The 72,089-nt window shown below is 42.1% G+C and overlaps 1 protein-coding gene and 1 long non-coding RNA gene across 3 annotated transcripts in view; one reads left to right on the top strand and one right to left on the bottom strand.

Annotated features, from left to right (window-relative positions):
• The window catches only part of ITGA8 (integrin subunit alpha 8), a 175,697-nt gene extending 158,698 nt beyond the window's left edge, over positions 1 to 16,999 (top strand). The window contains 3 exon segments of the mRNA XM_084781250.1: positions 5,861 to 5,962; positions 14,479 to 14,601; positions 16,546 to 16,999. Of these exon segments, the coding sequence (XP_084637376.1) occupies positions 5,861 to 5,962; positions 14,479 to 14,601; positions 16,546 to 16,632 (312 nt within the window). The 3' untranslated portion in view covers positions 16,633 to 16,999.
• Positions 17,000 to 22,970: 5,971 nt separating this feature from the next.
• On the bottom strand, positions 22,971 to 54,770 carry LOC311597132. 2 transcript variants are annotated; one of them, XR_014779106.1, is made up of 3 exons: positions 54,590 to 54,770; positions 53,562 to 53,794; positions 22,971 to 25,780 (listed from the first exon to the last, which is right to left on the bottom strand). It is a non-coding gene; the product is annotated as an uncharacterized lncRNA (long non-coding RNA). The 2 variants fall into 2 exon arrangements; XR_014779107.1 differs by having other exon boundaries at positions 53,562 to 53,676.
• Positions 54,771 to 72,089: the final 17,319 nt, after the last annotated feature.

Here is a 72,089-nt window from a genome sequence, read left to right as displayed (position 1 = left end):
ACTAGAACCTACACCAGCACTCTGAATTCCTCAGAAAGAGGGGGTCCCTGTGGGGTGATAGAGTAGTACAAGTCACTGCATGAGCACCTGCATGTGCACCCATACTTGTAGCCAGTGTCCACATTTCCGACCGTCTCTGCTTATTACCCACTTGGAAGCCTGATGCCAAAGAGGAGTGAAGCTCCAGAAACGCCTGTGCCCCATACAAACATGTAGCTAGAAATATACATGTAGATAGTTATAATCTATTTAAATATATGCATGTGCCTTTGTATGTTATATATATGTGTGCGCGCGCGTGTGTGTGTGTGTTGTTTTAAAAGTAGTTTCCTGAAACAATGCACAAAGAACCAATACTTTCTGCTTCCTTTCTCCAGGCTGGAAAGTAGAGGAGCAGGCAGATCTTACAGTTATGCTCTTCTCTCCCTGTGGTGGACATAAAAACTAGTCAGAAAAAGATTCCATTTAGCCTAGTACTAAATGACACCTTATTCCATGACTGTTGCTTAATAGTGAAAGCTTTGCTATTAAAACCTTCACCAAGGGCTGCTCAGAAACCTCGGGAGCTTGGATTCTGGCGACTAGTGAGTATTTGAATAGTAAATGAGTGCATGCTTAAAAATACTTATTGAAGGGCTGGAGAGATGGCTCAGTGGTTAAGAGCACTGGCTGCTCATCCAAAGGCCCTGAGTTCAATTCCCAGCAACCACGAGGTGGCTCACAACCACTCTGACGGAATCTGATGCCCGCTTCGGTCTGGTGCTCTCTTCTGTCACCTGAGCATGCATGCAATAGAGTGCTTATATACATAAATAAATAAATCTTTTTAAAAAATACTCGTTGAGCTGAACATGGAGGTATACATCAAGAATTCCAACACTCAGGCGATAGAGGCAGAGAGATGGCAAGTTCAATACCAGCTTGAGTTACACAGTGAGTTCAAGGCCAGATTGAGCTACATTGAGAGTCCTTTCTCTAATAAAACCACCACCACCACCATCATAATCATCATCATCATCATCATCATCATCATCTTGAGAATGAATTAAGCAGCTCAAAGATGGGAGAAAGCTCCTGACATTGGCAAATGCACTTGGGTGTTTGTGAAACTCAAGCCTTCTCTCCCCATGTATTGCCAACCCTGCAATTTATTAGTGCCATAAGAAAACCATAGTGAGAAAGTCTCTACTAGCTGGCGGGGAAGACAGCTTAGCCAGTAAAGTGTCTGATGCACTAGAACAAGGAGCTAATTTTGTTTACCCCATGACCCAAGTAAAAAGCAGGTGGTGTGCTCAGATAATTCCACCACTGGGATTCAAGTGTCTCCCTGAGGCACACTGGTCAGCCATCCTATCCTCACTGATGAGCCTCAAGTCCCAGGAGACCCTGCCTCAAAAGACAAGGTAGACAGAGCCTGAGAGAAAACAACCAAGGTGGACCTCTGTCTTACACACATGCATGCGCACATGGATGCACACACACACACACACACAGACACACACTACACATTCGAGACAGCCAGTGAATGGCAAACCACAGGTTAATGACATGGCTACAATAGAGGAGCAGTGCATTTCTGAGGACTAATAGCAATCTGGGACAAGATGAAGTTTTTCAGTCCTCAACTGCTATAGTGTGGCAATGTGTTCAGAAGCTTGCTGTGGTTTCCGTTTGCTTCCTTGCTTTGAGACAGTTCCCCCAGTAGTAAGGCAGAGCTCAAATTCCCTGTATAGCAGAGAGAGAGTAACATTATACCTCTGTCTGCACACCTCTGACTCCCAAGTGCTAGGACTACAGTCATGCAATTATAACCCCTCTTTGAGTTCCTGATCTGACTCCCTTCAGTGAGAGACTGTGCCCTAGAAGTGTAAGTTAACTTAACCCTTTCCTCCTTGAGGTCTCTGCCAGCTGTTGTTTTACCACAGCAACAGAGAGAGAGAGAGAGTACTAGCACAGTGCCCAGTGTAACCACTGGACAACCTCACTCTTTTGTTGTAAGAGGCCAGCAAATCAGTCACGTGAAGACCCGAAAGGCCATCACATAACTTGTGCTATCATTTCATGCAGTGGGTTGAAAGAAACTGGTTAGTTTGTGGGTCATTATATTTCTGCGTGGTAGGCCTTCCATTTTGTATAAAAAAGCTGGAGAATCAAGACCAGTCATGCACCACTGAACATCAGTTTATGGCTGATGCCTAGAAGAGACAGGTTTCCAAGAGGCAGACTGTGTCTCACTCAGAACAAGGCAGCATGGTGCCCTTAGGCAATAGAACCTGGAGAGCTGCTGTGGTGTATGTCATGTGTTGTTGTCCAGACATCATTTGTGGACCATGGCTGTAAAATAGGAAAACAACCAAAAAAAAAACCACAACAAAAAACTTTAAAAACTAAATTAAATATAAGGGCTGGAGAGATGGCTCAGAGGTTAAGAGCACTGGCTACTCTTCCAAAGGTCCTGAGTTCAATTCCCAGCAACCACATGGTGGCTCACAACCATCTATAATGTGATCTGATGCCCTCTTCTGTCATGCAGGTATACATGCAGGCAGAGTACTGTATACATAATAATAAATCTTTTTTTAAAAACTTTTTAAAAAATCTTTTTTAAAACTTTTTAAAAAATCTTTTAAAAACTAAATATAAATGCTATGAAATAATATAATACTGCATTTCAAATACAGTTTCATTGCAGACAGATTCAGAATGTTTGACATGGATCCTCAGGAACCCTCAGAGACCCAGAAGATCCCAGTGGTTTGTCATTTAGTGGAAACAACAGTAAAGATTGGAAATAGATGAAAATTCCTGGGGCGGGGTATCTAACTATGGGGAACAGTGGGGAGGGGGGGACAAAAGGAGAAGTGTGGTTGATATCCCCAGCCAGACTCCATGGGAGAAAAGGGATTTCCCACTTGCCGTCCAGTATGAACAGCAGACAGCTTCTTGGTTAGGGCTGGGACTCTGTGTCCACTTGTCCCCCTCAGTGCTGGGATCCTATGTAGCTTATACCTGAGCAAGTCTTGTGCCCTCGTCTCTGTGCGTTCATACATGCATAAGTCCCATTGTGTCTAGAAGACACTGTCAAACCCTGCCTCAAATGCATTGAGAACCCCCTGTTCCTGAATGCAGAAGCAGCAAGGAAAGAGCTTCCAGCTAGAATCAGTGCAGAGATGCAAGTCTTGCTAAATTTGTTTGCTGAAGGATACGGCTTCCAGCACAGAAATTCAATTTTCTACCATTTTTAATTGAACTTGGAGATTACTGAAATCATTTTGAGGTTTTTTTTTTTTTGACACTTTCTTTTCTTTTTTTATCCACACTCATTATATAGCCTGGAATGATTTCTAATCTTCAGCAACCTTCTGTCTCATTTTCTCATCTGTTGAGATTATAGGTATGAGCCAACATAGCCAGCTAGAACTATTGCCTGTGGGTTTCTTCTTCTTCTTCTTCTTCTTCTTCTTCTTCTTCTTCTTCTTCTTCTTCTTCTTCTTCTTCTTCTTCTTCTTTTTCTTCTTGTTTTGGTTTTGGTTTTCCAGTGGCAAGGATTGAACCCAGAGCTTTATGCATGTGAGGCAAGTGTCCCACCACAGAACTTAGCCCCAAAAGCTCTTTGAATATGCCTTCCAAATTCTGTTCTGTTTTGTTCTGAGAAAACAGCCTAGGTTGGTACCCTAGCCTCAAACTCTTAAGTAGCCCAAGCTGGTCTTGAATTCCTAACCCTCCTGCTTCCCAGAGCTGGGATCACAGGCATGTGCCACCGCCCCACCGCCCCAGCTCTGAAAGCTTTTTCACTGAAGGTCGTCCTGGTTGGATGTTTGCCAACCTCAAAACTGCTAGAATTATCTAGGAAAAGGAATCTCAATTGAGAAAGTGCTTCCATCAGCTTGCCTATAGGTAAGCCTGTGGAGGCCTTTTCTTAAGTAATAATTACTGTGTGTGGGCACAGATTACTGTGCATGGGTGCTTCTCTGACCAAGTAGTCCCTAAGAAAGTAAGCTGAGCAAGGCGAGGCTGGTAAGCAGTGCTCCTCTATAGCTTTTGCTTCGGTTCCTGCTTCCGGGGTCCTGCCTTGAGTTCCTGTCCTGACTTCACTCCATCATGGAGTGTGACCTTTGAGTTACAAGATGAAATGAGCCCTTTCCTTCCTGGATTGTTTTGGCATATGGTATGTTATTGTGGCAATAGCAACCCAAATTGAAACAAAGGTTTAGGGGCACAGCACCACTGAGTATGGGGTTACAATTCTTACCCATAGGATCTTATTACCAGCCTCTCTGTGTGTGGCTCATGCCAATGGCTGAATTAATAGGATTGGTACCAGTTTGGGGCTAGCCTAGGCTACAGCGAGAGTTCCAGGTGAGCTCTAGCTGTAGACTGAAATTTGGTCTCAAACCAAACCAAAATCATAGAATTTCATTGCTAGAGTGCTGTTTCTGTGAGTAGACTTAATTGAAATCATCAAATACTAGCAAATATTTCCATATTTTATAAACAGTTCAACACATAAATAGAAATCCAACTTTTAGTTAAAATAGAAATGGCAGCTGAATAGGTCATTAAACAATGACACCCTGAACATACCTTTTTTTTTTTTTTTTTAATGAAGAGTTGTTTATCCCTGGACAACTAAAAAGAAAAGGCAAAGACAGAATTACTTTAGATATTTAAAAGTTACATTTCATGGCCTGTGCTTATCATATACAAAAAAGCAGGGTTTCCTAGGGTCAGAAAAATCAGTCGTATGAAAAACCGTAAAAAGATCTGAACAAAATATTTACAATCCAAATTGTTGGATTGGTTCCAAAAGGCCCAACACTTGTAGGAATATGCTGCTAACTATTGGATGCCCTGAAGCACTGATATCTGGGAGGAGTCAAAGGCCTGTGTGATAGAGCATCTGCCATTTTCCACAGCATGAATGTTCCTACCATGGTGAGTTTTAGTGTGCCTGTACTACGTTAGGAAATACAGACTCTGGGAAGAGATGCCCAACTGCACATCTTTGCATGTTGTTTTCCTTTATAGAGAACATAGGCATAAGCAATATTAGAGAAAATTGTTAATAATAAAACATAACTAAGCAGAATTGAGTGTTGACTCAATTGAGTTTATAAGCATAAATTAATATATAATTTAATTTTAATAACATTTTATTTACTTTGATTTTTTGCACATGTATACAATTTACCATGATCATATCTACCCCCCACTCTCCCTCCAACTCCCCGGAAATTTTCCCAACATAGCCCCTCCCACCTCATGTCTTATTTACTTGTTTATTATGCTGTGATTTAACAAGTGACATCAAGGTTTCTAAAATATTGACCACTAGCTCTCGGGAACATCCCAGTCCCCACAACTGGAACATCTAGCAAGGAGAAGGTAGAGACTGTGCTAAACACCTTCCAGTACACAGGACGGACTCCAGGTCCCAACAGCTACAGTGGCCCAGGCTGAGGCTCTGCTCTGGGTCTTCCTTTGAAAGTTGTCACCAGGGTCTCCTCTAAAACACTTTTCTCTTTCAAATATCCTTTCTCTCTCTCTCTCTCTCTCTCTCTCTCTCTCTCTCTCTCTCTCTCTGTGTGTGTGTGTGTGTGTGTGTGTATAAAATAAAGTATAGGATGGATATTGGAGGAAAGATAAATGTAGAGAGAGATGTTTGAAAGAAATGGATAAACGATAGTTGGACGGTTGCCAGAATGGGCAGATGATGGATGGATGGATGGATGGATGGATGGATGGATGGATGGATGGATAACATAAGCTGCAGTGGACATAGAAAATAACTGAGTGTATAGCCATAGAACATTTCAGAGTTTTCAAGGACATACATTTAAGTAAACATTTTTACTTTCAGAGAAAGAATGACCCTTATGCTCTTGCATCCCTGGTGTCCTTTGAAGTGAAAAGGATGCCTTATAAAGACCAGCCAGCAAAGCTTCCAGCCGGCAGCACAGTGGTGAGTATCTCTTTAAGAATCACAGCTACAAATAATATAATTAAAGTTATTTCTAAAGCACTGTCCTGCTTGGGTTCAGTTTAACATTTACATGGATTAGAGAATATTGCTCTTCTTTATCCCACTATTCCCCCCTTTCTTTCTAGAAATTTCCCAGTGCCTTTTCATCCAGTTAGGAAATTGTCATATAAATTTCTACATCAAAAACCTGCTGTGGTGGTGTATGCCTTTAATCCCAGCACTTGGGAGGTAGAGGCAGGTGGATCGCTGTGAGTTCTAGGCCAACCTGGTCTACAAAGTGAGTCCAAGACAGCTAAGACTACACAGAGAAACCCTGTCTCAAAAACAAAAACAAAACAAAAATTACGGGTGCCGGACTCACACTATGCAGCACTTTTTTAAGTCAGTTGTTCTGTTTTAGAGAAACACATTGCAATAGAAATGGTGATCATCCTGGATGTGATGGTGCAAGCCTGTAATCTCAGTGCTCTGGGAAGCAGGTCTCTGTGAGTTCAAGGCCAACCTGCTCAACATAGTGAGCTCCAGGTCAGCAGGAGATACATAGTGTGACCCTGTCTTTGGGGGGGGGGGCAGAGTAGTAAAGTTTCAAGCCTCATCATTTAGTTATCAGTGGATATTTGCAACCCCAACTTGAACTCTGGGTCCCTAGACCTTTGTTGTTGAACATGTGCCTTGTGAGCCAGGATCCTGGGCATCTCCTGGGAGCTGATTAGAAATACAGAGACAAGCTTCCTCCAAAGTTATCAAACTATCGGGACATCCACAGTCAGGGGTGTAACGTGCTCTTTAGAATATATGTAATGATGCCTTTGTTTTCCATTTCACTGTAATGATTTATCTCCGTAGCCTTTGACCTTTAGCAATTGAAATTAGGGGTTGAGGAAATAATTCAGTCAGTAAATTGCTTGCCTTGCAAGCATGAGTCCAGTATCTGAAACTTGTGGGGTTTTTTGTTTTGTTTTGTTTTGTTAAAGAAGAAGGGGATTAGAGAGATGGCTCAGTGTTTAAGAGCACTGGCTGCTTTTCCAGAGGACCCGAGTTTGATTCTCTGTACCCACACGCTTACAGATACACATCTAACTGTAAGTCCCTTTCCAAGGAGTCTGATGCCCTCTTCTGGTATCTGTGGGCACTAGGCATGCATGCAGTGCACAGCCACACATGCAGACAAAACGCTCACACACATGTAGTACAAAGTAATAAAATAAAATAAAGAGCAGGGCTTGATGATTCACACCTGCACTCCCAGCGCTGAGGAGGTAGAGACAGGCTCACAAGGCCTCAGGTTCTCTAGCCAGCTGCCTTGCCTATGGTACCCCCTCTAGGCTAGTGAGGAACCCTCATCTCAAAACAAAAATCAAAACAAAGGCGGACTGCGCCCAAGGAAGAACGCCTGAAGTTGCTCTTTGTCTTCACATACCTGCCCAGGCATATGCACACAAACAGGCAGGTAGACACATGCACATGTGCACATACAGACACACACCCAAAAAGAGTTTACTTAGTGATTATTCTTCCAGTATCAACTAGATGTATACAATTAGAATAATTATTCATGCAACTTTAAATAGATGTAAAAATATATACATCCTACGGCCTCTCTTTATGTGTCAGGACTAACTAGGTCTAGGGTGGGGCTCTGGGACGGAGCTCTAAAATCCTTATGAGAGGAGATCCCTCAGGGGAAGCCAAGGTTGAAGAATTTAACACCACAGACTACTTAGAAGAAAAACTAAGGCTTTCCGGCCCTTCTTCCAACCAAGTAGCAACTGTACGGGTATGGAACTGTTGAGGTAATTAATAAAATTACATAACAAATGTTTTAGTGGTACACCAGGGATAATTAAATTGTAGTTTAAATAAAAGTTAATAACCATCCCCAAATGCCTTATGTGCTCTGGCTAAGTCTAGCAAGCCCACACTGAAATGACAATAAAGATTTTAGCAATGCATTTTAAAACCAGCATGGCCAATTTTCCTCCATTTAGACTACCTCTCCTTCTCTCACAGTTGTCTGCTGTAGCCTGAGTTTACGTCCAACCCAGAAAACAGAGGCTTAGAATTTTAATATGGAATTTTCATCCAAAAAGGCTCAAAGACTTACAGCTCTTGGGGAGATAAATCCAGACCCCCCCCTTTGTTTTCTTGGAGCACATGTTTCATAACAGAAACATATGTTCCAGTTGATTCCATCAACGGGATTGCATCTTTCAGGGCAGGCTACAGGTGACAGTCTGCTGTTCTCAACTCATCTCAAAAGATCCATGAAATGATCAAATGCATGCTTCCTCCCAGGGCACCATCCGTTACCATATTAAAAATGAAAAAAAAAAAAAAAGGAGAGAGAGAGAGACCTGTTATCTGATGTTGGTGATTTACTGCATCATTTAGATAGAGGTTATTGGAAAAACATTTAGGGAGGTAAATGCTTTCAAGTCTCCTACTATCTGACTCATGGGAGAAGATCTTGCCAGTACAAAGTTAGCTGTTCAGTGTAGGGGACCAGTCTTTCCGTGGCTTGGCGAGAACACTGGCTGGAGGGGGCAGATATCTTATTGAGAACAATCTTTAAAATCTCACCATTCCTTCTCTCAAAAGGAGCCCTGCCAATGAGAATTGTGGTAAGGTGGTAGAGTCCCTCAAATGAGTCACTTGAGACACTGGGGAAGACTTTGTAGTGAGATTAGCTAAGATATGACTGTTTTCCTAGAGTCTTGGGTGGGATAATTGGTTTGTTTGCACTTCCTTCTCAACGTGGTCACAATTCAGCTACATCCTGAGGCATAAGTAAGCTTTGCTTATACAGGAAATAGTCCCCAGCTGCCAATCACATAGTGTTTGGGTGGTGACACATGCACTCTTCTCAGAGGTGAGGCAGGGCCGTAGGATTCAGAAGACATGCCCATGGATCTTAAGTCATTATGGCCCAGAAAAAAAAATATTCAATTACTTGAATGCTATTTTTTTTTTGGCTGCCCAGTGAGACCTAGCCATTTGCATGTCATTCAACAAACAAACAAGTCCACAATTTACCTCTAGGAGGATTGCCATCTACTAGAAATGAAAAGGCGATTATTGTTGTAAAATTTTCATGAAAATCCTTAGGCAAAACCTGTCCCGTCAATTGCAAATATATTTTGTTTTCCGAATTTTTTACAAAACTTTGACATTTCAAAAACAGAATCCTTGAATGAAACGGATTTTTGGAGCACAGACATCTGGTGAGGTCACAGGACACCCAGGGCTGCCTAGATGTGTGCTCAGCTCTCCCCTTTGTGTTTTTCTTTTGTTATAAATGGCATTGCAGGTAAAGCATCTTGGTACATTTATTAAAACATTTGCCTGGCCCCATTGCAGTATGCTTACATAAGACTGTGATGTGTAAACACACATGTCAATGTTAATTACACTTGCAAACACAAGGGAGCTCTTTCCTCCTACATTGGTGGTTTTTTTAAATCAAAATACTCAAAAATATATCATAAATGCCAGCAATAGAATGTAGACATATTGAAGTTTATTTATAGTCTTTCACCCGTAATAAAAAACAGCAAGATTTATGAGATAATGAAGGTAAGATTAAATGTTCCCAACTTAGGATCACTTTGAGAAAATCCAACTGCTTACAATTTATAGAGTCCACTTCCTAAAGCCACAGATAATGATAATAAGTGAGCTGCTAAGTTTTTATACTATTTCTTTAAATAGCTTCAAGTTCCTGATAAGCAAAAAAATGCACGAAAGCAGATTGCTGAGTATTTGTTGGCCTGCAATCGGAGTCCCCACTGCAGTTTACCTCCTCCAGTTACTCACTATCAGCCTTTGTTAGGAAGTAGGAGTACCCAATCACAAGTCTGCCTTCTGCAAATAAATCTTTAAAGTGTGTGTGTGTGTGTGTGTGTGTGTGTGTGTGTGTGTGTGTTTGCACATATGCACCTAGTGGAGGTCGAGGACAACTCAGGAGTTGGTTCTGTCCGGCTCCCCTGTGGAATCCAGGGACTGCACTCAGATCATCCAGCCTGGGCACAAGGGTTTCTCTCCACTATGGGCCCTAAAGTAAACACAGCAGCAATGTAGACTCTGCTAAGAGGCAGACAAATCTCACAATGAGGAGTTGGATGCGTTAGCTGGTCTCTCCATTGTGTCCAAGGCATGGAGATCCTGAATTCCTGAAACGTGGGACTGCAGAAGACACTCGTAGCTTGATTTCATTTTTATTCCACTAAATGTAAACGTAAAGGTCTGACGCTGTACAGATATCTCTTCTGTTAAGCATGATTTGTTAGTTTTGTAGGACGCGTTTCAACTTTAGCGATCGAAAACTTTGCAGCTGTTGCATGCCACCACTGTGAAGAGCTGCTGGCCTCTGGAGATTAATAATAATAATTTTTAAAAGAACATAAGACATATTTACTCTTCAAAATATGAATTAGATGAATAACAGTTGATATTTGCCTTTAACAGCATGCCCTTAATGCCGCCTGTCCTCATCATTTTTTAACACAGCTGCTACAAAATTTGAGTTCACAGATAATCTTATATTTCTGTTGGGCAGCCCTGAGCAAGGCACAATGTTACAGATGATAATTCCTACTGAGATTCAGAGAACATGGGGTGTTTCGTATTATTTGACATGAGCATAGATTTCTTAGTGTAAATCCAAAGTTGGTCATAAGAAACTCTATCTTTATTTTTTAACCTTCTGATACTTCAAACTAAGCTTCTTGTGTGCTGGTCAAGATGAATAAAACATACTAGGAATGACAAGGATTTGACATTTGTCAGCATTTTATTTTCATTCAAATATCTCCAAAATTAGCCTGCCATTCCCCACCCCTGTATATTTAAATAAAATATTTGTTAGGTCTTAACAAAATGACCAGTTCAATTATTTCCTTTTAAGCCACATGCAGTTTAAGCTTCTCCTTTATCTATACAGAGTGCTTAGTCTCAGGAAGAGCTGTGTTTTGCTAGTGGCCCACCACTGTGGCAGATTCACCGTTCTGAATGTCACCTGACTCCCTAGTCACTCACTTGTAGAAAAATCTCTCTTTCCAAGGCATATAGTCTCTTCCACTGGTTCACAGTGTCCGCCTCTTTGCAGCCATTCTCAATCAGCTCTGCACTGCAAGCCAGGCAGTGCTCTGCGTCACTGATGGCTTTTGTTAATGTTGTGACTTTCAAAGTGTGCAACATAGTGCCCAGACCATCTTAGGGAGACAGCAGGGTGAAGACAGGTCTGCAGCTGCACTGATCTTAGACTATGGCACATGAATCCCAAAGGCAGAGGGAAGAACACACCTTCAAGCCCTTCTATTCCTCCCCCTTAATAAACTGCATGGGATGGCATACAACAAACATACATGATATGTGTAATCCTAACATTGCAGGGGACTCAGAGACACAAGAGGAAGTGGTACCATTAAAATAAGCCAAATGTTACTGGAAGCAGACTGACCACCGTTCTGATAATGAGAAATTCAGAATTATGGAACTAAAAGAGGATTTTGGAATTTTTGGATCACTGTACGGTGACCATCTTCTCACAGGCTGCCTTAAGGCACATCTGCCAGAGTCTCTGGAAATAAATATAAGCCAAGAGCCATGAAGGAGTTGCTCCCTGCTTCAGATGTGCCTGTGGAGTACATGTGTGGATCCCATGCTTTCACTGTGCTTTTTCATCGATGTTGTGAGAAAAGAAGTCCTTTCAGTATCTTTCTCTGGTATATCAGATAGACTCGTTTTTTAAGACAGCCTAGAAAAGCTTGCAATGGCCAAGTAGGGAGGTCTCCTGGTAACCCATAATCTATTAGTATGTCTGCTAAATGGGGGCATAGATTAAGATGGGAGGAGCAATACAAGCCAGGACTAGCTGAGCAGAGCATTGCCGGGGGTGTGGCCAAATCTAGTTAAGACAGCAGAACAAATAAATAGGTAGGTTGGTAGATAGATGATAGATAGATAGATAGATAGATAGATAGATAGATAGATAGATAGATATTATAGATGGATAGATAATAGATAGATAGATAGATAGATAGATAGATAGATAGATAGATAGATAGATATAGATAAAAAGATAGATGTGGTTAGGGCCCAATATTGACTTCTAGTTACGGAAATGCCCAATCATTTCCTGCCAGACTGATTCACAGCAACCAACTAGTCATAATTCCATCTCCTTCTGGAAGAAAAGCAGTAGGATTGTGCTCTAGAGTTCTTGGGTAGTTTCCATAAACGCACTTAGAATGACGAGAGTATAGACTAGTTTAAAGGGAAAACACTGACTAGTAGACTTATCAAGCATGGTAGATAATATTCAGATCTGAGAAGTAATTTTTTATTTTCTCTGATCAAAGGTTTCAGCAGTGTGGCTGGGTACTTCCTCTGCTTTATGTTGGGTCTGTAGCTTCCTTGCATAGACTGCCCTCATGAGGGGCAGTGTACATCAGTTCTGAACCTACAGACCCACTGGTGAGGTAACATTTCCTTTCATGATTCTTTCCACCAGCGGGGGATGGCATGGGCTTCTATTATCTCCAGGAGCTTACTCCAGCTCTAGCCTTGAAAACTGGACTTAGGCTTGAAGGCAGCCCAAGCACATGTGGGTAAGGCCACCCCGCTCTGCACAGTCCAGCATCAATTTAAACAGTCAGTGTCTCCTATTAATGACGTTAGTTAGGGAGTAGAACACCGCTGCAATGAGAACAGAATTGCTATAGTAAACCGAGTGTACTTGGAGTTGAAGGGAAAGGGTGTGTGTGTGTGCGTGTGCGCATGTGCGTGTGTATGTGTGCGCGCGTGCGTGTGCATGTGTGTGCGTGTGTGTGTGCGCGTGCGTGTGCGTGTGCACGTGCGTGTGCGTGTGTATGTGTGGGCATGTGCATGTGCGTGCGTGTGTGTGTGTGTGTGCGTGTGCGCGCGCTCGCACGCGTGCACGTGCATGTGCATGCACACACATGCATGTGAAAACATGGGGACTTGGTGTAGGTCCTCCTTGTCTTCCCCTTTATTTGACATCATCTCTTTTTGTTGCTCAGTGCTCGTTTACTAGGCTAGTTGTCCCAAGAACTTCAGGGATTCCTGTCCCCCAATAACCACACTGTGATTCGAGTTGCTCACACTACATGCACAGCTATGACAAGGACTCTGGGGGGTTCTAATTCAGATCCTCTTGCTGGCCCAGCAAGTAATTTACCCACTGAAGCATCTTCCCAGGCAAAAGACGAGGAAGATGAAGTAACTAATGTTATTCTATGTTAATCAGATAGTTGCTGGGCAGATAACTTTACAGAACTATGCATTGTACATGTGTGTGTGCACGCATGCACACACGCGGATCCACATATACACTGAAGTGGCCATTCTGAACTTGGAAGATTCTTCTTTTTAAGATTTTGTTTGTATTTATGTGTATGGGTGTATCAACATTTGTGTGCCCACAGAAGTCAGAAGAGGAAGTCACACTCCCTGGAGCTGGATTTACGGATAATTGCAGGTGCTGTGGACAGTCTAGTCCTCGGCAAGAGTAACACGTGCTCCTAACCACAGAGCCATCCAGCCAGCCCCTCCTGCTAGAATCTTTGTTGCTGGTTACTGTCACACAATCATTCAACAGGACCCTCTGTCATGGCTGCCTCCCTTTGTTTATCCCTATTTCTTGGGGTTGACACAAGTGGCTTCACTCACATTCTGACAACTTTTACAAGTAATTAAAATGCAAGATAGAGGCTGGCAAGTAGGTTAGTAGGTAAAAGCACGTGCTGCCAGTCCCACCAACCTGAGCTCTACTCATGAAATTCACATAGCACAAGGAGAGAACTGACTCTAGTAAGTTGTTCTGTGACCTCTACACGTATACTGAGGCAGAGAGAGAGAGAGAGAGAGAGAGAGAGAGAGAGAGAGAGAGAGAGAGAGAGAGGAGAGAGAATAAATAAAAATAAAATGCAGGATGGCTAGCCTCAAGTTCTCAGCCATTATTTCTTACTAGGTCATACAGACTATAGATGAAAAGATGCAGCACTGACATTAACTAGTGACGTTGTCTCTTGCATAGCTAACATTTCATGGTTGCTCACTCATTCACCTTTCAGTGAAATTAGCTGAGCTACATGAAGAAATGTGGGGATACCCTTGGCACTCGCGGGAGTCTCTTGATCTATTGTTTGCACACAGGTCCGCTCCAATTTAAAGCTCTTCTTTCCCATCCTGTTGGCGCCAAGTTTACCTCAATTTCAGTCTAGGGCTCCATGACTGATGGTCACCCACTCAACAAGTGTCTGTTATTAAAGTTTCGTGCAACCTGCTCGACATGGATGTGAGCTAGCTTTAGAGAGCCCAAGTTCAATTACTATGGCCTCCTAACATTCCCTGGAATTCCCCCGGCTCTTACGAGAATCGCTTCAGGATGATCTCCAGTAGCACACCGGAAGGCCCAGTTTCTGTCTCATCAGACAGTGTCAAGTTAGCACTCATTTGCTTCGTTTTCTTTTCAGATTAAGACGTCGGTTATTTGGGCCACTCCAAATGTCTCCTTCTCAATTCCACTGTGGGTCATAATACTAGCGGTCCTTCTTGGCTTGCTGGTGTTGGCCATCTTAACTTTAGCGTTATGGAAGGTAAGACAATTTCCTTTACTTTTCCTTTGGGGTTTCAGAAGCCATTGAGGGCATGGGAGGATATTGTAGGGAATTGTTAAATATAATGATAAGGTCATGAGTGGATGATTTTTAATAAATCCTCAAGGGGAGGAGGAGAAAACTGTGAATATTTTGCTTTGGAAATTAACGTTTGTGAAGCTAATAGTGTAGAAGATGAAAAGTAGAGTGTTTGCATGTTGAAGGGATGTGTGTGTGTGCGTGTGTGTGCGTGTGTGTGTGTGCGTGTATGTGTGTATGTGTGTGCGTGTATGTGTGTGTGTGCGTGTATGTGTGTGTATGTGTGTGCGTGTGTGTGTGTGTGTGTATGTGTGTGCGTGTGTGTGTGTGTGTGTGTGTGTGTGTGTGTGTGTGTCGGGATGTTGATTTCTGAGTGCTAAGAATTGAACCTGGGCCATGAACAGACTAGGCAAGCCTTTATCTCCTGAGCAACATTAGTAGCCCTTATCTTGAGATTTCTTATAAACAAATACGTTGAATAATTCTTGGGACCTGCAGTCTTCTTTTCAATGTGCTTAGAGTAATGGTGTGATTATCAAGCTTCTTTTTCTTTTCTGTTAACCAGGAAGTTGTGTGTTGTATTGGCATAAGTCCTATTATAAGTCCTTTGAATTTCTCTTTAAAAGTAAGGCACCCACGCAGCTAATACGGATAAATTCTGATTTTTAAATTTCAACTATTAAGACCAAATAGGCCATGAATAAAGGCATGAAGACTTAGTTTTCTATCTTGCCAATGAGTCTGAATGTGGTAGGAAGCCTTAGCAAACTGTTAGATGTGCCCTTCTGAAGTTGGATATAATAGTCCATAAGAGCAGCAGATGTAAAGCCCAGTGGCTTGTCTGCCTACCAATTCATACAGAGCCTTCCACTCTAAGTGAAAACCAGTGTCCCAGTGATCTGACTAGAATAATTAGCCCAGTCACATCTTGGTCAACCACTATTGTGTGGATCTCCAAAAGCATGGCATTTATAAATTTTGAAACAATAGGCAGCTGTATGTTTTAAAAGGCTGTAAACTTATAGAGCTTTGTTTGAGTTAAAGAATAGCTTTTCTAATCAGTATCAGTTGCCTGTGCTGTCCAGAGCCCACATAGCCTCTGGCTCACATACAGAGATAACTTCAGCATTAGTCCATTTATGGTAACTGAATAGAATCCTGCGTGCTAAATGACAAAATACCCAACTACTCTTGCAAAAGAACTCATGCTGTGTTTCCCACATGACAAACAGTAAAAACTCATTCAAGTTCTAGGGTTCCTGGAAAAGAAGCACCCTCTGAGGTTAAACATTAATTTAAAATTCAATAGAAAGAAGATTCTGGAATCATCTTTACCAGAGTACTGGTAAATCTATGGGAAGTCACAAGCTTGCTGGCTGGTACTGTCATTGACATAAATGGCAAACTGGATCTTCCTCTCAGTACTGTATATCCCACCAAGTACAGAAGGATAAACAACAGTGTCACTTCTTCCTATACTCTGTCCTAATGACCCTATAGAACTCCACAAAAAATGACACTTACCAGGTCAGCAGTCATGGACCATGAGGAAAGCATACAGAAAAGCAGAGAGGTGATCTTTAGAACACTAACTATAATACAGGAAAACACTCAAGATCTGTGAGAGAATTGTATAAAATGGGGACATTCTATCACCCCTGTTTGTGTGGCAGGAGGAAGGGCACAGCTTCTCTGCCTTCTGCCAACCTTGTCTGAGCAACATTTTCTCTCCTCAGGTGACCAGGACTCTGATTTTTTCCCTCTTAACTTGGAGAAATAGACAGATCGCATTCACATATTCCCAGGGTTCTTTAAAAATGTATAAAAATGCAAATTCCCTAAATAAAGTATTTTACCAATTCCCCAGATGACCTGATTTTTAGCTTAGTTTTTTCTTTCTCCTAGTGTGGATTCTTTGATAGAGCAAGACCGCCCCAGGATGAGATGACGGACCGGGAACAACTTACCAGTGACAAGACCGCGGAGGCATGACTTAGAAACATGAAGGCCTAAAACCCAAGCACTGGTCCTGCCCAAAGAAAGAAAGAGAGGACACAAGGGCTAAGTGATCACAGCCTCCCATACCTGCCAGGGACCCGGGGGATGGGGAGGTGCCTAACGAACACCTCCTCTACTTCATGCATTGACGCGAGGTGCAGAGAGCCCTGCGGGAAAAGAAACCACCACCACCTGTAGCAACATTCAGCAGTCATGAAGATTTCTTTTGCTTTCACCATTTCACATCTGGCTGACATTTTGGAATGGCTGTAGGAACTCAGGTGGCTGTCCAGATCAGCCCAACGTGACTTGGAAAAAAAAAACCAAAAAAACCAAAAAAAACAAAAACAAAAACTAAAAACCCAGTTCCTACAGAGACAAGATGAACTAAGATTGGACACTACTGTAATCCGATGGAATCTCCGGCACCTCCCCGTGGAAGAGAATACCTTCTAAGGATGTGATGACTCAGGGAGACAAGTAATATGTTGCCGGGGCTGTGACTTGTGGAACGACAGAAATCATTTCGTTAAGTGAGGACAAAAAAAAAATGTATTTATTTATGTTCCATTTCTCTAGGTAGAAAATTGGGCCATCTAGGAAATTTGGAGGTTGAGATTTGGTTTGCTAGGCTTCAACAACCACTCAGCTTATTTCCTCTTGAGTAGTCTGTGCAGATAACACGTTTAACGGAGCGTCTGGTGTGTCGCGCACGCGTTGGTATTGTGTTTTGCGTACTGTCTCGCTGCCTTCTACCTGGAGTTACTGCTCTCATGCTCTCCAGGAGCTCACATCTGCTCACATCTGCACCATTCAGCTTTACAAACCCTTGTAGTTACAGTTCCTCTTATACATGTAAAAAATGATTCTCACTGATTTTTTTTTAAAGAATTCATTTCAAGGTACTCAATACCCTGATGAAAATACTAGCACAATTTGTAGAGTCAATATAAAAAAAAATTTAATGATATGGGTGAATAGTATCTTAATAGCTATAGTGAACACCAATATTTAGCTTAAGATTGACACACTTGTTTTTATTATAATACCTCACATTTATGTAAAAGACAAAATTATTGCTCATAAATAAGATGGAGATATATAAAGTTATACAAGTGTGAGACAAACAGAAAACTCACTCCTAAGGATCTAACAATGCTCATTACAGCTCCATTACCCACTTTTTGCTGTTAATCTTTCCTAGCAGGTAATATTGGAGAATAATCTTCTATATTTAAGCTATTTTACCACTGTCTTTACTTAAACACCCAGAAAACAATGCTTAAAGCTCTTGTAAATAATCCATAATAGTTTGTAATGTTACCATTTTGAAGTAATATTGACCAGCCAAAATCATAAGATGGTCTGCACAATTTTATATCCTTTTTATGATAATGAAAAATTGCTATGAAGAAATGCTGAACAAAATTTTATGTGCAATATTTTGTAGACCTATGTATCTGAGGCATGTTTACACTGGCGCTAGTTATTTTTTAATTAATATCCTGAATTCTAAGTGTGATTCAACAAGCTGACCAAAATTCTGATGTTTACAAAGCAGTTGGGGAAAATCTGTGTCTCAGTTTCAACAATGACACTTTATTAGAAAGATGAGCCAAAGTCACAGACAATAAATCTGATGTGGTGCCTTAACTTGGCAAGAAGCCATTTGGCTTCAGTTGCCGCCCCTGCTTGGCAAGCGAATGGGAGGCACAGAGCTAACCGCCATTGCCGTTCGTCTTCCCCTGCTTGTCTGTCCTGGTAGCTGGTTTATGTCTATCTGAAACTCACATCCAGTTCCCATTCTGTGTGGCTAACGGCTACAGAGCCCTGCACTTGCCTCAAGGAGTTTTGAGGGTCACGTTCCAGCCTCTGGGGTATCTCTTCCGTTAGTCTTTTTGGTAGGACATTTCATAGGCAGAGGACCATCTGTACGATATGGCTTAAGGGGATGACAAACAGCTCCCTCTACACTGACACTTTAACTTTTGTGATGCCTGATATGGGACCAACACAAGCTCCTCAAAAGTTTGGAATGCATCTCTGGTCTTGAAGGAACTCAGAAAACTCCTGAGGCTGAACGTAAGAACTGTAGGAGACAGCCATGGGGAGACACTGAAGATCTGAAGATGCCGGCGGGGAGGGGGGGGGCGGGGGGGGGCGGGGGGGAGGGGCGGCGACTTAGAACAAGGTACGGGGATCTCAAAGGCAAAGTGCAGGAGGCTGACCCACAGGTGCACACGGAAAACTGAGGTCAGGTGAACCCCCCGTAGTGTGGTCTCAGGCTTCCCACCCTCACAGAGAACGCTGAGTGTGCAACAGAGCTCACGGCTTTGCTGACTCGTGTGTAACCCGTCGTGTGCTGGTCTTCACTGGGACTCTATCTGTATTTCTCTTCAATAATATCTCTCTTCTGGTTCTCACAGCTGTTTTTATAAAGACACAGGGAAATGAGCAGATTTTTATAAACTGGGAAATTTTTATACAGTAAAGTCATAGTGTTCTAGTCATCACTGAAATCCAAATCTTAAAACTCCTGTTTTATTTAAATACATTTGTAGAGATGGCGGAGATTTTCATATGCCTATTTACACTGTCACCAATAAAATTAAAAATTAAAGATAGAAAATCATGTTTATCGCTTGTTTCATACACAACACAGAGCTTTCTCGTTCATCATAGGCCTTGATTCCTTTATCAGAAGAATATTTGATATCGGATGAAGTTACTTTTGTGAAACAAAACTGCTCTATACTTGGCTTGTGGTGATGGGTGTTCAGCTCTGAGTAACTGTATCCTTTACACTGGTGCGTTTATGATTACAGATGTCTAAAAAAAAAAGGTTCAAGTGTTCGCATCATTCCTAATAGCTCCACACTCATGTAGCCAATTGGTGATGTGCTTTAATTTGCACCTCTGTACCTCTCCACTTCTTTATGAGTTCTCCCTCGCATCTACAGCCAACTTCAAGGTTCTTCTCTTCCTCTGTCCTCTGTTTGGCTCACTGTCCACCTGTGCCTGTGACTTGCTCCCAACCCAACTGTCTCTCAATGGGAACAGTCACCACATCCTTTCAACTATGTGTTTCTTATTCCTAGTCACAACGCCTAGTATATAGTGGATGCTCAAAAGCCTGGGGAATAAGTGGATATATAGTTGCATATTAATTATTCAGGGTGAGCATGTGCTTTTGTAAACCTAAATGGCAGAGCACGCACAAATGTGTCCACACTTCTATTCATAACACCCACATAGTGTTATTAGAAGTTAACTATTCCAGTCCAAAAATCTGAAAGTCAGGCTCCAAAATCTGAAACGTTTGAATGTCAACCTGATTCCATAAGCCAAAAATTCCATATATAATTGATGCTATTGGCTCCAATTAAAACACGGGCATAAGGGCTTGGCGAGATGCTCAGTAAGAGTGTTGTGCTGGCTAGTCTATGTCAACTTGACACAAGCTAGTGGTGTCTGAAAGGTGAGAACCCCAACTGAGAAAATGACTCCATAAGAGCCAGCCATAAGGCATTTTTATCAATTGCTAATTGATGGGGGTGGAGCCAGCCTATTCACTGTGGGAGGTGCCATCCGTGGCTGGCAGTCCTGGGGTTTTTCTATAGGGCTGGGCAAGTCATGGGGAGCAAGCCAGTAAGCATCACTCCTCCATGGTCTCTGCATCCGTTCCTGCCTCCAGGATCCTTGCCTGTTTGAATTCCAGCTGGGATGTCCTTCAGTGATGGACAACAACGTGGAAGCCGTAAGCTGAATAAGCCCTCTCCTCTCCAGCTTGCTTTCAGGCCGTGGTGTTTCATCACAGTAAGGGAAGCCCTAACTAAGACAAGTACCTACAGCTTTTGCAAATGACTGAAGTCCACTTCCCAGCACCCTCACCAGAGGGCCCACGACCACCTGTGATTCCAGTTTCAAGGGATCATAAGCCCCCTTTGACCTCCTCAAGTACCCTTACACACCCGTACAGATCCACACACATAGACATACATATAACTAAAATATAAATAAACACATGAGCCATGGTATGTGTGAAACAAATACATTGTGTGCCGAGATGCAGACTAATTCCCAACCAGCTCAATATGGTGTGAATGCGAAATGTCCTCCATAGCCTTACACGCTTGGACACTTGGGCTCCTGCTGGAGACACCGTTTGAGGAAAAAATCTTATGTAGAGCCTTACTAGAAGAGGCAGGTCACTGATGTAGGGGAATAGGTGCCACTGTTTTACAGCCAGGCCCCACCTCCTGTATACTCTCTGCTTCTTTATTCTTTGCAATGTGGAGACTCTCAGCCTCACACTCAGCTGCCACGAATGCCAATGCGTAGCACCCACCCACCCTACTGGACTGTGCCCTCACTAACCGTGAACCAAAACAAATGTTTCTTCCTTCATGGAGCTTCTGTGTCAGGGATTTGGCCATCATCTGTAGAAAGCAACTGATACCCTCATCCTTCATCTCTGAAAAGGATGACTAGTCATCCCACAGCAGGTACCCATAGCTCTACTCAGTCAGAGAGGCGTCACTCACTACTGTCTCTCTCTTGCCAGATACAGCAGCTGTTCATGCAGCTTCAGATGTTAAGAATAGAACTAAGCTCGATACATTTGGACAGAGATCCTCTCTTTTTTTTTTCACTGAGTTTTTAAGACTGGAGATTGCTTGCTCACAGGAAATGAAGACATTTGTCACTCTCCATAAACAACAAGCTGCTGTTACAAAAACCAATGAACTCGCACCTACCTAAACATACCATTTCCTTCACAGCTCAGGCATCAGCACACAAAGTTTTATAGTTACTTCCAAATCGTATTTGATTTTAATTTGTAGTTCATTTTAAAGCAAAATAAATTTAATGGACACACTTTATCTGAGTTCTAATATTTAATCATCCATATCCACACATTTGCTAATGATCCACAAGATTTTTAAATTCTCAATACTTTTCTGAATAGTGTTTGTGAATCCTAGTGAGAATAAGTTATATCTGTTTGCTTTCCCTGCAGCTTGGAGCAAGCAATAAGATGGACCCTCTGTTTTATACGTCGCTCACATTTTCAAACCTAATGGAATGTCTAGTGGAATATGGTCACTCAGAGGAAACTGAGCAAAACCAATGCTAAGATTCCATATTCTTGGTGCTGAAGGTCAAGACCAAATCATCGGCCCAATAGAAACCCATGCCTGTGGGGTTGGACTTGTCTGATGCATACAGACAGCTATGCCCTGGGCTAGCCCCATTGTTGAAAGCCTATGCATCTTACTAGTAAGAAAGAACAAAGGCTCTTATGAGTCTTTGCTTGTAGAGATTGCTTTATATTTTCATGTAGGAGATAGAGATTGGTCTACTAACCATAAACACCTCCAGCCATTATACACGTGGGTAATGCAACTGCACCAATACTCTCTCAACACTGACATGACTTTTGGGTTTCTGCATTGGGTAAACTAAAATAAGGAGCAATCTTAGCAGACTTTTCTGATAAAGTATAAGTTCTTAGCACTGCCCCATTTTACTCTGTAAAATTTGTACCATTCCCCCACAGAAGAACTCCATAGAAAGGTCCCCTTAGTGCCTTCAGGAAGAGCCAAGACAAAAACCTTCACCTTATAGCCATGAATACAAGTACAGTGCCCCCAGGACATGCAGTGCTTTTCACCCCCCTCCCATACACACACATCAATAGAAAAAAATTTTCCCTCACAGAACTCTAATTTTTATAAAATACTCATTTCTTTCACATGAGAATTTTAAAGCATCAACACATCAGACCTTAGACTCATCTGGAATCTGAATGAAACCACAATCTTCCCAGTGATGATTCATTCAGAGGCGAGTTTACGGTGGCCTGTGAGCATAAGATAGGGCCCATTTGCCATTTCAAACTCTCCCATCCCAGCCCCAAATGCCATCCATGTGCCTCGCTGCCTTCAGACTCTTTATGATTGAGTCCCCTGTTAGCTATGATCATTGGTCAAAATCCATGTGGAAAGATAACCCAAGACTAGGCCCCCTAGACAATCAAAAGCCTCATATTTTCCTTTTCCTTCCATTGGAGCCATGATATGACACAGCAGGAATGTTCTTAACACCTGTGATGCAGCTCACTTTGGCGGCTCGGTGTGCTGCAGAAAGATGCAGGACATCAGCAAATTGTGTTGCTATCCAACTGTGAGGTGGGATTTTTATAAACGATAGCTACAGTGGACCTCCCTGGGTTTGAACTCTTAGCTTTCAATTCTCATTCATTTAGTGGATGATAGGGTACATAAAATTCTACATTTTTATTCTTCTAGTGATTTTTTGGATAACATATCTGGTCTATGTTTTAATATTCCAAAGCTATCATGAGTTGGAACACTTAATACAAATGTACTGTCTCAAAGTCTAAACAATTTGGAGTCCAAGACCAGGTGACATGTGCCACCATGCCCCATCACTCCAAGGAAGCACCTGCTTCCATGCCACTCTCCCAGCCTCTGTTCATCTGGGTACTCTTGGTCTTGTAGATCTATTGTACCAACATAACCTCTTGACCTGGTACACTCACTGCAGTCTCTCAAAGCATCTTCCTTCTTTGTGTCATGACAATGTTCCTCATCTATAAGGATACCGGTAATATTGAATCGTTGTCTCTCCTACTGCTGTCACCTAGATGCTTAGTTCTATAATGTGCTCTCTCCAAATGAGATCACATTCTGAGATTCTGAATACTTAAGACTTCTACATACTCCTTTATTTTATGTTTTTTTCACAACCTCCTCCCTCCATAGTGTCTACTGCACAAGACATCTTAACAAAGTATGTGCAAATTAAGGAAAAGCTGAGGACTCTAAAGACAATTATTTCATATTACTCTTTCAGTTTCTATTAATCTAAGCAATATTCTATGCTGGGCACAATGGATTCATAAATATTTCTATGCATTTGCTGTCCATGTACACAATAAGCAAAACTGCATTTTGAGATAGTATTACTTCTGTTCTACTTTACACAACAGTTTCTTCCCATAATCACTGACATTGTTATTATCCATTTTAATTCTCTTTGAAATAATTTTTTCCTTCATAGACAATATGGATGGTTGTAAATAGCTTCGTCATTGGAGTCTTGATATTTAATATTTCCTGTGTTAAAGCACTACTGAGAGGTAGTAAAGCAATTAGGAGATGAAGCCTTGGTGGGATGGTCTTTAGGTCAGGGAGCATACCCTGGAAGGAGACTGTGGAACCTTGCTCACTTCTCTCCTCTCTTCTGCTACCTGGCTTGTGTTGGAAGTAGTTCTGCCCCACCACACACCCCTCACTTTTGTCATCGAACATCCTCACCAGAGACTTGCAGCAGTGGGACCACTTAACCATGGACTTGGGCTTCCAAAACAATAGGCTAAATGCAACTTCTTCTCCACATTTATTCATCTCAAACATTGTGGTACCCTGTGGAAAGCTGCCACGTGCACTGGGGTCATTCAGTAGACTTCCTCCCTGGAAGGCTCTGGCCCCTGAATTAGCAAGAAGTCACTGCTGAGCTGGCGGCTTGGTCCCTTCATCTTCTCACTGTTCAAGGGTCCTAATAAAGTTCTGTTTAAACACAGAATGATGCAGGGCTGAGAAAATAGCTACGGAAATGGATGGTGGAAACAAGATCATAAATCAGAAATAACTAGAATTCTCCGGGCACCGAGCCACACACCTCTGGTGGGAAAGGGAGCTAGCTACACAAGAAAAAATGACAACAGAAATGACAGTCCTAGAAGTGCCACAGTGAGGGGATGATACCTGTCAGAGGACATCATGCTGCTCTTATGAACTGGGGGATATGTAGAGTTAGCTCTCACAATCCCTGGCTCTGCCTCCATCTGTCTGCTCCTCTCCACCCCACACCATCCACTCCACTGGGAAGCATGCCATCTCAGCTCTAGCTGCACAGCAAGTATCATCTTCCGGACAACATGTGCCCAGCACACACTCATGTGCAGGAGTTTGTCTGGGAAGAGGAGCCTCAGCATCAGCTAGTATGGATGATGCCTCCCTGAGAGGGAAGCAGCAAGAAGATGAGATGCTGTCAAACATTGTGTGAAGAAGGGTTGAGAGACACAGTTTTTAACCCAGAGAAGACAGTCGTTGGGGGAAAAATAGTGACTACCAGCATCTAAAGGAGAAGGAAGGCAGAGTATCAAGGAAATGAGATCAGAATCACAAAAGCAAAACAGCAAAAGTGGGAAAGCACCACACACCCTCCCTGTACCAGACTCTCCACTAAGTGCTTTTCATGCTTTTCAGTTCCTCAGCACAACCATCAAAGGCACATACTGTCTGAGAAAAAAATTATCCTGACCCTTCTTAAAGAGACAAAGCAGCATATGCAAGACCATTGCACTGTTGTAGGAAGCACTGTTGGGGGGGGGGGGTTGGCTATACGGGACAGAGATGCAAGGATCAACTTCAAATACAACAAAGGAAGAGGGGAGTTTGTCACCAAAGAGTGGGGCAGGCAGCAGTGATGGAGGGGGTTATTCAGAGTAAATATAGGGATAAAGGGATGGTGAGACATGAGGAGTTCAGCCATATATGGAGAAAAGGGAATCTTCATTTAATGGAATTCTTGCTAAACTGGACCCCTCACAGACAGAGATTGATGTACAAATTCAGCTTTTGTGAATTAGAGGGAGAACAGATTCTGGCCCAAGTCTGTCATGCAAAGCGCTTTTGTCCATACTACATTTATCCTTACTTGCAGTAGTTTGCCAGTTTATACCATAATACATGACAGAACAGGCATTCAAATCCACATTTGCCCAAATCCAGAGTCTGGAGTGGTGCAATGCTATCTGCAACGAATGCCGAGCACTCCTACCGCGTTCTGTGTTGAAAGCAAAGAAGCATCAAAACGATGGGACTAGAATGCTCTCATGAATCTTTTAAGTTCTTCCGCTGTGCTGGCTAGCTTTCATGTCAACTTGAGGCAAGTTGGAGTCGTTTTTGGAAAAAGAGAACCCAAGTGGAGGAAATGTCCCCACTAGATTGGCCTTTGAACAAGTCCATGGTATATTCTCTTGATTGATGGTTGATATGAGAAGCCCAGGTCACTGTGGTTGATGGCATCCCTAGGCCGTTGGTCCTTGGTTCTATAAGAAAGGAGGATGAACAAGCCATGAGAAGCAATAAAGGAACCCCTCCACGGCCTCTGCATCAGCTCGCATCTCCCAGACTCCTGCCCTGATTTCCATCATTGGTGGAGTGTGACCTGGGAATAGTAAACCGAAATAAGCCCCTGCCTCTCCAAGTTGTTTATGGTCATAGTGCTTTACCATAGCAACAGAACCTCTAACCCACCAAGACAGCAGCATAATGGTTGAAGTGTGTCACTGGGTATAAAACGGGAAACCGAATCCTTCTACTTAGTTTCATGCACATCATTAAATTTTCTAAACATCTTTTGGTACCGAAAAGGGCAGTCTCCCTCAAAGCAACTGAGACTTCTGTAAGGAACTTCACAAAATTATGTTTTCTACAGGGAAGAAAGCATTAGAAAAGAGCAACATCTCTAAAGAGCTTCATTTCTCAGACATTCCCCCATGGACAATGGGAAAGCCGTATTAGTGTGGCATTTGGAACTTCTCTTCTGGGGAATGCAGAGGTAGCTGTTAATGACACCAGTTACTTGCTCTCGAGAATGGTGCCTTGTACTGCTTTTCCCATCAGACGGCCACTGTCTTCCTCTGACTCTTGTTTCTGTGTGTGACACACTCTGGCAGTGCAACATGAGCAATGGGGAGGCACCATGTGGAAAATGCACAAGTAATAAAGTTAGATCTCCTTTACCTCTGCCATCCCAAGATGGACATGCCTGGGTAAGATGAGAGACATACCAGGAAGATGAGAGACCGAAGGAGAAGAACTACCTCTTGCCAAACATCTGCCAACCCATAGACTCCACAAAATGTATATGCATACCTGCATATACATATACGTGTGTGTGTGTGTGTGTGTGTGTGTGTGTACATATACATATCATCCTGATCAGGAATACAATTTCAGATTCCACTCTTGACCATTATGATATGTCTTCTCCACAGGGTAAATGTCCAGCACAAATAAAGGGAAGTTTAGCATGTTTAAAATCTTAGCTCCTCTATATGTTATGTACAGTAGTGGTTCTCAAGCCCTGGGTCATGACCCTTTGGGACTCTCATATCAGATATCCTGAATATCATATATTTATATCACAATTCAGGACAGTAGCAAAATTACAGTTAAGAAGTAGCAACAAAATAATTTTGTGGTTGGGGGTCACCACAATATGAGGAACTGTATTAAAGGGTCACAGAACCCCTGATCTAGAGGGCCTGGCATCCCATTAAGGAGGTGGCAGAAGGGGTTTGTGGTAACCTAGAAACATGAAATACAGTTCTTTCTGCTTATCCTCATGCACTCATTCCTATACAGAGTCTTAAGATAATCGCAAAACTTTCCTTATGCTACATGAGGGCTCCGTTAGAGAAAATGAAAAAATTACTCCCTCATGCTATATATGCCATGATGTAAATGCAATAAAACTTCCACATGTTTATGTATATATCATATTTATGCATATGTGTGTACTTAAATATGTGTACTGGACATTTTCTTATGTGAGTTATTATACAGGGATGCATGGGTTCTCACATTCAATAATAATGTGCTGTTTAGCTTCAGTTTCAAAAGCCAGCCAATTATTGCCACCAGAAGGAAGCCCATATCCGTTAATTGCCTTTATCCTGTCATCTACCTAGGATGTCTGTTTGTCTGTCTCTCTTTTAAGATATGATCAGCCTCATATCTTAATGAGTCATTACAAGAGAATTGTCCTTCTAAAGTTCATTTTGATTAAAATGATCTTGACTTTTAAAAGTCTAGACCTTTGACCTGTCTCCGCTAAGACGTCTATTTTCTCATCCCATTGGGCCTCAACACAGACCCAAAGAGGCTGCAGACAGACAAGTATTTACCACTGCAGCTGAAAATCTGTGTCTCTCACTTTTAAGTTCACATGAGAAAAACGGTCTCCTTTAGTAGTTTTGTTCCAGACAAAAATTATGAGGAGGGAGAAAGAGTGAAGGTTTACATCTGGAGAGAGTTAAGTTTTGTGGCTGGTAAAGAGGAATGTGGCTGCTTCTCCCATGCAGCCATCTTGCTTTGGCTTGAAAATGCCTGTGTTTCTTAATGTTTTATGTTTTATTAGGAAAGGAAAAAATACAGTGTGTTTTTATAGAGAAAATCTAGTTGTTTATTTATGTTGTTAACCTGCTCTTGCCCTGGATATATTGACCAGGAAGAAGCCATTAAGTAAAATTGGGAGGGCTTGGGGAAACTTTAAATCTTTCTTAGCAATTAATTATTGAGTACAATTAGAGCTTTTGACAAGATTTCTACACATAGTGTCCTACACGCATATGCATATGTGCATTGTGTGTACATGTGTGAGTGCACACATGTATTCCTGTGAGTGAGCTCAGACACACACACACACACACACATACCTGTGTGGCATGTTTGTGAAGGCCAGAGCACAACTTAGGTATGGTTTCTCATCTTCCATATTATTTGACAAAGGATTTTTTTGTTGACCACTGTATACACCAGGCTAGCTGGCCCAAGCTTCCGGAGATTCTCCTAGCTCTACCTCACATCAAACTGTTGGAGCACTGGGGTTACTAGTGTGTTCACCACCACCACACTCAATCTTCACGTGAGTTCTGGGGATTCAGACTCAAGGCTCACGCTTGTGCAACAAGCTCTTTCCCCAGAGAGGCATCTCCCAAGCTCCCTAGAGCCCTTCTTTTAGCTGGCTTGGAAACCTAAAGGCTTCATATATCTGTCCTCATTTTGCTGCCTGCACTGAAGTCACTGTGTTCTGGAGACTTAATGGGCTTAAGAATCCTGGCAAGGATGTCCCTCCATACCTGCTAGAGTCATCAGGGAGTCAAAGGCCACCCTGGCACTGACCTTTCTTGTCTGCCTTAGAGAAAGGTGATTCTGGCATATAAGGTCATTTTAACATGGAAAAGTCTCCACAGAAAACAATGGTTCATCTATGTTGAAATGCCTCAGTGGGAGTGGATGCACTTAGTCCTGCTACAACCTGATATGCTAGGATGGGTTGGTACCTATGGGGGGGGGTTGGTCTCCCCATATCTGAGCAGAAGGGGGAGGGGCATAAGGGTGGGCCTGAGAGGAGAAGGGGGAGGGGGCTGCAATCAGGATGTAAAGCGATTAAATAAATTTAGTGGAGAAGAATGTGAACTGCTTTACATATTGCTATCCCGAGTTTCTTAAAGAAGAAAAATTATCAAAATGTTAAAAAAAAAAAAAAAAACTTCTTTAAGTTTGATGAGAGTATTTTTCAAAAGCCATTTTATTTACAAATATGTTAGGTTCTGAGAAGCAGTTCACAAGTGGGTTCCTGAGTAAACTCTGAGGCAGCACAGCCTGAGGCATTTCCTCTAAATGTGGTGTGAGCAGGCCCTTTGAATTCTGAGTGCTGGGCAGAAAGTCCTCCCACGTGCTGAGAGCTGCACTTCTCCCATAAAGGCCTTGGGGAGCTGCTTCCAGGATCCTTAGTACTGAAGTCTACAGATGGATGCTCAAGTTCCAAATACAAAGGAGCACAACATTTGCATATGACATGTCCCAAGCTTCCCTATGCTTTACAGTATCTCTAGATGCCTTACAAAACCCAAAAATAATGAAATGACAACGTAAATAGTTATTATATCATATTACATAGAGAATGATGGAAAGGTTGTTAAAACATTATTTTCAAATGTTTTTGATCCATGGTACTGACACACAACCCACAGATATAGTTAAATATACTCTCCGTCCATAGTGATCTATATTTATTTGTGACACATAAAAAGGCAAAGACACATCACTCCTCTAAAAATTTATAAAAATTCCTCAGCTACTGAAAGGAGGTAAAGTGCCAGATGGAGCTTCCCCAGGTTTACTAACAAAGACAGGCAGAGAGGATGAAACAAGCAGATTAATTGCAGATAATTCAACCCAGGACCTAAAGAGGAAAGTCAGCAACAAAGAAGAAAAAGTCAGCAGAATGGATGAGAAAATCAGAAATATGAGCAGAACAGTCAGCAGCATGGGGGGAGAACCTTAAGCACAGTCATTCAGATTGTTTTCTAAGAAAACAGAAATGTTGGAAACGGTTCGGGTAGAAAGCACAGTGGAAAGCATCACCAATACGCTGTCAAGCAGAAAAAAAGCATGGCAGGCTAGAGGACAAAGCCAACAAAGTGCTGCAAGCAAACAACTTCAGGGACAGCAAACAAACATGACCACAGCACACAGGAATCCCTAGTCCCAATCAAGATGCAAAACCTAAGATTCCACAGGCAAGAAGAGGAACTGAGATGAACACAAAAGAGTAGAAAATCTGTTCAATGAAATTACAGCAATGGCGCACATCTTTAATCCCAGCACTCGGGAGGCAGAGGCAGGCGGATTGCTGTGAGTTTGAGGCCAGCCTGGTCTACAGAATGAGTTCCAGGACAGCCAAGGCTACACAGAGAAACCCTCTCTCAAAAAACAAACAGGGGGGGGGGGGAGGGAGAAATTACAGCAAAAAAAAAAAATCCAAATCTAGAGAAATGGGCATCCAAACATAAGAGATGTTTTAAGTTCTAAACCCATGTGATGAGAGAGGACCATCTCCATGACATACCTGAGAGGTCAAAAAACAATCAAAACAAACAAACAAACAAAACAAAACAAACAATATTTGAAGCTATAAGGGGGAAATGTCAACTCAGAAAGTTAGAAATGCCAAATCTCTCATCCATACCTTAAAATCCAAAAGAAGAAGGAGGAGGAGGAGGAGGAAGAGGAGAAGAAGAAGAAGAAGAAGAAGAAGAAGAAGGAGGAGGAGGAGGAGGAGGAGGAGGAGGAGGAGGAGGAGGAGGAGGAGGAGAAGAAGAAGAAGAAGAAGAAGAAGAAGAAGAAGAAGAAGAAGAAGAAGAAGAAGAAGAAGAAGAAGAAGAAGAAGAAGAAGAAGAAGAACAGCTTGGGTAGCACAGTAGAGCTGGCCCTAGTGGTGTGGTGGGTGCCAGTGAGGGGGTGAGAGCAGCAGAGCTGGAACTGCCCCTTGCCAGCTGTGGTATTAAGTGAGCTAGCAGGGCCAGAGCTGGAGAGTTTGCCCTGGTGGTATGGGTATGGGAGAAGCTGGCAGGCTGACCAACTCAGCTGCCACCCAGGCCCAGATCCAGGGCTTTGCGTTGGCCCATCCCAACATCTATCCCATCGATGAACTGCTGGAACACATGAAGGGGCTGGCCCTGCAGATCCGAAGTTGCGGGACCCATGGCACAGGACAACAGCAGGCTATCCGAGAGGAGTCCCAGGGAGGATTCAGCGCTGATGGTGTAGCAAAAGCCAGAGGCCTCGAACCAGACCGATGCCTTCTTGCAATGAACATTTGCAAGTAAAGCTGTATGGACAGAAGGGTGTGCTGTGCGACACACTACAGCTTCCACAAGATGTTTTGTCTATTTATTTAATTTTATTTGGGGGGGGACACAAAAGAATGGGAGATAAGTGGGACCGGGGTGCATGATGTGAAAGTCACAAAAAATAGATTAAAAAATTTAAACAAAAGAATAAAAACGACATTGTTTCGTCCCTAAAAATAAATAACTATCAATAAGATCACTATATTCAGCAAAGCTAGCCTTTAAGACAACAAAGAGCAGAGTGACAGTTCCAGACAGGAACGGATGCAGGTAATCCATAAACAGCAAGCAGACATCACAGAAGATGCTAAAAGATTCCTAGAAGACGAAGAAAGTCTCAGTAATGAGAGCACAGCCAAGAATACATCTCATGAGGACAACAGGTGACCTAGAAAGAGCTAGGGAGGAATCTATCGTGGCCAACAGTCAAACACCAAACACTAATAAGGGAGGTGTGGTAACCAATCCAACCAGAAAAGCATGACAATAAAATTACAGGAGTTAGTAAATATCTTCCAATAGTAACTTTAAATGTAAATGGACTCAACTAAAAAAAAAAAAAACCAGACTGTGTGTATTTAATACATTTTGTCTCCAAGAAACATAGTTCACTGCTAAAGACACTCACAGTTTGAGGAGCCAAAGGGTGAAAGACTGTCTGTTAAGCAAACGGAAGCCCCAAACAAGTTGACATAGCTCTTCTGGAATCTGATAACATCAATTTCAAACTACACTTAGTCAGAAGAGATAAATAAGGTCACTACATAGCAATACATGTTATAAACGTTATAAATATATCTGGACCAAATAATTGGGGCTCCCCATCTCATAAAACAGTAACGGACATGAAAGCTTAGCTAGGTCTTAATACAACAATAATGAATGATTTCAACAGGCCATTCAAATGAAAAATTAACAAAGAAAACTTAGAGCAAAACTTACAGCATAGATCGAATGGACATAACAAATATATCAGGATATTCTATTCAAGCGATACCAAATATATATTCTTCTTAGCAGATTATGGGACCTTTTGTAAGATAGATAACATTCTAAGTCACAAATCAGTCTTACCAAATAGTAAAGGATCAAAATAAGTTCTTATACCTTATCAGATCACAGTATAATAAAAAGAAATCAATAACATAAAAACTGCATTAACTGCATTAACATAGATACTGGGCAATGCAGGCTTGAATGACAAGTGAGTCACTGAAGAAATGAAGGAGGGAAGTTATTAATTCCTAGAGTCAGATGAAATTAAAGCACTGCTTGCCAGAACCTTAAAGTATAGCTACAGTACCAGTTAATGGTGGCATGCACCATTAGTCCCAGCACTCAGCAGGCTGAGTCAGACAGATCTCTGTGAGTTGGAGGTCAGCTTGGTGTACAGAGCAAGCTCCAGGACAGCTAGGATTACACAGAGAAACCCTGCCTCAAAAGTAAAAAGGAAGGAAGGAAGGAAGGAAGGAAGGAAGGAAGGAAGGAAGGAAGATTGATTTTAAGAACAACAAAATAACAACAACAAAAAGAGTACAGCTACAGCCCTTCTAATTTCTAAAAGGAAAGTTTTTGGCTATGAATGATTATATTTTTTTTAAATCCTAAAACTAAAAGATCTCAAGTAGCCTATTAACGCACTTCATGATCTTAGGATAACAAAAACCATCTACACCCTAAACTAATAGGCAAAAAGAACCAATAAAAATCAAGGAATAACTTAATGAAATAGAAACTGAAAGAACAATACATAGGAGAAATTAAAAAGTTGATTCTTTAAAACAATAAACAAAATTGACAAATCCATAGCTGAACTAAACAAAAGGAAAAAAACACAAATTCATAAAATTAGACATGAAAAATGAGGTTAGTACATATTCCAATGAAATATAGAATATCATCAGGGAATACTTTGAGGATATACACCAACAAAGCTGGAAAATCTAGAAGAAATGGATAAATTCTTAGACATACATAGCCTGCCAAAATTAAACCAAGAATACAAACAACTTAAACAGTTCCATAACAATCCACAAAATTGAAGAAGTAATAAAGTCTCCCAAAAAAGAAAAGCCTGGGATTTAAAGGATTCACTGCCAAATACTACTAATCCTTTAAAGTATAGTTAGCTCTTCTTAAGTGTCCCACACACTGCTCTAAGAAAAACAAATTCTAGGGAGAAGAATACCAAGCTCATCCTATGAAGCCAGAATCACCTTGATACCAGAGCTACAGACAAACATAACCCCTTTCCAAAAAGTAAAATAAGCCAATTTCTTTGGTAAGCATAGACACAAAATCGTTAATAAAAGTCCAACTGGATTAAAAAACACACTGAGATGACCACACAGCAAGAACAAGTTGATTTTATTCCACAAATACAAGTTTCTCCTGTATGCGAAGCAATACCTATAAGATACCACATAAACAGGCTTAAAGACAGAGATCACATCATTGTATGAACAGATGCAGAAAGGAGCTTTGAGTAAGTTCAATATTCCTTCATTATAAAAGCCCTGAATAAATTAAGAATGGAGTGAACATATTTCAGCATAATAAAGGCTATATGTAACAAATAGATGACTAATGTTATATTAAATGGGGAAAAACTGGAAACATTTCCTCTAAAATTTCAGCAAGACAAAGCTACCCACTCACTCTACTCTTATCCAACATAATTCTTAAAAATTTAGCTATAGCAACAAGACAAGAAAAATAAATACAAATGGGAAAAGAAGAAATAAAATAATCCCTGTTTGTTAGAGACATAATGATATGCTATATATTTACAAGACCCTAAAGACTCCCCCAGAAAATTTTTATAATGAATATTTTCAACAAAATATTAGTATACAAAATAAAAATTTAAAAAATCAGTTGCTCTCCTACATACCAATAGCAAACTCACCAACAACAACAACAAAAAAAAAAAAGTAAAATAAATCATTCACAATACCTTCAAAAATCATAAAATATCTAGAAAAAAGCCCAAATTATGGAAGTGAAATATCTCAAAAGAAAACTCTAAGACATCAAAGAAAACACTGGAAGATAGAAAACCAAAGTAGGCTTATGGATTGGCAGGATTGATATTGTAAAAATGGCCATATTTCTAAATGCAACCTACAAAGTCAACATAATTTCTATCAGAATTCCAATGACAGTTTCACAGAACTAAATAAAACAATTCTGAAATTCACATAAAAGCACACACACATACACAAATACACACACACATGCCATATATATATATATATATATATATATATATATATATATATATATATATATATCCAAAACAATCTTTAGCAGAAAGAGCAATGCTTAAGGTACCACAACATATAGACATGTAAAGTCACAGAATAGAACAGAAGACTAAGAAGTAAATCCACACATACAGTGGAGAACAGACATCTTTAACAAACCGAATTTCCACATGTAGAAAAATAAAACTAGATCCATATTTCTTACCCTGAATTAAAATTAATTCAAAATTGATCAAAGACTAAGACTCTAAGACCTGAAACAGCTAGAGCAAGATGGGTATATCACTTCAAGATATACACATAGGCAAAGACTTTCTGAAAAGGACTCCAGTAAGATGGGAAATATTCCCAAGAATTGGCAAATGGGATTAGCTGAATTATAAATTCCTACATAGTAAAGGAAATAATAAGCAGAGTGAAGGAACCACCTCAACACACCCCCACTGCTGCCACCGCTTTAGAAAAATTCCTTCCCAACTACACATCAGGCAAGGAAGTAACATGTAGATTCTATAAAGAATTGCAAAAATTAAACAACAACAAAGCATCATCAAATAAGTGAGTGAGCCAATTAACTGAATAAGTAAACCACCCAAAAGAGAAGTACAAATAACCAGCAAATATTTGAAAAATGTGTTCATGTATCCTGGCAAATTAAACCTACTTTTGCATTTCATCTCAATCTAGTTAAAATGCCTATCACCAAGAAAACAAACATCAACAAATACTGATGAGGAAGTAAAGAAAGAGGAACTCTTGCCCAGTGCTGGTGGGGATGGAAATGTGTGCAGTCACTGTGGATATCAGAATAGAGGTTTCCCAAAAAACAAACAAAAAGCAGAACTACTTTTTGATCCAGCTATACCACTCAGGCATATGTCTGAAAGTCCACATGGCACAGATTCGCGTTTATACCCATTTGAAGCTGTACTGTTCACAACAGCCAGGAAATGGAACCAACCTAGATGTCTACCAACAGATGATTGACTAAAGAAAATATGGCATATATACACATGGGGTTTCCTTCAGCTGTAAAAGAAAAATGAAATGATGACATGTGCATAAAAATAGATACAACCGTAAATCATTACGTTGAGTGAAATAACCCAGACTCAGAAAGACAAATATTACCTGTTTTCTTTCGTACGTGGAATGTATAAATGAGGGTAGGCGGTGTCATGAGACTAATAAGGCCATCATAAGTTAGAAGCAGAAAGAGAGATTAATAGAATTGATTTGATATGAAAGCAGAAGGCGAAAGTATTTGGGCAAAGGAAGGAGTCAGCCAGAGGGAGGTGGGGATCTTGGAGGAGAGTGTGGGGGAGGGGCACGTAGAACAAAGAAGAATGCGACACACGAATGAAGATGTCATGGCGAAACATATTTCTCTGTAGGCTAAATTAAAATTTAATGAAAGCAAGAGTGCGGATCACCCCAAGAAGGACGCAGTATCTAACAAGATATGTGCTGGAGTCTGATAACGTTGTTTGAATTCTTTAAAAGCAGAAGAAGCCACAGCACCTTTATGGAAAGTCAGCTGGAAGCAATACCCCTCTTCATTTATGGCACAAATGTCACAGCAAATTCCTTAACAGCTGACTTCCTAAATTTCACTCCTTCATCCTCCAAACAGACTTTGACCCAACGGACACCACCGTAGCTTGTCACAAACATCCCCTGAGCAGTGTGGACTGGATACTTCACCTTTAAATGTTTTCCACTAAGCACTTGACTCCTCTGAAATTAACATTCCACTAATAGGCACCTGCCTTATGCTAGATTCTTCACCAAAAAAATTCACAATATTCTATAATCAATCACTTGTATGTGTTTGCTCATCGTGTAGAATGTCACAGGCATGAACTTTTCATACGCAGCTAGGTTGTCTCTTTCTTTCAGAATCATGTCATCCCCTAGATAATTCATCTAGTGCACCTTAGGATGTCTAGCTTTGTCTCACCATTTTGAGGGGTTTGGAGAAGGGATGTTTGTTTGTCGGTGTATGTTTGTTCCCCTCCATCCTTCCACTGTATATGTGAGCCTCTCCTCGTTAGTGTTTTTAGGGGCTCGTCACTTCTGTACAGATTGAGCATCTCCATGTGAATAATGTCTCAAACCAGCCACAAATGAAGCAATACATGAGTAAACCCAACCAAACTCATGATCAAAGAGGCTTTCTGGGTCCAGATGTGGTGGAACAAGTCTGAAGCCCCAGGACACAAGATGAGTCAGGATAGCTGCAGATTTGAGGCCGCCTTGGGATATAACCTGTTAATAATACAATAAAATTACACTTTAAAATAAAAGGCAGGGGGAAAAAAGGCAGAGACTCTAGCTTAATGGTAGAGTGTTTACCTAACAAGCATAAGGTCTTGGGTTCAATCCCTAATATTATGCCTTGATTTAGAAGTAAGTTGATATATATTTAAACTCTCCATGCATTGATATCTAGAATTCTGGCCTCTTTGAACTACTAGATCATCAACAGACTCAAGCTCTCCTGTAGAAATTGGCTCTTGTCTGAGTGGCAGGGCCTCTTTAGACCCGTTTGGGCTTTCTGGTCAACCACAGTTAACATCGATCCCTCTTCACTAACCAAGGAAAACAACTGGAATTAGTAGGTCATGACTTTGGAAAGAAAGCATCGAGTATAAGACACTCATACAACAGGCTCTTACACACAGAAAGAAAGCCTGTTCTGGTTTCTTTATTTTTTTTTAATTTTTTAAATAATTTATTCAGATTATATCCTGATTGTTATCCCCTCACTTGTATCTTCCAATTCTCATCCTCCCTCCCTTTTTCACCTTATTCCCTTTCCCTAGACCTATGACAGAAGGGGACCTCCTCCCCCACCATATGATAACAGCCTATCAAGTCTCATCGGGATAGCCTGCTTCCCCTTCCTTTGAGTGCCACCAGACCTCCCTACCAAGGAGAAGTGGCCAAATTGTGGGCACTAGAGTTCATGTCAGAGGTAGCTCACACTCTCCCAATAACCATGGAGAATGAGCTGTCCATTGGCTAGATCTGAATTGGGGGTCTAGGTTTACTGCATGCATTGTCCTTGGTTGGTATAGCAGTTTGTGCAAGCCCCACTGGCACCAGACCAACCAGCCTTCATGGTCTTCTTTTTAAATTTATGAGAGCTGATTTCTTTTCTATTATTCTTGGATTTCATACATGTATGTCATATATATGTACCCCAAAAATGTCCCTTTCCACTTCCATGTCTTTGTTTTGTTGTGTGACTTACTGAGTTTAAAAGGGTTATCCATAAAAGAGGAGAGATGGGGGGGGACAGCTGGGGGCGGAGAGAGAGAGTACTCTTTGTTCTTTTATTTTGAACAACCCAGTAACAACATATTCCTCTCTGACATATTAAAAAAAAATCTGAGGGACTTTTAAGAAAGAAATTGGTAAAATATGGTGAAAACCAAATGAAGTTATTTAATGATGACAAACCATTTTTTTTAAATTATTACAATTGAGAAAACAACCTTATGGTAACAATTAACACTTTGGTTGGGCACAATGGCATATACTTACAGGCCCAGCTAAAACAGATAAATACCTTAGGCCCAGCCATTCCAGTCTTGCCTGTACATATAACAAAAGTCTATGAAAGGGGAGCGCTTAAGGACTGAAAGCTTTATTTTTTCTGTTACAGCAGATTTAATCAATGATCCTTTAGTCCCATGAACTTGGGAAGACTATCACGGTGGCAGGAGTTTGTAGCAGAAGCGGTTTGCTTCTTGGTGGGCAGGGAACAAAGAAAAAAAAGAACACAAAAAGAGTCCAGGTCAAGATGTAGTCACAAGTTAACTAGTTATTCCAAGTAGAATTGCCCTTCCAGCTTTTACCATGTCATCATGGTATGAATCCATCAAGAGAGTCATCTATTGGGTAGGTCAGAACCCTTGTATTGTAATGGTCTCTGGACCATCCTTCATAGAGGAACCAAGAGATGCTTAACTAATCTCCCAGGAATGCCATAATCCTCTCCAACTGACAAACAAAATCAATCATCACAGTCAGCAGGAGACAGGTAAAACCCAATGCACAGGACTGAGGCACTCTGTGCATCACAGCACTTGCCAGGGAAACATGAAGACCTGAGTTTGGGTCCCCAGCACCCATCTAAAAGGCAACAGGTAGCCACATGCTTGTTCCCCTAAGCCCGAGGAAGACAGGATAGAGCTTGCTGACTGGCCAGCCTAACCAAAAAAAAAACCCTGACTCTGGTTCAATAATGCCCTGTCTCAAGGGAATAAAACAGAGGGTGGTAGGGAAGACCCTTGATAGCCTCCATGGGCCTCCACATGTTCATATGTGTACATATACCCTCCCATACAAACACACACACACACACACACACACACACACACATACACACACACACACACACACACACACACACACACACACACACACACACACCATAAATACCAACTACACAAAAAAGTATTGTTACTGCTATAACAAATTACCAGAAAGTGCTTGGCTTGCAACAACACTAATTTGTCTCCCTCTTCTACAGTTGAGAGGTCTGAAATCTGTCTTACTTCATAAGTCAAGGTGTCAACAGGACTATGTTCTGGAAACCCTTGGGAGAATCAGCCTCCTTGCCTTTCTAGTACATAAATGCTACCAGCATCTCTTAGCTCACAGCCCTTCCCTCCGCCTTCAAAGGCAGCACAGGAGACTGCTTGCTCTCTCCTGTCCCTCACTTTGAAGGGCTTCCATGACTACACTGGGTCCATGAGAATGCGCTCCTTACTTGATTCAACTAAGATCAGCAATTCGCAGCTCTGGTCCCATCTGCAACCATAATTCCCCTTCTGTATGACAAGGTCACAGGTTTCATGGCTTTGATCATGGGTAACTTTTGCACACTGCTACCTTACCTACCAAAGGGCAAATGTCGTCACCATCTATAATTTTGTCTCCATGGAGGCCTAATATTATGTTTAGAATTCCCTTATTCGTTAGAGTCATGGTTCTCAAACTGTGGGTCATGATCCCTTTAGGAGTTGAATGACCTTTCACAGAGTCATATATCAGATATTCTGCATACAAGAGATTCACATTACGGTTTATAACAGTAGCAAAATTACAGTTATGAAGAAGCAATAAAAATAATATATGGCTGGAGATCACCACAACATGAGGGACTGTATTCAAGGGTCTCAGCATCAGGAAGATGCTACTTTAGAGGATGTGGAGGTTTGTTTTGTATTGCTTGGTTTTGTTTGGTTTATGTTGGGTTTTTGTTTTGTTTTGTTTTGCCAAATTCTAGCTCACTGACTCAATCACTCAGCCATTCAGTGGCCATTGAGGACAACATGCCAAACACTGTCTACCCACCAAACATACAATGGTTAACAAAATGTTCCCTTCCCTCACAAAACTTGCAGTCTTAGTGGTGAACCAATAACAAATAATCATCAATCTACTTCTATGGCAGTATTATTGTTCTCCAGTTGGCTTGAAAAAATATTGATTGTGGAGCCAGCTCTTTTCTTTAGTGCCGTTTTTACACTCTGTGTCCGTGTGATTGGGACACTGGGAAAGAGACACTTCAATAAAGCATGGCAGACATAGCATGCCATAGCAGACATGGCATGGCAGCACTTCCTACCCAGAGTCCCAGCTGAAGCACATGGCCATGACATAAAAGCAGGTGGCCTGGACTCTTCATGCACAACTCCGGCTCCTTCCCATGATTCCCCACCCCCTCTTGGGGTAGCAGTTGTGATCCTTTACATCTTAGTCACGTTAGCTTTAACATCCTGATAGTTGAAATAGTGGGAAGGGAAAAAGTGCTCAGAATCAGTTAGAGGTGAGAAAGGGGACATTGCCTGTAAGATCACAATTATGTGAAAAGAATTCTCACCTTAATTATGACGTGTCTGTCATGAATATGTCGTTGTAGAAGAGTTTTCGCTTGCAGTTAACCTCTCGGCCATGTGATCCTGATCACATGATGCCATGGCGTCTCTGTTTAGAGGAGGTAGACAGAAAAGTACCCATCTTTCATCCAGCCATAATGAGGTAATTTTTAAAGGCATTCAAGGCTTGGGGTATGTCTTAGGGCACAGGTCAAAGGGTTTTGTACACAATCACTAAAATTCTTTCAATGCTGCTGTAGCTCAAACCACATGTTGTCCTTGCTATCGTACAAGGCTCATATGCCCCTGAAAGACGTGACCTTGGAAAACTCCTTTTTAATGAGGTGCTGACAGGAGCACCATCTACTCCCTTCTCCTCAGCCCACTGTCCTCCCTCTTCAGAAATAACATTTATATTTATCCTGGAAGATAATGCTGTGCTACAACACATGACCATAAAATGTAAATTTCAACTAAGCCCTTCATCCTAATTGTGTAAACAACTAATTAATTTTCTACCCCAAAGAAAGCACAAGTACCAGTAACTATAGACTTTATTCAGTATATTTCCTCATGGCACACAAGCTTGAGACTGCATTGCTGACAAGGTCTAACATATGTGTCTATGTGTGCTTTTTTGATGTCTAAAACCCCATATACATTTTTTAATCATTTCACTTCTGTTCCTTTATTCAACTAAGTCCCCAGGATCAGCAAGGGTAGTAGAATAATAAGCAAAGCAATCCCGTTCCAGGTATTTACCCCTAAGATTGAAAACTGAACCAATTACACAGATCCTCGCGTGCCGATGCTGAAGGAAACAGAAACAACTAAATCCCCATGAACAGAACTATGGGCAAGCCAAAGATGGTCTACAGAGACAATGGGATGTTGCTGTCTTAAAAAGGAAAGATATTCTCGTCTATGCAGCAACACAGATGAAGCCTGGAGACATGATGGTAAGTGAACAAATCCAGAGACATGGGGACCAATAATACCATATGAGAGAAAACACAAACAACACAAAATACAGTCAGAAAATACATCGATAGAGGGTGAAGTAGAAGTTTCTGGAGCCTGAGAAGGGGGGTAATATCTCTAGGTCCACAGTTATACCTGAGCTACAGGTACAAAAACATGTTAAAGGAAATTATGAGGCTGAAGAGGTGGGCTATCTTGCAAACATAGGGACCTGTGTTTGGTGCCCAGAGCCCATGTAAACAAGGCAGTCATGGGAGCACGTTGATAACCCCAACACCAGGAAGCTCACTGGCAGCCAAGCTAGCCTATCTGGAGAGCTTCAGACCCATGAAAGACCTTTTCTCAAAGACATGGTGGTCAGCTCCTGAGGAACAACATCTGAGGTTATCCCTTTGGTCTGCACACACACAGGCATGCGCACAGTCAGGCACACTCATGCACACATATGCATCCACGTTCACATACAGATACAAACACATAGACACATCAGTAACACACATATATATTTAAATTCACACAGACATGGACGCACAGACACACACATGTAAACTTCTCTCTTCTGTCTCTCTCTCTCTCTCTCTCTCTCTCTCTCTCTCTCTCTCTCTCTCTCTCTCTCACACACACACACACACACACACACACACACACACACACACACACACACACATTACTCTTGGCCACATATCCAACTTGGGTACAACCTCACCTTCTTTCATCACAGCCAGTTCTGCCTCCCCTCCCCCTTACTTCTCCATTTCAGTCAATAGTTCTGCCTTTGGAGCCCCAAGCACCCAAGTCGTTCTAGACTCCTCTCTGCAGCTTCACTTCTGAAATATCTGTTCAGGGCATCCCTGAGCTTCTGTGCTCCTCAAGGTCTGCTGCATTCCTTGGATTCAACGCAGCTTTGCCAACTGCTGCCACTAACGCCAGTCTCTTTCTAATCTTTTTCAGTGTTTTGACGTCGTTATCACCAAGGTACGAATCAGATCATGTGTCATTTGCCCTCCACTCCAGTTCCTCTATGCACTTCTCAGAGGCTACACATTGCCTTCAGAACAATGCTGTGAGGTTCTCCACACCACCGGCAGTGTCCACGCTCCTTCAGATACCCCCTTTTCCACAAGCGCCTTCTGTCTCCCCCCTTTGGGTTTTTACCCTATTTCTATGGCTTTGCCAGTGCTGATCCACTCCCTGCCTGGAATGCCAATCTAAAATTCCTGTTTTATCTCTACTTCTTCTGTTCCCAACGTCAGTGTGACATCCCCGTGTCCTGAAGGTGTCTGGTGTCTGCTCTCCTGCCACCCTCTCCCTGCTCTAGGTTGCTTGACCCTTCTCTGTGTTCTCAAAGCTTCCCAGATGTCATTCTGGGCTATTTCTCCACCCTTCCCATCGCCCACTGGTAAGGCAGGGATTCTGTGTTTGCCTCTGCCTTTCTGGGGCTCAGCGCTTATCCTGACATCTCCAAGAAGCCAGCAAGTTCACCACTAAGACAGAGTCCTCTCTCTCTCTCTCTCTCTCTCTCTCCCTCTCTCTCTCTCTCTCTCTCTCTCTCTCTCTCTCTCTCTCTCTCTCAGATATATAATAAGAACAAGCTGACAGTCAGTCAAAAGAGTAAAGTGAAATGGAGGAAAAGCTATGGTCCATGCCCTCCTTGCAGGCTTAGCCACATTCTGGTATGGAAAGAAGGATCTGTTTCAGACTATCCATGGTCAAGCCAGCCATGCTCCCACAGAAGGGTGAACCTGTAGGAGTCATGTTTTCCCTTCCCTGAGGACTAATTGAATTCAAGAATGCAAGCCCCTCCCAATAACACAACACAATTGGGAGCTAATGAAGTGCCCATTGTTACTTGCCCTGTCTGTGCCTCTACATGCAAGTAATTCTGTTTATATCTCTACAAGAAAAATCTGGGATTCATTTTTGTAAACTCAGAGCAGAAATCAGATGCCTGCAGACATCCTGACACTGTCACAGCATTTTAGGGAAATTCCATGCCGTGCGCAGTTTCTGGTGAACACTCGCCACCCCCGCCCCCTCCCACACACACTCAAAAATGTGTCTTTGCTCATGAAGGAGAATCTGAGATGTCACCTATTAAGGCCGATGCAGGGCTGATTTGTTCCTAGTTCCCAGAAGAGCACGGTCATGTGAGTTCTATTTATAGGTTCAATCTGGTCATCACAAAAAAAAAAAAAAATGTGCAATAGCATAAGATGGCTGTGCCCCAAGGGAATAACCTGCCTGAAGGAAATCCACTGATCGTTGGGAGAGCACAGGCTTTGGAAGGGTTAGCCCAAGTCTTCCCTGGCTGGAATTTGACCTGTGTAATTGTATACCACCCTCTCGTCACAGATCAGTTCTGTAGCAGGGCTTCCTTAAAGCCTTAATCCAAACCTCATTTGCTGCCTTTTCCTCATCTGGCCTGGCAGATGGTATTTCGAGAAGCTGGATTGAGTTAAGATAAGGAGACAGTCTTGGTGGGTAGAACCGTGAATGGATGAATGACGGCAGGGTGGGCGAACTCAAGTGCCCTCTGTTCCAGAAAGGGTAGGAATGGGACCCATATAAGGTCCTGGGGTAAAATCCTTCTCCTCCTGCCCCCAAAATATTAGAAGAATGTTATAGTGTGAATAAACAGAAACTTGTTCTGTACACGAATAGTTCACACAGTGTTCTTGTCACTAGCGTTTGTGTTTGCAATCTGTCATTCCTCACATTCTCATTTGAAGGAAGTAAAACAGCGTGGGTACCAAAATTTTGTGAATGTGAAAACTTTCCCTCTGTAGAGGACATGACAACAAAGGTAACAGATGCTCTTGATCTTTGTGTCACTCTTTCTCTGCTTTGCCTTCACATGTCATGCCTTTATCTCTATGCTTAGCCAGTCTTTAGAAAATGCATGGCTAATCTCTAGAACCTTCATCCTTCCAAACTTGTCCAAGCGCACATGAATATTCCCAAAGCTGCAGGCCAGCACCAAGACCCAAGAGCTCAAAAGTATCCTCAGATCTTAAGCCAATACCCATACTGAGGTTTTTTTTTAAGATTACCTCAATAGAGGGGATACTCTGCGCTAGTCACCCAAAGCATCTCCAGCTCAGAAGCATCTCGTGGGACCACGGAGGTTTGTGTATCCTCTCCTCACCACATATGACAAGGGCATGGCTATAGGAAAATTATAGGAAATGAGGTTGAAAGTTTTCAAAATGCACTGTCCTTCCATGTTAACTAAAATGTAGTGTAGAAGTCACAGAAATGGAAGGACAGACCAGTGGAAATCAGTGAAGGCCACAGGAACACACACACACACAGACACACACCTCACCCTAGATTTGGTGTATAATGCAAATATTTTAAATTGGTGTTTCATGTACAAAAGATGAAACTACATATAAGAGCACAGACAGGAAAAGACTCAAAAGCACACGCACAGATTTACTGTATGGAGCATTTTAATTGACACTATATGGAGAAAATAAGGCTGTCTAATACCATTCAGACAATGGGGCACTCATTTAAGATAATATGAAGATGGAGGCTTATTTTATATCTTATAAGCAAATAAACTATGATTAGAGGTGTAAATCTAAGAAAACATAATGATAATCTCATAGAACTACTGAAAGACAATTGAGAAATTTTAAAATTAATCCCACCATGAAGGATGTGTGAAGGCTCTCCTTCTTTCTTTCTTTCTTTCTTTCTTTCTTTCTTTCTTTCTATCTTTCTTTTGTGGTGTGTGTGTGTGTGTGTGCGTGTGTGTGTGTGTGTGTGTATGTGTGTGTGTGTGTGTGTATGTACACTGTTGTTTGTTCTGGTTTTGGGAATAAAGTCTACTTTGTAGCTGGCTAGTCATGAACCCATTATTATCCTCAAGGTCCACCTCTGGGCGCTGGCATGACAGGTGTATAGCAGCAGGCCCACTGAGATAGCTGGCTAAACAGGAAACCATGGGGCTGAGAGAAAAGACGGCAGTTAAAAGTACTTGATGCACACGCAGAGAAAGGGGTTCACTTCCCAGCCCCCAATTCAGGCAGCTCACAACTGCCTATAACTTCAGTTCCAGAAGATCTCTTGGTCTCCACAGATCTGTGTGTGCATATAACACACAGAGAGAGAGAGAGAGAGAGAGAGAGAGAGAGAGAGAGAGAGATTGATTCTGTGAAAGAAAAGGTAGAAACAAACTCAACACCGTAACAGTTTTAACCCCTATGACAGAAAAACGCATAGGGCATACCTAATAAGGTTGAAGCTCACTAACAAGATGTAAAAAGGATTTGCAATAGGTCTTTCTGGAGACCAATAGAGAAGGGCATCTTGTAAGTAAGACAGAAACCCCCATGAGAAAATGGGCAAAAGACAAAGGCAATTCACAAAGGGAAAGGGAGATATTGTAAAAACCCTATTACAGATCAGAGAAACTCAAATTAAGCAACAATGATATATCATATTCACCTATCTGATGGGCAACTTAAAAGGAGTGATACTGGCTATGCACAGCGAGATGGAGGAAAATGAGGCTCTTTGTCTACTGTTTGTGGGGATGTAACTTGATACCCCCTTTCTAGAGGGCAAGATGACAGTGAGCTTCTGGATTTAAAGTGCATATGCTATCTAAGTAGCAGTTGCACTTCTGGGAATTTGTTCTAGGGAAATAGCCAGATATGGAGCAGAAAAAGAACCATGGGATAGGGGCAGAGAGACCCAGTGAGCCCTGGGGACCAAACAGAACAGGGGATTCTGGCAAACTCCCAAGGGGAGAGGATGCTGTAACTGTGTCTGGATATTCAGATGGAAGGAGGGACAGAAAAGGATACCCAATGGATGTAAGGACAATAGAGAACATAATTCAGTTGCAAACAAAAGCTGGAGCAAGGATCTAGACCTAGCGAGGCAACAGTGGCAGGCACGTTAATGATGGCAACAACACCCAATTTTTCAGTGAGACAACTGAGGTTTGGTCACGTGAGTCAACACAGCTGCTCACATGGTTTGTAAGAACAACATTGAAAATGGAACCAGGCCCTGGTGAGGCATATGGGTCCTATCCCAATGACCATGGACCTCTATGGAAGGTTTCTACACTGTTCGATTTGCTGTCTGGGAGGTTTTCCTTTGCCTAGTGTGGAGAGCACATCAGAAACTACCCAAGCAGAAAAGAAGAATGTAAGTCACATATGATTGCAAGGCAGGCTGGGAAAGCTGAAACAGGAAGCAACCAGTTATGGAATTGAAATACACTTGAGAGCTAAGATGCATAGGCTTGAGCCACCTGTCACACAGAGAATGATAGAAATTGAGGTGTCAGTACGCCTCCTGGTTTCTAATTGACAGCATGAGGTAAGAGCATGATAATATTTACAAAAATTTACCTAGTCCATAGTTCCTAGGGAACATCCTTTTAGTCCACATATTTGATTTTATTTTCCCTCCCCCGTGGAACTTCATAGCTCACTGTCTTCAGGATCCATTTCCACTCATTCTCCACAGCCCATCAAATGCCAGAGCCCAGGAAGTCTTCATCGGAAACTCTCACCTGTGGTTACTATCTGGAATTTGTCTTTATCTGTCTCGTAGCTAATCAATCACCTTTATCAGCCTCATAGCTAATCAATCAAGCAGATACTTCCCTTTTTTCCCCTGTCAGTGTCCTAATAGCTAAGGCCGCATGTGCTTTCCCAGTCTGAAAAACCCAACAGTATTGCTTGGACATGGCAGACATCTAACCAGTGGCAATGAAGAAAATACACGTCTCCCTTCTCTCTTCTTCTTAGATTTTTGTCTTTTTTACCTCTAAGGATGGAAAATTCATGTGTTTCTTGCCCTATAAGAAACTAAAAGAATTGGAAGGAAGTTTTGGAATGCCCACAGGAGATTTTTCTCAGTCCTTTACTAGCCAATAACACCCCTGGAAGCTATCTGAAGGAAAACATGGTGATGAAACAGCAGAGTCTTATTACCACTTCCTTTCTGGGCTGCGCAGAACACTAGGAGAGTAATTTCCAAAGGAATGTTTTCCAAGTATATATAACTAGTCAGGTCAGCTTGGTGAAAGTGTGTTTCCAAGATGGGCTGATAAACCAAACAAGATAAACGGGGTCGGATGGACACGATGAATTGCCTGGCACTTTCATAGATGTAGCTTGCACATATTGTTAGAAGCCATCACGTGGGCACTCAGGCACTGTGTGGCTCTATTCCATTTTAAAGACTCTAATGGATAATTTTAATCTCAAGTAAAACTTAGAAAGGGCAGTAGATGGGTTGGTGGGAAAGGTACCTGCTGCACAAGCGTGACGACCTGCACTTAATTCCCCCTGGACCCATCTAAGTGACAAAGGAGAGAACGAATCCTTCTGACCTCACATGCACACTGTGGCAGGTGCACACACCTGCTCAGTGCATGCACACACACTAATAATGATATTTTAATTACTGTTATTTTCTATATATGGGTGTTTTGCCTGCATGTGCACCATGTGTGTGCATCTGGTGCCTGAGGCGGCGAGAGGAGGGTGTTGGACCCCCTAGAACTAGAGTTACAGATGGTTCCGAGCCACCATGTAGGTGCCGGGAACTGAACCCTAGTCTTCTAGAAGAGCATTCTCCACCACTGAGCCATCCCTTCATCCCCCAGCAATAATGTTTTTGATTAGAAAAATATTTTTAGTTGTGATTATTTACACAACTAAAATTTTCTTAATGCTACTGTAGGTCAGAGGTAAGCACACATTTATGCAAGACATAAGGCTGGTCTTTGATAAAAATTACTCAGCCCAACATAATGCTTCAGCCACGGTAATGACACAATGAAGCACCCTCCTGAGGTTGGTCTTACTTTGAACATCACAGGCCATTCCTCACTTTCTCAGTGCACCAGTCCCCCAAATTTTCTTGCCAAAAAAAAAAAAAAAGGTTTCTATCATTAAATATACTTAAGAAATGCTTACTACTGTAATTCCTTGGAGAGTCACTATGTATGTTGGCAGGATGGTAGCTCTCAAGGTGCTATTGTATGTAAACCTCCCACTATTTTTAAATGTGCTGCTTCAACAACTTCTTTGGAGGGCCTTTAAGACCTAGTAATACCATATCAAAATAGCGTTTCCAAGAAGACACTTGGAGAACCTCAAGACCTTTGCCTCAGTTTCTATTCCTTCATCTTTTGTCACTAGGAAACTTGGCAGCCTGAGGACATATTTCCGCAGAGCCCATTGAAGAAATCATTGAATTCACTTAGAATCTGTGAGTAATCATTTTTGTTTGACCATTCACTGGGAGCTCTTAGACATTTTCTGAGGCCTTTGAAATAAAACAATTTAGTTCAAAACAACAGTGCAAATGTCATGAACCTCATGCCCACGTGTAGCATAAACAAACGCGCTTTTGTCTATGTTTCTGGTCTCCACTAAGATAATAAAAGTCTCTCCCCCCCCTCCCTCTCTCTTCCTCCCCCTTTCTCCCCTCTCCCTCCTCTCTCTCTCTCCCTCCCTCTCTCTCTCTCTCTCTCTCTCTCTCTCTCTCTCTCTCTCTCTCTCTCTCTCAATCAAATCTCCTCCTGGCTCAGATGCTCTATAAAGTCGATTGAGGGGGTGAGCTTCCCAAGCTGGCCCCTTCTCATTAGAAATCCAAACAAATGTTATTTCTTCTTCCCTGAGCCCCAGGCTAGAGTAAAACTTAGGCTATCCACTTTCACAAAGCCCAGTGATTCTCTCCCCTGTTTTTATGACTCTTCATCTCAACCACATGATAAAGTTTTCAGAGTCAAAAATGCTATCTGTCTTAAATCCTTTCACATGACCCACCCTTAGCTCAGAATGGGCATGGAACAGGAAATGAGCAGCCTAAAGAATAGAAAATATAATAGGGTGTGTGTGGGTGGGTGTGTGTGTGTGTGTGTCTGTGTCTGTCTGTGTCTGTGTCTGTGTGTCTGTATAACAGGAATGGCATGAAACTAGTCTACTTGGTGCAAGCTCAGTAATTGCACGCAGCCCTTCACATGAACTGAGCATTGCTATATATGGCATTTTATAAGAAACTGTAGGAAGCAATACATAGAAGATTCAATCCCTGTCTCCAATCACCCTTCTACTGACCTCAAATATGGCTAACCTGTTTGGATATCTGTGTGTATCCTAAACACTGAAAGGACTGACCAGTTCCTTCTCAACCCTTTAATTGGGTGCCCCAATGTTTATTCAATAAAAAGTTTTAGCTTGGTGCCCCAGTACCAATGGCTCAGAAGAGGCTAATTTTCTGTTGCAAGGAGGGTTGCCCGGGGGATACTGAGTAAGTGTGCTTCAGTGCCTCCTCCCTGTGCAGGCACTAACACCAGGCCCAAGGTCAAGAGCTCAGGCATGAGCGGGGGCTGAGGAAGTTGGGGGTGGGAGCTGTACAGCGCTGTGGTGTGTGTGATATCAGGCGAATGGAGAACATCTGGCTCCTGTCAGTGCTTACCAGAGGTCTCCTCTGTCTAACGGCAGTACGAGCAAATTAAGATTGATAAATTGTCTAGTTGTTTCTGGCTTTAAAGATCCCAGATGCGCTGTTAAATTAATGGTTGCTCTATCTCCTCTCAATCTGACACCAAAACAGAGCCTCAAAAACACCCCAGACCCCAACTCCCCCAAACATCTGGGTACACTGGGGCAGCATGGCTTCTTTTGGATGGATTCCAGTACATAGGCTTGTTCATTCAGTCATCGTTTCTGTGTACATGTGTGTGCATGCACTCACGTGTGCATGTGTACAAGCAGAATTATAGGCATATGTGTGCCGATTAGAAGTCATCTTAGCCATGGGGAGTATGTACGCTCAGTCTGGACCAACATTTTGCTATACAGCTGGAAACACAAATTGTTGAACTTACCCAATGTGCTTAAACACCCAACTGTCCACTGCAGAATAATTCCAAGAAAAGTGAGATCACTTGTGTCATTTGGAAACTATGGCTTTACAAAAATATAGCACATTACTAATAATACCTAGGATTGTTCTGTTCTGACTCTCTGGCATTCAGTTACTTGCTCTCTTCCTCTCTGTGGTGGATGGCTCGTTGTGTTTATATCAGTAGGAAACAATCAGCCATGGCTGGAGGGGAGAATCCGAGGTACTTTGCTAATATTCTGTTTCTCTGAGTTTCTAGAAATCAACACAATAGAAAGGCTTCCTGGTGCTCATTCCGATGCCGCAAACTCTCCAACTCTACTAAAAGTGTCTCTCACAACAGTGTTTACTTTGAACGCGACTAACAAGAAGGAACTATTTATCTAACTGAAGGCTGAGCCTCCTTTTAAAAAGATTTTTTATTTATTATAATCTATTCACATTACATCCTGATTGTTATCCTCTCGCTCTTACATTCCCCTTCTAAGAAGACAAGACGGCAGAAGATGAAAACCCATGCCTATAATTCCAGCACTTGGGAAAATGAGGCAGGAGGACTACAGGTTTGAGGCTAGCCTGAGCTATATAGAGCCCATCTTTAACAATCCCCATTGGAGATTCCAATTCTGTGATAAAACTAGAGATTCATGCACCTACAATCCCAGCTACTCAAAAGGCTGAGGCAGGAGGGTCCCTTGAGCTCTGGGTCTTCTGTTAAAGGAAAAGACACCCTGTTGTCACACTGTGTGACACTAAAACAAGAGGCCAAGATCAGCCTTGGCAATATACCAAAATCCTCATCTCAAAAAAAAAAGGGGGGGATTGAAATTGGAGAACTGTAGATACGAACTATGCCCTCTCACCCTGACTCTCAGAGAAAAGATTCTAGAACTGTGGATACAAACTATGCCCTCCGACCCCCACTCTCAGAGAGAAGATTCTAAGTGGAGAGACGTGCAATGAGTTGCAATTTGTCAGGCAATGATTGATTTTTTTGGAAGAAAAAAACTGGATTGAGGAAACAGGGAGAGAATAATGGGGTGCTACTTCAGATAAGGCCGTCAGGGAAGGAAAACCCTCAGTCAGAGGACACCAGAGCAGAGTAGTGAATGGGGAAGGGGAGCACTCAGCTCTGTGGCCCTGCATTCTGTGCGGGAGGGGAGCACTCAGCTCCTCCGCACCATGGCCCTGCCTCCTGTTTCCCTTAGAGTCTCTAGATAACCATCAGACCACACTGGAGAGAAATCTACCAGCCATTCCAGAATGCCAATCGGAATTTCAACCATGAAAAGAAAAATGTGAAAGTCTACTAACTTCTCCAAACTACCACTTAAGTTAAGGACTCAGAAGAGGCCAAAAATATCCAAGAGCCTGCAGTATTCCAGCTATTGTTGAAACAGACAGAATAAAGAATATCCTAATAGCAGAGATGGTGACCGTGGAGGGTGGGTGGGCGGACAGCGGGGGTGGAAGCATGCTTCCTTTAAGCAAACGTTGTTCTCAGAGGCTTCTGGCATACGTGTGATTTGCTGGGAGGCAAGCCTGTCCAAGCTAATCCTTTAGGGTCAGACTTGTTCCCAAGATGGAAACCATATGCTCTGTCATTCTCCTTAAGATTTTGTGAAAGTTCTCGGCGCACAGCATAGAACACTGACCATATACACGGACCCGTCATCAGGAACCCAACATCATTGACACTTTTCCATGTTTTTAAAAGCTAGATAGTATGTACATAATTTTTTTAACTGGAAGAAACGCATATCTAATGCTCTATCATCTCATGCTTTGTGCTTAAAAACCTAATTTCCATTTCCCTTGCTTGACCTCAAGGCAAAGGAGTTTGGGCTTGGAAGGAAGCTCCATTACTTAAGCAGGAGAGAACCCCAGCTTAGATTCCTATGTAAAAGCTGGCCATGGCAGTAACGCCTGGAAGCCCAGAGTTGGGGGACAGAGACTGGAGGATTCTTGCAGCTCTTTGACTTAGGGAATAAAAAAAAAGAGCAGCCAAGTAGGACACTCACCCTCAACCTCTGGCATCTACACATATGCACATCTGTCCACACACCTCTAAACACACACACACACACACACACACACACACACACACACACACACACATGCACACACACTGTAAAAAAGGAAAGAAAGCAAAGTGATATAATAACTTAAATAGCTAAGAATATCCTGGTTTCCTCAGATCTGACCTTTCTTTCTGGAAATGCTTTATTCTAATTTTAGTCTTAAGGAATACATGAAGCAATGTGGGTTGAAACTATTTGACCCAATTTGTTGGGTTAAAAAAAAAAGCCTACCATTGCAATTTCTGTGAGTTCTACACTCACTCATTGATCCTAGCCCTCTTAAGGAAAGAGTGAGAGCCTCTTTGTAAAGTTCCTTTGTGTGGAGAAGAAGCCAGTGAGGTGTGGATAATTTAAGCAGCCCATGTATCACCTGAATAGCCAGCCTAATTGGCATTAAATGCAAGAAGTTTTCTCAATAGAAAGCAAAATTTAAAGACACAATTCCCAACTGAAATGTCTGGGCAACATCTCTAACTGTTCTTCAACAAAGAGTAGGCTTAATCTTTAACTCTAGTGGCTGTTTGGTCTTCTCCCAGAAATACACTAGCATTTAAGATACAGTGATAACAAAAAATTTTGAATTCCTGAGAGTCTATGAGATAATTTTTGAAAAGAAAAAAAAACCTCTAATAAGCATAGACAGTCCCCTTTTCATGTCTCTTGGTGACTGGGAACATTCTCCCAAGTCTATCATTGCTTCTGTTGTAGATTCTATTCACAATTACTTAGGTTATCCCTATGGAGAGGGTTTGACACCACCATGTAGCCATAAAATATACCAACAATGACCACAGTTTTATATCTGGTACTTTTCAGGTCAACCAAAAGACCCCAGCTGAGCTCTGGCCCCTGGCTACATTTAACTGAGCCGCCTCCCACTGTGCCACTTAATTAATTCACTCCAGCAAGTGATGAGGTACACAAGGAGACCTTGTTTTTCTATGTCCTCAAATAAATAAGCTACGGTGTGACAGAAATGATCCCTTGGGTTCCATGACCCTGGGCAGACCATCACAAGTGACATTTCTATTCACCTTTGGGAAAAACACATGAAGAACAGAGAGTTTGGTGCGAATCTAGACAAGGTTCACTAGGACCTTGTTCTCTTTCCATTTTCTGCTCCTGATCTATCAGTGGAAGCCACAGGCACTTCTGTCTCTACCTCAAAGGTTCCACAGATCAATTAATTACCTCTCAGTGTCATAAAACAAAGAAGGGGACAAGACTTAGAAGCGGACACTATTTGAAACTTGCACGATACTCTCACTTTCCACTATTGGCCCCGTTGCCCCATACTCACCTCTAACTCCTATCATGCAGCACACAAGCTCGTGAGGCACGTTGACCACTTCTGTTCATTCCTTTGAGATGGCTCCAAGTTGGCCACTCTCGTGCTTGAGTCAGACTGAAGAGCCCTTAGCAGAAAAAGAAGAGCCAGCTCATTTTCCCAGTTCTCTAACAGGTCTGGCATTGTCATGGCCACCTTTTGTCATGGCCTGCACCTCTTTGGCATGCAGAGATGGAACACAGAACCTGGGCAGTAGAACAGGGAAATCCAGTCAAGGAAATTCCCCATTCGCAAGACTTTTCACAGCCCCTATAACAAAGCGTCTGAAGGCCATTCTCTCTTCTCTCAACTTTTGCTTTCTTTCTTTGCCTTTTCTATCTTCATTTTCTCTGGCAATTTAATTTTTATTTGTAGTTCATAATTAAATATCTGCACTTGAGTTTTGCTCGTCTTTGAGCTTCACTTCCTTTGGATAACAACTGAGTCTTTGTTCCCCAGAGGCATAAAGAGTTTTTAATATTATTTTTAAGAGAGAGAGAGTAACTGTGTGTGTGTGTGTGTGTGTGTGTGTGTGTGTGTGTGTGTGTTTGCATGTGTGTATAGACCAGAAGTGTTGGATTCACCTGGAGTTGGAGTTACAGGCAGTTGTGAGCCACCCATTGTGGATGCTGAGAATTGAACTCAGGTCCTCTGCAAGAACACTATATGCTCTTAACCATAGGATGTGCTCCACCATATCCTACCCATCTCTAGTTACAATTTTTAGACAGGATTGCTAATAGTTCAGTTTCTGGCAGTTATCCACCCATGTCTGTTATACTTATCCAAAGAGCAATATCCAATAATCATTAGATCTGTCCTATAGGGGCTTTGTGAGGAGAGTGATCAAGTGAGGACCATGGGAACATGTAGGCCCAATTTTCTTAGCAAATATAGTTTATTACGAACTTATTAACCGAGAGCACCTCACTTATAACCCGACTAACCTAAACAATAGGAAAAGGAGATTTAAGAATACAATAACAAAACCATAAGGATACCAGTTCTGAGGAACAATTCTCCTGGCGTAATCAGCAAGATTTCTTCTACCAGAACCTGGAGCAACCAGGACCCAGAACCTCAGCCAGAGCCAGGAGCCCTGAAGCCTTCCCTCAAGCGGTTCTCTCGAGGAGCATCTCGAACTGGAGCAATGAACAGGCAAAACTATCCCAAGTCTCCAAAGGCGCCGCCTCCTGTTTTTGGCTCACATTCATACGCCCTCTCAGCATTAGTTCAAGGATGTTTTTCAGCTGCTTAATAGCCAATCTCCCCCGCATGGTGGTTTGACTTCTAAGAGGATAAACATCACCTGTTCTCTCACAAGTCTTTTTTTCTCATCCCCCACTTGTAGCTAAACAAAAACATGTTTACCTCTCCTTCAGAAATAAAGGTTGTGTGTCCTGAAATCTGTTAGTAATCACGCCAACCCCACCCTATATGAGTTGCCTTTGATGCAGGATGAAAACATGGCAAAATTATGAGCTACATGAAGAAAAGTCCTCACACTCAGGAATCTGGTTAAAGCCTGTCTCTGCCTCTGTCGCCACGGACAGTCCCAGGCAATGGCAAAGCATGCAGGGCACATTCAGGAGACCGATGCTTCTGTGAGATATGGGACCCACCTTTACCCAGGGTCTCCCCAGTGCCCTTGCTAAAGCTTCCTTGAAGGCATGATAGTCTCACCCAACTTCCTCTCTGTGGTCCTCACTTGGTCAGAGTTTGTGGTAGTCTGATGGCTCTCAGGCTGCCCTGGCTCCCAGAGCATCTTCTTCCACTGGGGTGTCCCTCTCCACAAATAGTCTCGTGTCAGCCTCCTCCTCACTTATCCATCTCATCTTAGCATCTACTTTTCCAGACTCATGCTAGCCTGGTGTGAAGCACAAGTGTGGCTGGGAAGATGCAGGAGGCTGGGTGCCGACAGCTCCTCAGCTGGCCTGGCCACCTGGCCTGCACTTTCCTTCTTGTTACTGTTATTTTACAGTCCTAACAAAGTAGCGCTCTGATAATTTTAGACACACATGTTTGGAGAGAGACAGAGACAAAGAGAGGGGGCATGGGGAGAGACATACAGAGACTGGGACAGAGACAGAGATGGAGAGAGGAGAGGGGAGGGGAGGGGAGGGGAGGGGAGGGGAGGGGAGGGGAGGGGAAGGGAGGGGAGGGACATAGATGGAGATAGAGAGTCAGGGAAGGAAGAGAGTCCTTGCCTAAATTTGTCTTAAATTTGCCGGGGCTTCTCCCCACCCCTTCGCCACGTGTGCGCTTCGGCACCTCCTGATATCCGCTTCAGAACAGATCATAGGCTTCATTCTTCATTTCTGTCCTCTGTGGAAGAGAAGGTTTCCTGTGAGGTTTGAAGTATAATTAATCCCTTTCATCTCAATGTGACCGTCCTTCCCAATGGCTAAGGGAACCTTTCGTTCTGGAGTCCTCTGTTTTTAACTCCCCCACAGGCTTCTGTCCCCCTTTCACGGAGATTTGTCTGTCTTTGTCTGCCTCAGTAACTCCATTGAAAATATCCGTGGGTCAGCCAGGATGCTGACTCTTCTGTCTGCCTCTTCCTTGTTAAGGATGTTTGGAATCCAAGTGCACCCCGCTGCTTGGCTGTGGAGGATCTATCTCTTTCAAGAAAAACGAAGGTGAACCTACAAAAGCAAACTCAGCACCTCTAAGTCAAAATTTCAAAAAGGACACCCTTACGCTTTCATAATTAGGAGAAAAATAAACAAACTCTCCCTAGAAAAAGAGTCCTTTCTTTGATGACCTTTGCTAATTCAGGGACTCCTTGGGGGACATTTCCGCCTCTGGACAAAGGGCAGAAGCCCTGGGGAGGGTCACTGCCCCAGATGTGGCTGGATCTTCCTTTTGTTCCCTAAACTATACACACAGTACACTCAGGTCTTGTAGCAGGAATATTTTATCTTCCTGGTGATGTAAGCTTTGGCTTTGATTTGAGAGTTCTTGTGGAGGTTTTTGTGACTAAGCCAAAACCCTTACAGAGATATGCTCAAAGTGATTGGGACAGCCCCCCCCCATCCCCGGGTGTGTGCAAACAGGATCTGCCATTGTTTTTTGTTGTTGTTGTTTGTTTTGATTTGTTTTTGTTTTTGTTTTTTGCAATTTGATTTTTGCTCTTCCTCCCATTTCCCTACCTAAGGCAGCAAAGTTGTCTCCAAACCCTAAGTCAAGAACTCTCAGGTTGTGGCCAACAGGAAGGTCCAAGGGCCCAATGCCACACCCCACAAAGCATTGGCAATGTCCCAATGGGATGAGGACAGACCTCACTCTCCTGCTATAGCTATAAAACTCTCAAGCTTCCCAGTACATCTGACCAATAGCCATCAGGGCACCTCTCACCTGAGAGCCTGGTGCCCTTATTCCCTGGTTTAGCTAAAATGACTAAAATAGAAGGCTTTTCCTCGGCAAACAAATAGCAGCTTTTTGCCCCCTAATGCTTGTTCCTGTTTCTATTTTACTGTCCTTGGGGAGTGTAGAAAAAGCAAATATTATCTATAGCGATTTCCTCTTATTAGTGACTATATGCAGGAAGCTTTATGTCCCCAAAGAATTTGTGGCCTTTCCCAAGAAGGCTTTCTCTAATACCCTCTCTCCAGTTATTTATTGTGACATTTCCAAAATAAACAGGCATACAAGCAGACACAGGCCTGGGTGGAGAGGCCTGGAGTGCAGCGGGACCGCTTTCCAGCAGGCTGCATAGAGAGAAGGGATGAGCCCCCTTAACCTGCTGAACTCTGTTGAGTTTTTCCAGTCACCCTTGAAGGCTGCAACAGCACACGTCCCCACCCCCCACCCCCACCCCCGGCTTCCTGCTTCAACTAAGAGGCAGCCACTTTGAGAGACAGATCTCCCATCCTATATATAAATCCCTTGGATTATCTACATGACTCACGCAACATTCAGGCAAGATCTGGGGGGGGGGGGGTTACCAAGTATGTTGAAACGAAGACTTGAACGCTTGTTCAAGTTTAACCTTGGCTTACAAAGAGCCCAGCTAAGACGTAAGGAATTCTGTCCTCCTTGGTATAGATGCAAACCCTTCCTTCCAAAAGCATGCTTTCTAAATCTAAACACCATTGTAAATGTCCTTAAATGGAAGAAATCAAGTTGTGAGTGTGGTCCTACAGCTGGTGGCCAAAGTGATAATGAAACAGACCAAACTTTGAGGACTTCAGTAGTCCCTGAGTGACAGAATAGAAACAAGATATAACACCACTACGTTTGAGGATTTGGACACATCTCTTATTATGCACCGTGAATACATCTCCTGAAAGCAGCTTCCTTGACTCTTTCAGCTCATTCCTTTATAGCTCCAGAAACAAGCTCAAAAGTAAATGGCTACTTTTCAGGTGACCCTGGTACAAAGCCACTTGCATCCCTGAGAAGTCACTGAAGCTAAATTCCCTGGCCTGAACAATTCAATAAACCCTAGGCCCAGTGGCTTACAGGTTAGGGTGGGGTTACTGCACCAATAACTTAATCACTTATATTTCATTTCACAGGAAACTGGAGTGATGAAAAGCTGCCATGACAGGCATTTAGAAGCCACTTTTACACCAAGCATTAACTCCTCACGTGGGCTCTGTGAAGTAGTTATGAGCAAAGTGAGAGCAGGCGCCTCTGCCTTATTCTGTGTCTGTCTCCTTTACTTTGAGCTGCACTCCTGCCTAACTCTGCGTAGGCCAGGGATTCAATGAAGGAACGTCTGTCTTCCTAGCCTATCTCATTCCCTCTCAAGGCTGAAGCCTTGCCCTCAACAATAGTCATCTTATATTTTGGAAACAGCAAGACCTTGTAAGATAATCAGAGGTGATGAGGCTACACCCTAAAGCAGAAATGATCATCTTAAACAGTCAATCAAGACCTGGGCTACCTTCAAGGCTGGAGCTGAGACAATAACCAAGGAAAACACACGTTGACCATAAACACAGCTGTGCACACACCTTGTTGTGCCAAGCTCTCCTCTATTTAAACCTAAGTCTCATGTCAGCACCCTAGGGATGAACTTGGGGTCACTAGACCCATGTGTGTGTTCCTCCTCCAAGGATGTCGCTTTCAGTAATGCAGTCTTTGTTGTCTTAAGGTAAAGTGGTCCAGTCTCATTTCTGAGGCTATGTTCACCCCCAAAACAGTTGTTAAAATAATGCATGTTACTTTTTTTTTTTTTTTTGAGAACCCAGGCTGGTGATCAACTAATAGCAAACTCCTTTGAAGAAGACGTTGGAGTTATCTACTTTGTCATCTTCACTAATGGACAAAGTATGTTATTGGAAAACATGGAGAAAGCAAACATAACTCAAGGAAAAACAAGAAAGAGATAAAATGGAATTCAAGGGGTGAAGTTTTAACCCAGAAATATTAGCCACCCCATGTAAGATTACTCACAAAGCAGGCCCCTGAACATGTTCTGGTACACTGGGAAAAAAATCCTACAGTAAATTTTTTTAAGGAATGAGAGATTCCTTAGCAAAGCCTTGCTATAAAAGGGAGAAATTAAAAGCCAGTAGTATTTGATTATTAAATTAGTTCTACCTTCTAGCAAGAGATGGCTACAAGTTGGCTGTTTTCACCTACAAGTCTGTGGACAGACAACAGACATTTGGGCAACCTTCACCGTGGCTGTTTATGCCATAACCAGCTTCACTTGGGGGTTGAGATCCTCACATCCGTAGAGATGGTCGCCCATGTACTGGCTAAGATGCCGTAGTTACATTTCAGAGTTAGAGAAGCCTGTGCACGGACGTGGTATGCTTGCGTCCGCATGGAGACAAGGAGCTCTGGATGTTTTCAAAGGTCTGTGAAGACTCTGACCGAAAAACCCATGTCTGAAAAAAAAAAAATAAAGTGAAACAACACAATACTTAGATGGAAATTCTTGCACTCACCATAGTGAGAGGGACCGTTTTGGATATTTACAGGTAATGACAAGATGCTGGTCACAAGGATGACTGTGTTATGAGAATTTTCAGACCACACACTTTATCCCATACCTATAATGTCAAAAACCACAGTACCCTAAAGATGTTGAAATTTTCTTAGAATGGGAACAAGGAAAGGGCTTGGTCAATAAAGTGCTTGCTACATAACGTGAGGACTTGACTTTAATCTCTCACACCCATGTGAAGAAAATAAAAATAAATAAATAAAAGGCCAGGTGTGAGCAGCAATGTATGCTAGTGGGGCAACAACCGGAAATGACCATTGAGGTTTGTTGGTAAATGGTCTCATCAAATCAGAGAGCCGAGGTTTCATGAGAGACCCTGTCATAAACAAACAAACAAACAAACAAGCAAATAAGTAAGTAAATAAGTTATACACACACTTTTTCTGAATTAACATAGAGTAACTGTATTCTGAAGAACTGACTCTAATCACTTGTAGTGCTAAAAATGCAGAATTAATCAGGTGTGCATTTTATTGAGAATCACTATAGATTGTTAAAGATGCTTTAAATGCATCAAAGGACTATGTGCTAGAATCACCATTATTAAAAGTATTTATTTATTTATTTGTGTGTGCACATGTGTGTGTGTGTGTGCACGTGTGTGTGTGTGTGTGTGTGTGTGTGTGTCTGTGTGTTCAAAGGGCAACTGTCAGAAGTTGGTTCTTTTCTGCCACCTTGTGGAATCCAGGGATTGAACTCAAAGTTGCCAAGCCTGCTGAGCCACCTCATTGGCACTTAAAACTTTGAAAACAATTAGTGAAAATAGTAGTCTCATGAGTTTCTTGGGTAGCACTGGAGAAACTGGCCCTGGATGACTGTGCCCAGAAGGCGAAGAGCATGGGGCCAGGCAGGGATATCGGGTTTTGCTCATAAAAAAGCAAATGAGACAGCCGATGCTTTGGGAGCCAGGTTTGGGCCTTAGTGAGGCCTCTGGCCCCATCATAACAGAGGTTTCGTGACATGGACGAAGGTCTAATCATTCTTAGATGAGTTGTTTGAAATCAGATGAGAGAAGCCTTTAATGCTGGGCAGGGATGTGTCCATTCCGTAATAGGAAAATAGGGAGCGACTTCAAGTTTCTAAGCACGAACAGGTTGACCAGCTACAAAGTGCTGAAAGCCAGGCATCGGGACCCAGAACAGAGGTTAAAAAGTGGCAGCTATAGCGACATGGAGCAGGGAAGAGATCAGAAACATTCCAAAGGCAAGATGAGAGAGACATTTCAAAGGCACAGTCCATAGGACATGGTGACTAACTATCTAACCCAGCTCTCCCTGGAGACCTGCCATCAGAGCCTGCCGGCGTCATCTGAGCAGAGTGCCATGTGTGATTCATTTTCCCAAAATACTCTTTGCAGGGGACAGATGTAGGGAAGAATCTGTGCCCTGGTGATTCAAAAGGCAAACGCTGGAATATTTGGTCAGAAGACCACATTCTAGCTTTCAAAGAAGAAAATAACTGTGGGTTGAACCTGAAGACCACATATTGAAAAGACGACGAGATGAGGTGAAATGTGGTTTGCTCTGGAAAACTGGAGCCATTCAGCTCCCACGCTGAGGTCTGTCCCGCTGTCAGCAACATCGCTGGCTCTTGAAACAAATGGGAGACTACGGTCCCTCTCTTCCTAAAAGGCGGTGCGTGTTTCATAGAAGAAAGATACATGGCTGGAACCATCAGGTGCCTACCCTTCCCGAGACCAGTCTGCATGCCCAAAAAGCTCCCAGCATGGCGACTTTGCCAGCCCCTCCCCCCCCTAGTCTCAAACCATTCCACTCCGAAGCCGAAGCCGTCTTAAAGACCCTTGAAGGCTCCAACTCCCTATTTTTACCCGTTAGCTGGAATCCCATACTTCAAGGATGAAGCAGGGTAATGCTGCCTCGGCTACCTTTAGCCAGGTACGGCAAGCCGAGAGGGACAGCTAATTAAGATTCCCTCACTGAGGTTGACATTGCCCGCGGCTGCCTCTGCTTCAGCAGCGTCTTGCTCACCTATGAAAAGCAGCGAGTGTCGGTTTAGCCGCAGTGCTACGCCTGAAGGAGACAAGCGCAATCCACTCCTAGAAGACAGTAGCAGTGACTCTTCCCCGGTTCTCAGTCCTCACTTGAGCAAGGCCTTCGACATAATTCTAAGGTCTCCTGGCATGTAATTCCCCATTGAAATAAAAATCCACCAGAAAGCTCAAAGTACACTTTCCTATACTCTCTATTCTTATTCTCAACTGTATCCGTGAAGCCTCATCAAAAACAGACTAAACTGAAAGCAAGTGATGTGCGCCTGTGTAAGAATGCATGTGGCTGTCATCGGTCAATCAACCTCAGCAGTCATCCCTCAAACACCACCCACCTTGGGTTCCCGGCGGGTCCGGTAGGGATTCTCTCAATGTTCAGGAATTCACAAAGTAGGCTAAGCTGGCCATGGCACACCCGGAGCATCTTGATATTCCTTCATCCCCAGCACTGGGAATGCAAGCTGTGTGACATCACAGCCGGCTTTTTGTCGCCTACTTTTTAACATGGGTTGTAAGGACTCAAACTGAGGTAGCAACGGAGTTTTTTATATTGGCCCAGACAACAATTATTACATTATTTTAGCAAAACAAACTACTTTACCTGGCATTCGATAGGAATAAAGAAATAATCTCTGCAAGTGTGTGCTTAATAGGAATTCCACAGGAAAATGACCCATGCGGTCACCACTTGAATATTGCCGTGGATTGTACTTAGAATATGACCCATATTTTTTTCTGGTTTTTCAAGACAGGGTTTCTTTGTGCAGCCCTGATGTCCTGGGCCTCACTCTGTAAAGCAGGCTGGCCTAGAACTCATAGAGATCCAATTGCCTCTGCCTCCAGAGTGCCAGGATTAAATGCATGCACCATCCCTGCCCTGCTGACCCACACATATTTTAATCCTAAAGTGAATTCTCCCACACATAGTTTATCTAGGACTTCATTCCTTATGGTTGGTGGCTACATGCTCAGTGCTAATGCGGTGATGTGACTGAAAGCAAACATGTCTGATGCCACAAAACTAGGTTGAAAGCGGTTATGAAGTGGGTCACCTCACTCTACCATCGGCTCATTCTGTCTGGGATGCCCTAACCCGTGCTCCCCATCCATCCCAGCAAACACCTGCCAAGTCTCTTTTGTTCCTATCCCCAACCTTTTCCACCACAAGGAACACATCAGTCCTCTGTTGTGTATAAGGACCAGCCTGGAACTGTCTGCCCGCTCTCGGGACCCAGCTTTTCCTGCGTGCCCTTTTCTGTCCCTGCCTCCTCCGTTCAGATAACAGGTGATTTTTCTGCCCTTCGCCTATGTGCTGCTTCTTTTTCCTGTGGTATTTTCACTTATCTTTTTCTCTACCAATCTGCTTATCCGTGTGCCCACAGCATCAAATTTGTCTTTCTGGTAAACTTCCACTGCAACCCAGATTGGTACGACACACTCCTATTTATACAAAGGAGCTGGGGCCTGAGGGAAGGAAGGTAGAAGGACTCAGTAAGCCCAGGGAGGACTATTCCTGTAATAATTACTACGTAGAGAGATGCTCAATGGATGAATAGTCCCCCATGCCATATTACCAACCATTAATGCAGTGTGAGTTATGTGTCTTGCAGAGCGTAATAGCCACTGTTGCTTCTTGCTTGAGAACAAGGCTCCCACTGATTATAAAGGCATCTGTATTCCCCAGAAACATTTTCAGTTTTAGGGGTGGAAACTCTAAGCAAAGGTTTTTTTATAGCAAGGAGAAAAAAAAAGAGAGATGATTTTCAGGCATGCATAGAGAAGAGACAAAATTCAATTTCATTTCCAACTCGTTCTCCCAGCAGCTGCTGATTGAGCTGTGTGTGGTGCACATTGAATTGTTCTGGAAACACAATGGAACGCATGGCAAAAGCCAACCCTTTGAAGCTTGGAGTGAAGCATAATTAAACATAATTTATAATGTAATATTGATTTCTATGAGGAGAATAAAGCAAAATGAAAGACAATCTGAGTAGGGAAGTTTGAATAATAGTTAGTAAAAATAAAATAGGACATAGGGAAAGAGTATTTCCCAGAGACTAAGATATGAAGATCGTTGGATTAAAATGATGGCTCCTGAGGATCTGAACCTGCTTTCTAAACTTTGCAGGCACAAGGTTCCCATGTGGGGCACATACATACAAGTAGGCAAAACACCTATGCACATAAGACAAAATAAATTAATTTAATTTTTAAAATTATGTTATTCAGGGTTCTTCAGAGACACAGATTGAGCAACTGCTCGTGGCTTCATGCTCTGATGTCCTGGTTTGCCAGAGGCAAACGCAGCCTGAATCTATGATATTTGTCAACTCTTCTGAAAAAGAAACTATATTCATATAATTTTATTACCCTTATGTGGTCAGAACTATCCTATTTTATTAGCTATTTCTAATTTCTTCCTGTGCCGACATTACAAATTAAACAGTACCATGGAAAGTATAAGCAGGAATGAAGAGCATTATAAAATTCAGTATTGATTTCAGACAGTGGCTCGGGATCTTAGAACACATCTCCGTTTTAGCCAGGGTTTTCTAGAGTAACAGAACTTGTAGGACGAGTCTCTCTTTCTCTCTCATATGTATGTGTGTGCATCTCTATCACATACATATTTCATATATATGGGGGGATTTATCCGAATGACTCATAGGCTGTGGTCCAGCTAATCCAACAATGGCTGCCTACAAATGTTAGGTTCAAAAATCTAGTAGCTGTTTCGTCAATACTGCTTGATGTCGCAGATGGTATTCAGTACATGCTGGGGTCCCAAAGAGATGCGCTCCATGTGGTCCAGACTCTCTCTTCTCTCTGTCCCCACATATCTCTCTCTCTCTCTCTCTCTCTCTCTCTCTCTCTCTCTCTCTCTCTCTCTCTCTCTCTCTCTCTCTCCCCTATGTCTCACTTACTGCCTCTACCCCACATTCTCCAGGCCACACTCCTCTCCCCTCCCACAATAAACCTCCTTTAAAAAAAAAAAAGAAGTAGGCCCTAATGCTGGTCGCAGAATGGACTTGCCAGGGAGAGCTAGAGCAAGCAGACAAAGAGAAGAGAGCTTTCCTCTTCCATGTCCTTTATATAGGCTACCAGCAGAAGGTGTGGCCCAGATTAAAGGTGATTTTTCTTTCTCCACCTCAAGAGATTTGAATTAAAGTCTTCTCTTCTAACCTCAAAGATCAGATTAGAAGTGGGTCTTCCAACTTCAAGTCATTCATTAAGACAAAAGCCCCTCACAGGTGTGTTCAGTCAATTTGAGTTTTAGTTAATTCCAGATGTAGCCAAGTTGTCAATCCAAGATAGCTATCTCATCCCTCAAGAACAAGGCTGTAGATAGGAGGAGTTTTCCTCTGGATGTTGCTGATTCATGAGAATATGGAGGCTAAGAAATCTCAGTGTCTCACCCACAAGCTAGAGAACCAGGAAAATCAGAAAATTTGATCCATGTCTTAAGACCTGCGATCTAGAACTATAGTGACATAATCCTAGTCCAAAACCACAGGCAGAGTGTTCTTGTGCTGTGCCCCAGGGTCTTAAGACTCACGACCTGATGCCCAAAGCCACACAAGATGAATGGCCGAGTTAGAAGGAAGAAGAGAGAACTGAAGAAGAGAGAGGAGAAAGATATATATACATGTGCATGTAAATGTATATGTACACAGATATTTATATATATATATATATATATATGTAGAATAGATAGATAGATAGATAGATAGATAGATAGATAGATAGATAGATAGATAGCGAACTCCATGGAACATTGAACAGTAACAGCCAGAAGTAAGAATACGATAAATCAAATTATCCACCAAAAATTCTTATTACCATGATGTGTGTGTGTGTGTGTGTGTGTGTGTGTGTGTGTGTGTGTAAAAGAAAGCTATGAGAGTAGACATTTTCTCTACCTTTTTCTTCTGTTGAGAACCTCAGTGAATTAGGTGAAAGATGGCCATGCAAATTGGTAGTGGTGGAGGCTGTTCTGTCTACTCACTCAAATGCTAATCTTTTCCAGGAATACCTCCCAGACAGATCCATAAATAACGTTTTACCAACTTCTGTGCATCTGTTAACCGAGTCAACTGTTATATAAAACTAACCATCACAAAAGCCATACAGGAGAAACAAAGTCATTTATATAAGCTTCCTGGAGCAGAGCACAGTGAATGTACAAAGGAAAGCCAGAGTGAGCCTTCTGACTTCCAACATGAAAGACTAATCAGATCATCAAATATCACACCAATAAGCAAGGATAAAACTATTCCCAAACATCCATTTCTGGAATTCTAAATAACCAAGACATAAAACACATTGAGATACATTTAATTAAAAAGTCTTGAGCTTCATATGGTAATGATGGAGTTTTTGATGTAGCTGTTCCCATGTCTCCCATCCTGCCTCAATTTTTCTATGTGCCTTAACTATATCAGGGTGGCCTGGGAACTCTGCTGTTGCCTTCAAACAAGCTCACTTAACCTATAGCATCACCAGTTGGAGTGATCACCTCACCAACAAGGGAAGAGAGGATCAGGCACTGCATCAGACTAAGGAACTGCAACAGATGGGCAAACCATCTAGGAGTTAACAGGAGTTCCAAGAGATGACAAGGCCCAGGAAGCTTGGTAGGTATTCATATAATCCAGGTTGCTCGTGCAGAGAAAAGATGCATGAAACATTGGCCACCGATAGCCAGAAGAAAGAATAATGTCTTCAAACTTCTAAAATGGAATTATCTATCAGCAGTTCTATCTCCAGGGTAAGTATCTGTCCAAAATGAACATGGAAACTCCAGAAGAACAGACTCAGAGAATCTGGTTTGTTCAGTAATACTCTGAAAAAAAAACCCACTAAAGGGAAAATAAAATAGAATAGATAGCATTAGAGATGGTAGATATACAAGTAAATTTAAAGCTAAAACAAACAACAAACAAAAAAAACCTTGCCTCTCTACAGCACTTCTTCAACATACATAAGATTGACGGAAATGACAGTTGTGATGTTCATGATAACTAGATGTTTGTGGTACCTATTTTAAATAATGAATGTTTACAATGTTATCCAACCATTAAATATCTTTTTATTTTTAGATTTCTTAAAGGAAAGCCAGTCATTTTTTTTAAAAAGGAGCAAAAAGAGCAAAGCACACTGTTGTATACGTGAAACCCCAGCTACTTGGGAAGCTACAGCTAAAGAATCATTTAAACCCAGGAGCTCAAGACCAGACTGGAAAACATAGCTAGACTGCATTTCAAGGGGGGAGAGAAGAAATAGACAAACATAAATTAACAAGGACAGCTGAGTTCTAATAAAGATTTATTTATAAAAACATATAAAACAGTAAACATAAAGTACAGAAAACCACAGGTAATAAAAATGCACAGAATAAATGACCCAGGATTGTCCTGCCCCACTGGATATATCTATGACATAATTCTTGTGCCGAAGGTTCAGGAAATATTATAGAAGAGGAGAAGGAAAGATCATAACAGACAGAAAACCAGAAAGTTGGCTGTGTGATTGTGTCCCTTAGAAATGACAGGGAAGCTATAGCCTTGAGTGCTCAACAATATGACTGTCTGAACAAGACCTGAACAATAACACCACCAATACCCAAATTTATGTGGAAGGGAGAAATCTCACTGGGCTCCACCCATAGATAAAGACAACTACAGGCAACTAATGACAACTGAGAGAGGGAGAATTAGTCTTCCCCAAGGATGAGCCCCTAATTGGTTATCTACCATCAAGTGGTCAGCCCTGAAATTATATATGATATATCTACACATATATATATAATAACAAAGAAGCTATTTGAGAAGGAATGAGGGAGAACATGGAGGAATTAAAAGGAGAGTGAAGAGGAAAATGATGCAAATATATTTCAATTTTAAATGATACCTTTAAAATTTCCTTGTTTTTAATACCTGAGTAGTATTCCATTGTATAAACGTACCACAGTTTCTTTATCAATTCTTTGGTTGAGGGACATCTAGGTTGTTTCTAGATTCTGGCTGTTAGGAATAAAGTTGCTATGAACATAGTTGAGCAAATGCCCTTGTTGTGTGGTGGAGCGTTTTTCTGGTATATGCCCAGCAGTGGTATGGCTGGGTCTTGCAGTAGCACTATTCCCAATTTTCTGAGAAAGTACCAGATTGCTTTCCAAAGCGGTTGTACAAGTTTGCACTCCCACCAGCAATGGAGGAGAGTTCCCCTTTCTCCATCCTCACCAGCATGTATTGTCACTTGAGTTTTGACACCATTCTGGTAGGTGTAAGATAGAATCTCAACATCCTTTGATTTGTATTTCCCTGATAACTAAGAATTCTGATTTTTTTTTAAAATGTGTTGCTTGGCTATTCTATGTTCTTCTGTTAAGAATTCTCTGTTTTGTTTTGGGTTTTTGGTTTGTTTGTTTGTTTCTTTTATATTTAGTTAATTTATTCAGATTACATCTAAATTGTTTTCCCTCCACTTGTATCCTCCCATTTCTCCCTCCCTCCCACTTTCAACCTATTCCCTTCCCCTAGGTCTGTGACTAAAGGGGACCTCTTCCCCCACCATATGGTCACAGGCCATCTATACCTCATTTTTTTATTGTATTATTTGGTTTGGTGGTGTTTAATTTCCTGAGTTCTTTATATAATTTGGATATTATTCTTTTGTCAGATGTAGGGTTGGTAAAGATCTCTCCCAGTATGTAGGCTGTCACATTGTTCTGTTGACAGTGTCCTTTGCCTTACAGACACTTTTCAGTTTCATGAGGTCCCATTTATTAAATGTTTATCTTAGAGCCTGAGCTATTGGTGTTCTGTTCAGGAAGTTGCCTCCTGTGCCAATGAGCTCAAGGCTCTTCCCCACTTTTTCTTCTAACAGAGATAGTGTATCTGGTTTTATGTTAAGGTCTTTAATCCACTTGGTCTTTAGTTTTGTGCAAGCTGATAAATATAAATTGATTTGCATTTATGTATTTGTAGACAAGGAAATCTTGAAATTTGCAGACAAATGGATGCAACTAGAAAAGATCATCCCAAGTGAGGTAATCCACACCCAGAAAGACGCACATGGTATACATTCACCTACAAGTGGATATTAGCCCAACATAGATGTCCTCTGAGAGACTCCACCCAGCAGGGATCGGGACAGAGGCTGGGACTCACTGCTGGACTCTGGGTGGAGTGCTGAGAGTGGTGTGGAAGAATGGGGGGGTGTAAGGACCCAGAGGGGTCAAGAGCTGCCCTTGCAGACCATCAAGGCCAGCAGATCTGGACCCAGGGGGCCCTGCACACACTGTCTCACCAACCAAGGACAATGCATGCAGTAAACTTAGACCTCCTGTTCAGATCTAGCCAACGGACAGCTAATTCTCCACAGTTGTGTGGAGAGCAGGAACTGCCTCTGACGTGAACCCTGGTGCCCTGATTTGACCTATTCCCCTTGGTGGGGAGGCCTGGTGGACACAGAGGAAGGGGAAGTAGGCTATCTGGATGAGACCTGATAGGCTATGGTCATCTGGTGGGGGAGGAGGTCCCCTCTGTCAGAGGTCTAGGGGAGGGGAATAGGGTAGAAGAGGGAGGGAGGGTGGGAATGGGAAAATATAAGTGAGGTGATAACAATGTGTATGTAACCTGAATAAATTATAGTAAATTAAAATTTTTAAATGATATCTTTAAATGTTTTAAATATGTAAAATTACATAAAGCTATACCTATGATATTTTACTATTGAGATTTCTAACAAATATACATTATGATAATAACAGAGAGTGAGAGACTAGAATTGTATTGAAGCAAGCTTTGTTAATTTTATAAAAAGTAAATAAATGTCTTTTGAAAATAGTTTTTTTTCATGCAATCCACTCTGATTATGATTCTTCTCCCTCGATCCCTCCCAGATCCTCTTTACTTCCCTGCCCGCCCGCACCCACAGCCTTATTTGCTCTCTCTCATTAGAAAATAAACAGGTATCCAAAATAATAATAATAATGATGATGATAATAATAATAATAATAATAATAATAATAATAATAAGCCATAATGGGACAAACGAGGGAGAAAAGAACCAAAGAAAAACACAAGAAACATACATAGATGCAGACATGCACACACACACACACACACACACACACACACACACACACACACACACATTCATGCACACATAAAAATCCCACTTAAAAACAAAACAAAACCAGAAAACATAATTCATAAGCAAAAGGCATGTAGGGTTTTTTTTTTAATGTCTAGACAAAGCATAAGACAAAATCATCCTCCAAAATACCACTGATTTTGGTTTTTGTTGACAATCTACTGCTGGGCACGGCCTGCCCTTAAGTGTGGTTTGTGTATCCACTGAGACTCCATTAGAGAAACCTAAATTTTCTTTGCAAGTAGCTAATAATTATTGCTTCTAGGTTAGGGTTAAGGGTTCATGTCCACCTCCCCTCTCAGCACTGGGACCCCAAACGACTTAGACCTGTGCAGGTCCTGTGCGTGCTGCCACAGTCTGAGCGCTCATATGGCACCAGCCCTGGTGCGTCTAGACGCCCTTACTGTCTTCCACCACTTCTTGCTCTCACAGCCTTTCTGTCTCCTTTTCCACAAGGTCCCTTGATCCCTGAGGGGAAGGGTTTGCTAGAGATATCCCATTTAAGGCTGAGTGTTCCACGGCCTTTCCCTCTCTGCACTTTGTCCATTTGTGTGTCTCTCTATTTACTCCCACTTACTGTGTTGGTGGCTGAGCAAGACAGAGATCTATTAGTTTAGCAGAATGCTGTTAGGACCCATTTAATTGATACATTCCTTTAGGAAAACAGCAGTCTTTGGTTTTCACCTAGTCTATGGCCTATGTAGTGCCAGGTTCTTGACCACCGCAGTAATGTCAGGCCAGAGCTCATATCACGGCGTAGACCTTAAATCCAGTCACATATTGAATGAAGACTTCCGTGCCACTATTATACCAGCGTATCTTGCAGGCAGGTCACCATTGTTGGTCACAGGGCTTGTAGCTGATGTTCCTTTCTCCCCTGGTAGTGTGCAGAGTAACTTCCAGTACCGTAAACACTTGTCAATAATGATATTAATTATTATTTGTAAAGAGATTATGATAAGTTGAGATGAATATTGTAACCTTTGGAGCAAATACTAAAAGTAATAACCTGAAATACTTCGTAGTGAGAACACCAATATTGATTTAGAACAATATGCTGAAAAATATTTACTTGCTTACAAAAACAATAAATGATGAAAGAACAAAAATACAGACAGAAAATAAACATTAAGTCTGGGCAGTGGTGTTGCATGCTTTTAATCCCAGCACTCCGGAGGCAGAGGCAGGTGGATTTCTATGAGTTTGAGGCCAGCCTGATCTACAGAGCAAGGTCTAGGATACCCAGGGATGCACAGAGAAACCCTGTCACACACACACACACAAAAACAAAAACAAAAAAGAAAAGAAACAAAATACCAAAACAGATTTTAGAAAGTCATCTATATCAATAATTACATTAACTATAAATGGATAATGTCCCATTCAAAACATATAGATTAACCTATTAAATAAAAAAGCAAAATTGTGCATATACTAGCTACTATATAAATCAATGCATGCAAAGTAAAAGCATAGAAAAATTATGTCCTCTGTAAAATATATTAATATAGAAAATATGAGTAGCAGGTAAGTAAATTTTAAGAATCATATCTGTGAAGACAAAGGAAGATCTTCCTGGTAATTAAAAGGTCAACATGCCTGATGGACAGAACAATTATTTATGTGTGTGCTCATGAAGCAGATCTCTGAGATACATGAACTATAATCCACATAACAGTAATAGCTGGAGATTTCAATACCACGGGCTTAATAACTGATAGAACCACTGGACAGCAGCAGCGACAAGACCAAATCAGTAAAGAGATGGAGGTAAGCAATGCCATCCAACAACATAATACTCCTGAAGCACCACAGCCAGCGATCACAAGATCGCTTTATCAAGTACAGAAGGAGCATTCTGCAGAGAATTTATGCTGAGCCACAAAACAAGTCTTAACAAACTTAAACACATCAAAATTGTACAGTGTTTTCTGACCACAACAGAAAAGTAAAAGTAAACCAAGAAAGTAATGAATTCGGGGAATCTTTAGACATGAAGCAATACACTTCTAAAAAATAAAAAATAAAATAAAATAAAAAAGAACAAACAAACAAACCACAGGTCAAATGAAAACACCCAGGAAAAAAAGTTAAAGGTTTTTATCTGAAAGAAAATGAAAACACAACATCAAAATGTGCCCAGTGCCTAGAAGACAGCATAGGAAGGAAAATGCCTGGCTTTGGTGACTGTGTCAGAAGCCGGAATCAGCAGCCTAAGACTCCACTTCACACAGCTGAAAGAGACGAATAAACAATGGAACTCTGATTACAATGGAGCTGAATAAAATTCATGAACAGAAAAGCAGTAAAGTCAACAGAACCAGAAGTTAAGCTTTTGAAAAAATTAACCAGTTTATAAAATTTGTGTTATGCT

This window comes from Acomys minous, assembly GCF_964271855.1.
Source record: "Acomys minous genome assembly, chromosome: 5".
Lineage (NCBI taxonomy): Eukaryota > Metazoa > Chordata > Mammalia > Rodentia > Muridae > Acomys > Acomys minous.
Note: the sequence above shows the minus strand (reverse complement) of the source record. Positions and strands in the feature narration are given on the sequence as shown.